This window comes from Lepidochelys kempii, chromosome 15 (assembly GCF_965140285.1).
Source record: "Lepidochelys kempii isolate rLepKem1 chromosome 15, rLepKem1.hap1, whole genome shotgun sequence".
Classification (NCBI taxonomy): Eukaryota; Metazoa; Chordata; order Testudines; family Cheloniidae; genus Lepidochelys; species Lepidochelys kempii.
In genome coordinates this window covers 421,129-491,918 of record NC_136394.1, presented here as the reverse complement: position 1 = coordinate 491,918, position 70,790 = coordinate 421,129, and the positions used below count along the sequence as shown (strand labels likewise).

General features: G+C 50.0%; 1 protein-coding gene and 1 long non-coding RNA gene across 7 annotated transcripts; both read left to right on the top strand.

Moving 5' to 3' along the window:
• Positions 1-28,152: 28,152 nt before the first annotated feature.
• On the top strand, positions 28,153-65,548 carry TCN2 (transcobalamin 2). Of its 6 annotated transcripts, none has more exons than XM_073312439.1 (10): positions 28,153-28,326; positions 31,463-31,531; positions 48,758-48,947; positions 49,482-49,639; positions 50,098-50,256; positions 50,506-50,681; positions 54,104-54,281; positions 54,565-54,760; positions 57,913-58,034; positions 64,674-65,548. In XM_073312439.1, the coding sequence occupies exons 2-10, from the start codon at positions 31,465-31,467 to the stop codon at positions 64,733-64,735; spliced, it is 1,308 nt and encodes a 435-aa protein (XP_073168540.1). In that variant the 5' UTR covers positions 28,153-28,326; positions 31,463-31,464; the 3' UTR covers positions 64,736-65,548. The 6 variants fall into 6 exon arrangements, with proteins under 6 accessions (XP_073168540.1, XP_073168536.1, XP_073168537.1 ...); XM_073312435.1 differs by having other exon boundaries at positions 28,224-28,326; positions 31,295-31,531; XM_073312436.1 differs by lacking the exon at positions 28,153-28,326 and adding an exon at positions 28,985-29,003.
• On the top strand, positions 31,539-36,718 carry LOC140898532 (uncharacterized). The gene is made up of 2 exons (XR_012155011.1): positions 31,539-35,192; positions 36,109-36,718. It is a non-coding gene; the product is annotated as an uncharacterized LOC140898532 (long non-coding RNA).
• Positions 65,549-70,790: the final 5,242 nt, after the last annotated feature.

Sequence of the window (70,790 nt, the reverse complement as noted above, 5' to 3'; positions counted from 1 at the left end):
CAACTCTCTACACAATGTGCATGATAATCAAGTTGGGCCATTTCCTGCACAAATCCAGGTTCTCTCACCCCCTCACCCCCCTCCCAAAAACCACACACACAAACTCACTATCCTGCTGGTAATAGCTCATCCAAAGTGACCACTCTCCCTACAATGTGCATGATAATCAAGTTGGGCCATTTCCAGCACAAATCCAGGTTTTCTCACCCCCCCACCCCCATACACACACAAACTTACTCTCCTGCTGGTAATAGCTCATCCAAACTGACCACTCTCAAAGTTTAAATCCAAGTTAAACCAGAACATCTGGGGGGGGGGGGGTAGGAAAAAACAAGGGGAAATAGCCACTCCCAGTCTCTATTTAAGCCTAAATTAATAGTATCCAATTTGCAAATGAATTCCAATTCAGCAGTTTCTCGCTGGAGTCTGGATTTGAAGTTTTTTTGTTTTAAGATAGCGACCTTCATGTCTGATTGCGTGACCAGAGAGATTGAAGTGTTCTCCGACTGGTTTATGAATGTTATAATTCTTGACATCTGATTTGTGTCCATTTATTCTTTTATGTAGAGACTGTCCAGTTTGACCAATGTAAATGGCAGAGGAGCATTGCTGGCACATGATGGCATATATCACATTGTTGGATGTGCAGGTGAACGAGCCTCTGATAGTGTGGCTGATGTTATTAGGCCCTGTGATGGTGTCCCCTGAATAGATATGTGGGCACAGTTGGCAACGGGCTTTGTTGCAAGGATAGGTTCCTGGGTTAGTGGTTCTGTTGTGTGGTATGTGGTTGTTGGTGAGTATTTGCTTCAGGTTGCGGGGCTGTCTGTCGGCAAGGACTGGCCTGTCTCCCAAGATTTGTGAGAGTGTTGGGTCATCCTTTAGGATAGGTTGTAGATCCTTAATAATGCGTTGGAGGGGTTTTAGTTGGGGGCTGAAGGTGACGGCTAGTGGCGTTCTGTTATTTTCTTTGTTAGGCCTGTCCTGTAGCAGGTAACTTCTGGGAACTCTTCTGGCTCTATCAATCTGTTTCTTTACTTCCGCAGGTGGGTATTGTAGTTGTAAGAAAGCTCGACAGAGATCTTGTAGGTGTTTGTCTCTGTCTGAGAGGTTGGAGCAAATGCGGTTGTATCGCAGAGCTTGGCTGTAGACGATGGATTGTGTGGTGTGGTCAGGGTGAAAGCTGGAGGCATGCAGGTAGGAATAGCAGTCAGTAGGTTTCCGGTATAGGGTGGTGTTTATGTGACCATTGTTTATGAGCACTGTAGTGTCCAGGAAGTGGATCTCTTGTATGGACTGGACCAGGCTGAGGTTGATGGTGGGATGGAAATTGTTGAAATCATGGTGGAATTCCTCAAGGGCTTCTTTTCCATGGGTCCAGATGATGAAGATGTCATCAATATAGCGCAAGTAGAGTAGGGGCTTTAGGGGACGAGAGCTGAGGAAGCGTTGTTCTAAATCAGCCATAAAAATGTTGGCATACTGTGGGGCCATGCGGGTACCCATAGCAGTGCCGCTGATCTGAAGGTATACATTGTCCCCAAATGTAAAATAGTTATGGGTAAGGACAAAGTCACAAAGTTCAGCCACCAGGTTAGCCGTGACATTATCGGGGATAGTGTTCTTGACGGCTTGTAGTCCATCTTTGTGTGGAATGTTGGTGTAGAGGGCTTCTACATCCATAGTGGCTAGGCTGCTCGGCAGCTCTCCAAAACGAGTTTCTACAAGCCATTACCCTATGATCCCACTGAGAGTTACCAAAAGCAATTACAGCATTTGCTCAAGAAACTTCCTGAAAAAGCACAAGATCAAATCCGCACAGACACACCCCTGGAACCCCAACCTGGGATATTCTATCTACTACGCAAGATCCATAAACCTGGAAATCCTGGGCGCCCCATCATCTCAGGCATTGGCACCCTGACAGCAGGATTGTCTGGCTATGTAGACTCCCTCCTCAGGCCTTACGCTACCAGCACTCCCAGCTACCTTCGAGACACCACTGACTTCCTGAGGAAACTTCAATCCATCGGTGATCTTCCTGATAACACCATCCTGGCCACTATGGATGTAGAAGCCCTCTACACCAACATTCCACACAAAGATGGACTACAAGCCGTCAAGAACACTATCCCCGATAATGTCACGGCTAACCTGGTGGCTGAACTTTGTGACTTTGTCCTTACCCATAACTATTTTACATTTGGGGACAATGTATACCTTCAGATCAGCGGCACTGCTATGGGTACCCGCATGGCCACACAGTATGCCAACATTTTTATGGCTGATTTAGAACAACGCTTCCTCAGCTCTCGTCCCCTAAAGCCCCTACTCTACTTGCGCTATATTGATGACATCTTCATCATCTGGACCCATGGAAAAGAAGCCCTTGAGGAATTCCACCATGATTTCAACAATTTCCATCCCACCATCAACCTCAGCCTGGTCCAGTCCATACAAGAGATCCACTTCCTGGACACTACAGTGCTCATAAACAATGGTCACATAAACACCACCCTATACCGGAAACCTACTGACCGCTATTCCTACCTGCATGCCTCCAGCTTTCACCCTGACCACACCACACGATCCATCGTCTACAGCCAAGCTCTGCGATACAACCGCATTTGCTCCAACCCCTCAGACAGAGACAAACACCTACAAGATCTCTGTCGAGCTTTCTTACAACTACAATACCCACCTGCGGAAGTAAAGAAACAGATTGATAGAGCCAGAAGAGTTCCCAGAAGTTACCTACTACAGGACAGGCCTAACAAAGAAAATAACAGAACGCCACTAGCCGTCACCTTCAGCCCCCAACTAAAACCCCTCCAACGCATTATTAAGGATCTACAACCTATCCTAAAGGATGACCCAACACTCTCACAAATCTTGGGAGACAGGCCAGTCCTTGCCGACAGACAGCCCCGCAACCTGAAGCAAATACTCACCAACAACCACACAACAGAACCACTAACCCAGGAACCTATCCTTGCAACAAAGCCCGTTGCCAACTGTGCCCACATATCTATTCAGGGGACACCATCACAGGGCCTAATAACATCAGCCACACTATCAGAGGCTTGTTCACCTGCACATCCAACAATGTGATATATGCCATCATGTGCCAGCAATGCCCCTCTGCCATTTACATTGGTCAAACTGGACAGTCTCTACGTAAAAGAATAAATGGACACAAATCAGATGTCAAGAATTATAACATTCATAAACCAGTCGGAGAACACTTCAATCTCTCTGGTCACGCAATCACCGACATGAAGGTCGCTATCTTAAAACAAAAAAACTTCAAATCCAGACTCCAGCGAGAAACTGCTGAATTGGAATTCATTTGCAAATTGGATACTATTAATTTAGGCTTAAATAGAGACTGGGAGTGGCTAAGTCATTATGCAAGGTAGCCTATTTCCCCTTGTTTTTTCCTACCCCCCCCCCCAGATTATCTGGTTTAACTTGGATTTAAACTTTGAGAGTGGTCACTTTGGATGAGCTATTACCAACAGGATAGTGAGTTTGTGTGTGTGGTTTTTGGGAGGGGGGAGAGGGGGTGAGAGAACCTGGATTTGTGCAGGAAATGGCCCAACTTGATTATCATGCACATTGTGTAGAGAGTTGTCACTTTGGATGGGCTATCACCAGCAGGAGAGTGAATTTGTGTGTGGGGGGGGTGGAGGGTGAGAAAACCTGGATTTGTGCTGGAAATGGCCCAACTTGATGATCACTTTAGATAAGCTATTACCAGCAGGACAGTGGGGTGGGAGGAGGTATTGTTTCATATTCTCTGTATGTATATAAAGTCTGCTGCAGTTTCCACGGTATGCATCCGATGAAGTGAGCTGTAGCTCACGAAAGCTCATGCTCAAATAAATTGGTTAGTCTCTAAGGTGCCACAAGTACTCCTTTTCTTTTTGCGAATACAGAGTAACACGGCTGTTACTCTGAAACAGACAGGAATATTCATTCTATTCAGCACAACTTATTTTCTCAGCCATTTAAAGAAATCATAATCTAACGCATATCTAGCTAGATTACTTACTAAATTCTAAGACTCCATTCCTGTTCTGTCCCTGGCAAAAGCCTCACCCAGACAGACACGGACCCTTTGATGTTCTCCCTCTTCCCAGCTTTTGAAAGTATCTTGTCTCCTCATTGGTCATTTTGGTCAGGTGCCAGTGAGGTTATCCTAGCTTCTTAACCCTTTACAGGTGAAAGGGTTTTTTCCTCTGGCCAGGAGGGATTTAAAGGTGGTTAGCCTTCCCTTTATATTTATGACAACTGGTGTGAAGATCTTTATAATATGACACTTCCTTTCCTTTCCTTCATGCTGTGATGAACAGTGAAATAGTTAACAATGTTGACATTGAAAGTATCATTGGCCTCTGAGTTAGCACCCAATGAATGAATGGGTCAGTTTGAGGCTCTCTCTTACATCAGTTTCACTTGGGTCATTTTTTTTCACAACTATAACAGCTAGAGATTTAGGCTATGGCTACACTAGAGACCTTACAGCATCATAGCTGTTCCGATGCACCTGTGCTGCTATAAGATCTCTCGTGTAGTCACTCTATGCCAGGGGTGGCCAACCTGATTCTGAGAAGGAGCCAGAATTTACCAATGTACATTTCCAAAGAGCCACAGTAATACATCAGCAGCCCCTCCCATCAGCACCCCCCCCCCGCTCCCAGAGCCTCCCCCTCCTTCCCTGCACCTCCTAATCAGCTATTTCGTGGCATGCAGAAGGCTCAGGAGGAGTGAGGGCACTGCAGGCTCAGGGGAGGGGGCGGGAAGGGGTGGAGTGGGGGCAGGGCCTGTGGCAGAGCCAGGGGTTGAGCCGTGAGCACCCTGGGCACGTTGGAAAGTTGGCGCCTGCAGCTCCAGCCCTGGAGTCTGTGCTTACACAAGGAGCCGCATATTAATTATGTGGGGCTAATGCAACCCCTGCGAGGTGGATAAGGGAGCATGGGACCTCCCAGTCCCCCAAGTTACATTGCATAGGCTCCTCGATGCTGGGACACTGTGCTGCTATGTGTCCCCACTCCCCACATGCATAACATCTATAATGGCTTTTAATCACTCCCCTATCCCAGGGGTTAGGGCGTTTAGTCCCAGGGTTCCCCCCACTCAGGCCAATCCCTTCCTTCTGGGGTCCCCACTCGTTTTCAGCCCCCACCTTCTTCCACCTGGGACTCCCCGGGGGTTTGGCTTCCCAACCTTCCAGGGTTGGGGTCGGGTGCTTGCTTTGAAAGGGGCCTTCCTTGGGTAGTCAGGTCAGTTCCCTGGCTGTCATCTGTCTTTCTACCAGTGTGATCATCTTGTCGTACGTGGACGGATCGTTCTGGCCTATCCATTTGAGGAGATCTGGCGGCAGTCCCCACATGTAATGGTCCATGACCAGGGTCTCCAAAATCTCCTCCGGGCTGCACACCTTGGGCTGTAACCATTTCCACGCGAGGTGTATGAGGTCGAATAGCTGGGACCTCAGGGGTTTGTTCTCCTGGTATTTCTACTCATGGAACCTCTGGGCCCTTAGCGCTGCTGTCACCCCTGCTCGTGCTAGGATCTCTGCCTTCAGACGGGTATAGTCAGTGGCATCCATGGCAGGCAAGTCAAAGTAGGCCTTCTGGGCCTCTCCATACAAAAAAGGGGCGAGAATGCTGGCCCACTGCTCCTGGGGCCATGCCTCATGCTGAGCAGTTCTTTTGAATGAGAGGAGATATGCCTCTATGTCATAAGGGAGCATGGGACCTCCCAGTCCCCCAAGTTACATTGCATAGGCTCCTCCTGACGTCATCTTTGGCAGACAACCAGTGGCCCTCAGGGTTCGCTTCCCGTCGGACCCCCGGGCCTGGGTGGTGAGGTTCTTCAGCTGGTCCACCACCTGTCTCAAGAGGGCACGATCTTGGGTCACCTGGCTCATCAATAATTGATTGGTTTCCTGCTGTAGACGCAGAGACTCATGTTGCGCCATTGCCTGAACCCGGGTGGCCTCCTGCTGGGCTGCCGTGGCTTGTACCAGAGCTCTTACCACCTCCTATTGTGGTACAAAGCAAACAAACAAACCAAAACAAAAAAAAATCCAAAACCCCAGTGCACCTTTTTTTTAAACCTCTTTCTTCTGCCATGCTGTGAACGAAATCCCACAACACCAGTTGTGACAAAACTCTGTCCTTGTCTCCATGGGTCCCGCATTTCCTGGCTGATTTCACTAGCCTCAGAGGCTCACTGTGACCCTCCATGTAACTCTTCTCTTTCTAGAGACAAGGGTCACAGTCTACTGAGCCATTTTCATCATAAGCCAGCGAGGGAGGTGAGGAGAAGCTATCCTCCCTTGCACAGTCTCTGTTGTCTCCCAGTTTCAGTGATTAATTGGGGGGGGGGCAAAGAGGGGAGCCCGGGCCCACCCTGTACTCAGGGCTCCAGCCCAGGGTCCCTAATAGTATCAGCTATGGTAGCTGACCTTTTAGAAACATGACACGTACAATTCCCTGGGCTACTTCCCCACAGCAGCCCCCACTTCCTCAAGCTCTACTTCACCCTTACCTCAGGGCCTCCTTCCTTGTGCCTGATATGGTGTGTACTGCTCAGTCTCTCCAACAGCACAACTTCCTCCCACAGCTCCTTATATCCACACCCACCTGCGTAACTGGGAGGCTTTTAACTAGTTTCAGCCATCCCCTGAGTGGCTTCAGGTGTCCCACTCAACCTAGCATTCTCCCTGCCTTCTGGAAAGTTCTTAATTGGCCCCAGGTGCCTTAACTGACCTGGAGCAGCTGCCATTTAACTTATCCTGGTACCAGGGATTTGTTTAGCCTGGAGCTAATATATCTATCTCCCACTACTTTTCTATAGCCATCTGGCCTTGCCCCGTCACAGGACCAAGTGGCTAGGCAGCAGTTCTGCAGAAAAGGACCTAGGGGTTACAGTGGATGAGAAGCTGGATATGAGTCAACAGTGTGCCCTTGTTGCCAAGAAGGGTAATGGCATTTTGGGCTGCATAAGTAGGAGTATTGCCAGCAGATTGAGGGACGTGATCAGCATTGGTGAGGCCTCTATTCAGCATTGGTGAGGGCTCATCTGGAGTACTGTGTCCAGTTTTGGGCCCTACACTACAAGAAGGATGTGGAAAAATTGGAAAGAGTCCAGCGGAGGGCAACAAAAATGATTAGGGGGCTGGAGCACATGATTTATGAGGAGAGGCTGAGGGAACTGCGGTTATTTAGTCTGCAGAAGAGAAGAATGAGTGGGGATTTGATAGTTGCTTTCAACTACCTGAAACTACTAGAACTAGACTGTTCTCAGTGGTAGCAGATGACAAAACAAGGAGTAATGGTCTCAAGTTGCAGTGGGGGAGGTTTAGGTTGGATATTAGGAAAAACTTTTTCACTAGGAGGGTGGTGAAGCACTGGAATGGGTTCCCTAGGGGTGTGGTGAAATCTCCATCTTTAGAGGTTTTTAAGGTCAGGCTTGACAAAGACCTGGCTGGGATGATTTAGTTGGGGATTGGTCCTGCTTTGAGCAGGGCGTTGGACTAGATGACCTCCTGGGGTCCCTTCCAACCCTGATCTTCGATGATTCTATGACGCTCCCAACCAGGCTATGCATCAGGGATCCCATTTCTCCCCCAAGAGACCCACATGGCCCGAGGAATAAATGGCTCTTATCTCCTTGAAGGAGTGGGGGCTTCCATCTAAGCCTCTTTGAGACCCAGTACTGCTCGGTTTGCTAGGACGAGGTGACATGTCCCCTTTGCTCCCTGCGGTAGTTCAGCTGCAGGCTGCGCCCATCTAGGAGGCTGTGACAGATCCCAGGGCCTGGCAGACAGCTGTGGAGGAGGCTCCTATTCAGTTCATACTCAGAGACCCCATAGAAGGGCCAAGGGGAGAATAAAGGGCAAGAGGTGAAGCTAGGCCTGAGCCTCTGTCCCATCCCAACTTCCTCAAAAGTGGAGATTTCTGAGCTTCAGTTGGGCAGACAGGCTGTAGCCCTGACACAAAGGCCCTTCTGCACCATATGGAGCAGGGAGAGCTCTGCCTAGGAGCAGGGGGAATGGGATCGGGATCAGGGCAAGGAAAGCGGGAGGAGAATTGAAGGGAGGGGAAGAGCTCATGGCCCAGATGAAGGAAGTTTGGGGGCAGAAGGAAGGACCCGGCTCCACAGAGAGGAAAGAGAGTTTCTGTCAGTGCCAGGGGGCTCCATTTCCCCTCCCACTAACCCTCCCTTTACATTGAGACAGAGCAGTACCTGCAGCAGGGAGCGGGAGTTGCTGAACATGGGAGGGGAACCTTTAAGGGCACCCTGCAGCGCCTCGGGCACCTGGCACAAGTGCCAGATGATGCAGAGCTGGCGCATCACGTTGGCCATGACGTCCTCCTGCTGCAAGGGAACGAGAACCTGTCAGAGACTCAAATGCCCCCAGGAATCAGGGGGCATTAACGGCCCCTGGAACCAGCAGCATTTCCACCCAGCACCTGCCCCCCTCTGAGGGATGGATTCACCCTCCTGACACCCAAGATGGAGTCTTGTCCTCTCTAGTTACTTCCAGTTCCAACCCCCCTGTCCTTGTAGGGTGAGCTCCTGCACCTCCCCCTCAGTGCCCCTGACAGCTGTTCCACCTCCAACCCTCCTGGGACACAGCTCAAGTTCTCAGAACCCTCTCCCAAACCACCCCCACGCAGGGGTGACTGAATCCTCCTGTTCTCTCTAGAGCGGGTACAGCCCTGCCAGCAGCAGGACAAGCTTCCCCCACCCATGTGCCTCAGCCCTGCCTGGTCAGACGCCATCACCAGTCTGTCCTTGGCCTCCCAGGCTGCCAGTGTTGGGAGCCACTCTGGATGGTGATTCAGGTGACACAGACCCTAGGCCACTGGGAACTGGGTGTGGCCCTGTGGGGCAGGCAGGAAAGGCTCACAGAGGGCACCTAGGGGACTCTCCTGCCCTTCCCAGGAGTGATAGCACCATGTCTGTCATAAATATAAAGGGAAGGGTAAATCCCTCCTGGCCAGAGGAAAAACCCTTTCACCTGTAAAGGGTTAAGAAGCTAGGATAACTTCGCTGGCACCTGACCAAAATGACCAATGAGGAGACAAGATACTTTCATGCACTGAAGATGGAGAAGGCAAAGGCTCAGCAGAATATACCAACAAACCCTAGCAATCCTTCTCCAGGTACCACTTCCCATCCCAGAAAGTTCCCACCTACAAGGCAGGCGATGATACCGAGGCCTTCTTAGAAAACTTTGAAAGGGCCTGCCTTGGGTACTGCATCTCTACAGAACAATACATGGTAGAGCTGAGGCCACAGCTCAGTGGACCCTTAGCTGAGGTGGACAGTGTCCTAAGAACATAAGTCCAGGATGAGGTAACCTTGTAATTAATTAGCCTTGCTAAAGAGCTGGGTTGGAGCTGCACAGGGGACAATTCATGGCGGTGAATTAATCTCCCTTCCCAGTAGCACCTCCTCTGATTCTCATTCCCCACCAGGCTCCTTGCTGCCAGGCCAGCAAATGGTGATAGATGGGAATGAGGCCCCGGGCCCTGCCCCAATTTCCTGAGTCTAATGCAGCTGCTTACCGTGTCCCACATCAGCTGCTGGGCTGCCTCCAGGAGGAGTAGGTGAGGAGTAGCCAAGTCTGGCTGACATGCAGCAAGGGGTCGTGGGTGGCCAGCACTGCCGTCCAGAGGAAGAATCGTCTCTACCCCTCCGAGAAGAATTTTCCGAAGACCTAAAACCAACAGGACGTGAGGCTTCAGCACGTTGCCCAGAGCCAGGCTCCACGTCCTGGGGCAAGAACGGCATCACCCTCTAGTGGCCCAGGGGCAGGGTAAGAGAGCTGCTGTAGTCCAGGCTTTCAGGGGCCCCTGGCTTAGGGAAGCCCCTTTATTAAAAGGTGACAGGCACTTAGGGACCCAAAGCCTCCAGTGGCTCTTTCTGGAGGGCAATTTATCACAGGGCCGGGATGGGCTGGAAATGGCTCTCGGTGCGTGGGAGCAGGGATACTCTGGGTGTGCAGCTCACAGAGATGACACGGGACCCTGCATTGCTCCAGCAGAGAGATCTCCTGCACCTCAGTGGCTCGAGGCATGGGAAGGGGTCGGGGGTTTGGAGCTGACAAACCAAATGTCTATTCCCCCCAACCAAGTGATTTTTCTAGTAGCTGCGTCTGGTGTCTGAAGCTCCTGACCTTCTTCCAAGGGGAATCCAAATTGCAACATGACAAGGACAACGAGACTCAGGTTCCAGCCCCCACCACACAGACACTCCTATGAACCTTTTGTTCTGGTGCAGCAATTCAGCCTGCGGGGAGTTGGGGTGGGGGCAGGAAGCTCACAGTCTCAAGATGAACTTGTAGGTCCAGGAGCCATTACAAGGCCTCCTCCATGACATTGTGCAGATCCCCCATTTCACCTTGGACTCCAATTCTGGGGCACTGTGTTATGGGGTGTTCAAGGGTTTGGATGTTCTTACTGCAGTCGTGAGAAGGGGAGTCTTTGATTTTCTACTTGTGAATCAAGTAGCTGCAACTTGGGTCAGTGAAATGGCCAGGTCCGGAGATGTGAGGTGGGTGCATGTGGTCCATAGTGGTTTTGGAGCTCACTGTGTCCTCTACCCAGTTCCCAGGTTGGGGCGTTTTATGTCCTGACTGGCGATGGCATTGGGCAAACCCCACCTCCTTTCTCTGCTTCTACAGGGAGCAGGGAATCTAGCAAGGCAATAGTGACTCACTGACGCAGTGCTCTCCTCTCAGACCCTAAGGTATCAGCCAGGGGGACAGGGAACAGAGAGAGACTCAGAGCCATAATCCTACATTAACTCACCCACCCAGGGATTCTCCTTATGTCACGTAGCAATGGATCCACAAATCATGGCAACTAGTGAGGTTCCAACGTGGGACCTTTAGTACCAGCCTTCCCTACTGGGTGCTGGATAGAGAACTCTGAGCTGGAAATAAGGAGTGGGCTCTTGTCCTGTCTCCAGGAGGTAGCCACGGCAAGGAACCCAGCCAGCCCCAGCAAAGTGTCCTTACCTCCCCCACCCTGTCTGTGTTCCTGTAGCCCAGGAGCCTGCTGTGCTGGTGCCAGTCCCAGCACCACAGATCTTCCGCCGCATGGATGGTCAGCCCAGGGAGAGACACACAATTGTCATTCTCATTTCAGTGTCTGTGTCCTTCGCACTAACGTACTCAGTGCTTTTTTTGCCTCTGTCTTCACGAGCAAGGCCAGCTCCCAGACTACTGCGCTGGGCAGCACAGCATGGGGAGGAGGTGGCCAGCCCCCTGTGGAGAAAGAAGTGGTTTGGGATTATTTAGAAAAGCTGGACGAGCACAAGTCCATGGGGCCGGACGAGTTGCATCCAAGAGTGCTAAAGGAACTGGCGGCTGTGATTGCAGAGCCATTGGCCATTATCTTTGAAAACTCATGGCGATCGGGGGAAGTCCCGGATGACTGGAAAAAGGCTAATGTAGTGCCCATCTTTAAAAAAGGGAAGAAGGAGGATCCTGGGAACTACAGGCCAGTCAGCCTCACCTCAGTCACTGGAAAAATCATGGAGCTGGTCCTCAAGGAATCAATTCTGAAGCACTTAGAGGAGAGGAAAGTGATCAGGAACAGTCAGCCTGGATTCACCAAGGGAAAGTCATGCCTGATTAATCTAATTGCCTTCTGTGATGAGATAACTGGTTCTGTGAACGAAGGGAAAGCAGTGGACGTGTTATTCCTTGACTTTAGAAAAGCTTTTGACATGGTCTCCCACAGTATTCTTGTCAGCAAATTAAAGAAGTATGGGCTGGATGGATGCACTACAAGGTGGGTAGAAAGCTGGCTAGATTGTCGGGCTCAATGGGTAGTGATCAATGGCTCCATGTCTAGTTGGCAGCCGGTATCTAGTGGAGTGCCCCAAGGGTCGGTCCTGGGACCGATTTTGTTCAATATCTTCATTAATGATCTGGAGGATGGTGTGGATTGCACCCTCAGCAAGTTTGCGGATGACACTAAACTGGGAGGAGTGGTAGATATGCTGGAGGGTAGGGATAGGATACAGAGGGACCTAGACAAATTGGAGGATTGGGCCAAAAGAAATCTGATGAGGTTCAACAAGGACAAGTGCAGAGTTCTGCACTTAGGACGGAAGAATCCAATGCACCGCTACAGACTAGAGACCGAATGGCTAGGCAGCAGTTCTGCAGAGAAGGACCTAGGGGAGACAGTGGACGAGAAGCTGGATATGAATCAACAGTGTGCCCTTGTTGCGAAGAAGGCCAATGGCATTTTGGGCTGTATAAGTAGGGGCATTGCCAGCAGATCGAGGGACGTGATCGTTCCCCTCTATTCGACACTGGTGAGGCCTCGTCTGGAGTACTGTGTGCAGTTTTGGGCCCCACACTACAAGAAGGATGTGGAAAAATTGGAGAGAGTCCAGCGAAGGGCAACAAAAATGATTAGGGGTTGGAACACATGACTTATTAGGAGAGGCTGAGGGAACTGGGATTGTTTAGTCTACGGAAGAGAAGAATTAAGGGGATTTGATAGCTGCTTTTAACTACCTGAAAGGTGGATCCAAAGAGGATGGATCTAGACTATTCTCAGGTTTCAGAGTAACAGCCGTGTTAGTCTGTATTCGCAAAAAGAAAAGGAGTACTTGTGGCACCTTAGAGACTAACCAATTGATTTGAGCATGAGCTTTCGTGAGCTACAGCTCACTTCATCGGATGTAACGGTATGCATCCGATGAAGTGAGCTGTAGCTCACGAAAGCTCATGGTCAAATAAATTGGTTAGTCTCTAAGGTGCCACAAGTACTCCTTTTCTTTTTGAGACTATTCTCAGTGATAACAAATGCCAGGATAAGGAGTAATGGTCTCAAGTTGCAGTGGGGGAGATTTAGGTTGGATATTAGGAAAAACTTTTTTACTAGGAGGGTGGTGAAACACTGGAATGCGTTACCTAGGGAAGTGGTGGAATTCCCTTCCATAGAAGTTTTTAAGGTCAGGCTTGACAAAGCCCTGGCTGGGATGATTTAGTTGGGGATTGGTCCTGCTCTAGGCAGGGGGTCAGACTAGATGACCTCCTGAGGTCCCTTCCAACTCTGATATTCTATGATTCTATGAACCCCATTGCTGGCTGCACAGTGGGCAGAGTCCTCGCTGCATCCCTGGCCCAGTAGAATTGCAGGGGTGGAGAAGAACAGAGAACAAGATAGAGAGAGACTTATCCTCCAGCTGGGGTCAGTCAGAAAAATTGGCTGGGGTCCCATTACCCAGCTGCAGTCTGTCTCAGTCTCCTATTGGGTCCCATTTCCCAGCTGAGTTCCTTACCCCTCTGGTGCAGCAGCAACTGGTAGAGACAGTAAATCTGCTCCCTGGCCTGCCAGCTGATGTCCTTGGCTGGGTCATTGACAAACAGACCCAGCTGTTGCACATGGTGACCCATACTAGGGAACTCTGCTGAGTTCTAATGGAGGGAAGAGGAGAGGGGACTCCATCAGCATTTTCCTGTCAGCTCCCAGTCCCCCTGGGCCAGGATTCTCTTTCCCCTCAGCCCTTCTGCAGGAGATGCTGGGGGAGAGAAGCTAGAACTAGACCCTTCATCTTCTCTGCCGACAAGGGAGCCTAGAGCTGCTCCAGGATTCTAAGAAGGGACCCAAGACCAGACACGAACCTGGTTGGAGCTGGTGCTGGAGCGTGGTTAGAGGTCACTTACATCAAACTCAGATTTCAGAGTAACAGCCGTGTTAGTCTGTATTCGTAAAAAGAAAAGGAGGACTTGTGGCACCTTAGAGACTAACCAATTTATTTGAGCATCTGCTGCAGTTTCCACGGTATGCATCCGATGAAGTGAGCTGTAGCTCACGAAAGCTCATGCTCAAATAAATTGGTTAGTCTCTAAGGTGCCACAAGTCCTCCTTTTCTTTTATCAAACTCAGAGAGGGTGATAGTGAATCTGAGCAGGACTGTGATGCTCCTAATGGCCCTGGCTCTCTTCTGGGACACCCTGGATACAATCCAGAAGTTGATGTGCTGCGCAGGTCAGGATCAATGGGCAGGTGCATGTGCTGTGCAAATGAGCCCCTCCCCATTTCCAGGGGGCTGAGACATTGTGCGCAGAAGGGAATATCTGAGTCATTGATCACAGAGCTTTAGAAGGGGATTGTTGCACCCAGGATGATGCTTGTATCCTGCAGGTCACAAATTGTCAGAGTCTCTCTAGATTGGGACAATGTTTGGTGTCGGGGCTGGTCCCATCCCAGAACTCCTGATTCCTGAACAGCTCACCAGGAAGGAGACAGACCCCTCACCCCTCCTTGGCTCTCAAGTCTTTGGTTGGATGAAGGGAGTGACTGTGAGTGCAATTCCCCCAGGAATCTCAGGGCACATAGGAGAGAAGGGCTGATTGCCTGGGGTCCTCCTGTTTCTCTAGGAAGGAGCCTGTGCCTCTTCTCAGAGGACCATCTCCTGGATCTCACAGGAGGGGTTCAGACTCTCACTCCCCAAGCCAGCCAGAGGCCCTGTGGTTAGTGCTCAACAGAGCCAGAGCTCTGGCTTGAAGTCCCAGCTCCTTCCTCTGTCCTTCAAGGAGGAAGGCCCTGACACTGCATTGCACCAATTGCCCTGACCAAGGATGGCCCACTGGGGGCCCAGCTAGGAGGACTGACCAGAAAATGGATCTTCCAGTCTCTCCTTTCCAGTCCTCCTAAGAGTTAAGGTAAAATTGACCCCCGTCCCTTCTCCTCGGGCTCACCTCTAAGATGTAGTGGAGCATGTCTGTGGCTGGAGACTCTACCAGCAGGTTCCCCAGCATGGCATCCAGAAGTTCTGGCAAGACCTTCTGCAGAGCCTGCAAGGCAAGGGAGAGCCATGGGTCACAGTTAGGGAAACTGCGGCTACACCTGCCACAGGATGGGAAGAAGGGTCTCTGGGAAGCACTGGTGAGACCTCCAAACACATAACCTGGCCTCTCTCATTCACATCCTACTGCAGGCAATTAGCAAGGATTCATGGCAGTATGACAGCAGGCTCTTCGATCCATGTCAGGATGGGAAGAGGGGTCTCTGCGGAGGGCCTTGTAGGCAGCAGAGTATGAAACAGCTAAGCTGCTATGGATGGAAGCCGGGCTGCTGGGCAAAACATGGCATGTGGAAAGAAGGAAGGAAAGTTTTCCCCATGAAGGGGTTACATCACCCCCCTGCAGGAAAAGATCCAACCCTGAAGCTTGTTCCATCTCTGCCCACCCTTATCTCTGCCCTATATCTGGAGCTCCAGCAAATCACAGGAGCAGGGACCAGAGGCCACTCCTGCTCCTGGCAGGGAGGAGTAGGAGGATGATCTACCTGGCCTTGGGTGGTGTCCTTCTCCGCGCCCAGGGTGAAGACAGAGTTCAGGACAGCTCACAGGAGGTGGGTCTCCAGCTCCAGCTCCAGGGCAAGTTTCATGGTGCTGACAAGAGAGAGAAGCTGGGATTGGACTGTGCAGTGTGGGGGTGGGACTGGCATCAACATGGACGTGAAACTGCAGGAAATAGGCACAGGCTGGTGAGGATGGAAACTGAGGCACCAAGCCAGGGAATGACAAGGCTAAGGCCTCTCAAACAGACAGTGGCAGGGCAGGAATAGCGCCTGTTCCCTGGACCCTGCTGCCCCTCCTGTATCTGACCCTGGGAGTGAATCTCTCCCCAAGGCCCCCATAATGTTACTGGAGTGAAAAAAACAGCCCAGCCAGGAGAGAGTGAACCTTCCCCGCCACCTCTGCCAGAGGAACCACCCTTGGGAGGTGACTGGGGAGTGGGAGGAGCAGTGACTCCCAACCCTGGGCCTGAGCAGCACCAGGGTTAGGGGAGCCAGGCGGGAGGGTCTCGGTACCTGAGGTTTCCTACAGCAATCAGGGAGTTGGCGAGGACACCGCCGGGTGGAGAGTTGTCAGGCAGCTTCTCAATGAGCTCCTGTGAGACCCGAAGGAGACAAAGGAGTGTGTGCGATTCAGGCCCAACCGACACTTCCCAGTACAGAGATTACACACCCAGTGCCCCACATGGTCAGCAGGATACCCCCATCTGTCTCCTTCTCCTCCGATTCCTTCCTGTGCATCAAACTTGGCTCCCTCCCAGGATTCCTGCCCAGCTCAGTCCCACTCCCCTTCTTCCCTCCTCCCTGTCAAAACTGCCCCCATCCAATCCCATCCCGACTACCAAGCTGGGACCATGTGATTCCTTGTCCCCCAGCCTCAGCTGCCCCTCCAGCCCCACGATTCCCTCACTGCCCACTAGTAACCAATCTCAGAATTTCTCCCAATCGCCCCAATCCTCAGTCCCAGCAATCCCTACCCTCTGCTGCCACCTCCAGCCCCACTCAGCCTCACCCTTTGGCCTGGGGAGACCCCTGCCTGTCCCATGTTTCTCTCCTTCCTCCAGCCACCAGGTGCCGTGTCTCACTCACCACAGTCCTCTCCACCACAGCCACCTTGGAGCAGGGCGGCTCCAGTGTGTCTTGCCCTCTCTGCTGTGCAGCGAGACACACAGGGTGAATGGTGGGCAGGAACCTGAGCTGCTGGGCCTCATCCTGCACCCACCAGGAGTGGGGTTAGGGGAGAGAGAGCCTGTTAGCCAGGGACCTCCCTTCCCCACCTACACCAGCTCCAGGGTTCAAGCCTCAATGGGGGATAGTGGGGACCCTCCCATTATCCAAATCACCCACAACTCCTACATAAGCAGGGTCAGGAACTGGGACAGTACCTGTGGGGAGAGAAGACCCAGGCTGGTGTATGACAAACACCCCCATCTTGGGGGTCCCAGATCATGGAGGAGAAAGGTCCCTATTAGGGGTGGTGGATCACAAGAGACAAGACCCTGTGCAGGGGGTGGGGATGCTGGGAAGGGGCAGGACAATTTAGGTTCCAGTACAGCTGGGGAATGTTTGTACCTTTTCTCTGCCCTACAGCTGCTCTTGGATGTCCTTGAGAGCAGCTTCCTCTGTGACAGTGTCCACCCATTCCTCCTCCTCATCCTCTGAATCCCTGGGGTTCCTCCTGCTGGCACTCAGGGAAATGTCCCCCCTACCTCCCTCAGGGACCCAAAGCAGAGCAGGCCCCACACTCCCCCCTCTCAGTGATGTGCCATCAGCCCCCAACAGCTTCAGGAGCCCCTAGCAGAGAGCCCCCCACACTGTGCTGGACTCACTGGGAGGTGCCTCCCCCCAGAGTCTCAGGGACCCAAGTGGCAGCAGCTCCTGCTGCCCCCACCCCCAGGTTCCCTTGCTGCAGGGGCAGCTGTGTGACTCCTGATGATGACAGTTGGGTTCGTGTGACTCAGGCCAGACATCTGGGTTGGGGACCCACCCCCCCCATAGAATTGGTAGAGTGCCTGGGCCCAGGGTGTTCACAGCCCCGTCCTCACCCCTTCCTGAACCCAGCCCGGCTCCTCACCTGGAACAAAGTAGCGGCACCCATCAGCCTCGCTGCTGCCCGAGTCCCAGGAGCTGCTGCTGTCCCATGGGGAGCGGACCGAGCTGTTGGTGCTGGGACAGGTATCCTCCACCTCCTGCTTGGGGATGCTGAAAGGTCTTCAGTAACTGGGCAGGGTGATGCCTCCTGCTGGGAATCAGGGCTGGGCTCCTGGGGCTGGGTCCCGCCTGCCCTGCTGCATCCTGGACCAGCTCTATTTGGGCCTAGCTGGTGCCTCTCCCGCCTCGGTGCCTGCGCCAGGAGTGGGTTTCCTTTGCCAGAAGGCTGGGCACTTCCACCTCCTGGCTTGGCTGGGAGCTGCTTCCCCGCCAGCAGGGATGGAGGGGCTGCTCTGCTCCTGGGGAAGATGGTGGCTGCTTCCCTCAGGCTCTGGGGTCACCTGGAGAGTTTTCTTCCTGAACACCCTCAGGAGTCTGGCCATCCTGGAACTGAGCGGGGAGCAGACGTGAGTCTGGGGTCGAGGCAACTGCTCATTAATGGGCCCTTTTGGTCCCTCCCCATCTCTGCCCCAGCCACAGCAGCTCCTCCTCCCCACACAGCGGTGCAGGGAGTTCATTGCATGATCTGCTCCCAAGGTTCCCCCTCATCATCCCTGGTGCTGCAATGCCCAGGAAATCTCCTCCTTTTAGAGCAGTACGTCAGTCACAAAGACCATCCATCACTTTGGACAAGCAGCCCCCTCATGCCGTCCCAGGACACACTCCTGCCCAGGCAAGAGAAGGAACAGAACCCAGGAGTCCGGACTTCTCCTGGGAACCATTCCCCACCTCAAACTCAAAAAATTCCAAGGCATAGGAAGCCCAGGGCATCCTTGTTTCCCACTGATTTCCATGCTCAGCAGCTCACAGGGTCTGGCCCAGCTTAGAGACTGTCAGCCTGGAGAACAGTCTCTCACAAGGAAATGGCTGGGAGCCCCATGACTGGGACATTTCCAAACACACTAGAGATGGCTCTGGAGAAGCCCCTGCCCAATCTGAGAGTGAGGGGGCTGTTTGCAAATCCAAACTCCTTTGGGAGAGATTCTCTCCCCCTGTTTCTGCCTCTCCACAGACAGACAGGGGAAGCCACAGAGGAAACCTAATGCCACTCACTTGCTCTAGGTGATGGAGCAATGGATGGTGGATGTTCACTGTCACCAGCTGCCCCTCACCTTCCTCCTCAATCTGCAAGGCCAAGGCAGGCTGGAGAGGGTGGTGAACTGCAGTTACCCTGCCCGGGTGGCAGGCAGGGTGATGACACTGGGCAATCGACTGGCTGTGAAAACAAGAGTCTGTCTTATTGCTATGGGACAGAGAAACTCAGCCAGCAGCAGGGGGTGCAGAACACTGCCCTCGAGTGTGGGTGACAGCGCCTCCCAGCTCTTGCCATCATGCCACTTTACACACCTGCATGAAGCCTCCCACCCCCCTGGGCTGTGGGGACTGGGACCCCAACCCTACTGATGGGAAACAGGCCTTGGGAGGGGAAGCTACTGGCTCAGGATCACCCCACATGTCAGAGCCAGGAATGGGACCCAGCAGTCCTTATTTCCAAGCCCCTTCACTAACCACTGCTGCAACTCCCTCCCACAGCTAGCAATTACAACCAAGCCCTCATGTCCAGTCCCCCTGCCTTTGAGAGGGAGGGTGCTCTGAGTCTGCTGTAGTGTCTGGACCAGGGGATTGGGAGTCAGGACTCCTGGGTTCCATTGCTGGTTTTCCTATTGACCTGTGGGACTTTGGGCAAGTTGCTCCCCTCTCTGTGGCTCAGTGGGACTCACATCCTTGAATGGGCTTTTGTCAAGGGTTCCTTCCCCACTCTGAATTTTGGGGTACAGATGTGGGGACCCGCATGAAAGACCCAAGCGATTTAACAAAGAATCCAGGAAGAGTCCACTTGGAGACGTCTTCCCCCAAAATATCTCCCCAAGCCCTTACACCCCCTTTTCTGGGGAGGCTTGAGAATAAACAAGATGAGCACAAACCAGCCTTGGATTTTTAAGACCCTAAGAACCCAATCAGATTCTTAAAAAACAGAACTTTATTAGAAGAACGAAAAAAAAGATAAGAGAACAACTCTGTAAGATCAGAATGGAAGATAATCTCACAGGCAGTCAGATTCAAAACATAGAAAATTAGACAAAATCTTAAATTACAAAAAGACACAAAAACAGGAATACACATTCCCTCCAGCACAGCAAATTTACAAGCCAAAACAAAGAAAACCTAATGCATTTTCTAGTTAGATTACTTACTAACTTTACAGGAGTTGGAGGGCTTGCATCCTTGATCTGTTCCCGACAAAGGTATCACACAGACAGACAAAAGCCTTTTCCCCTCACTTCCAGATTGGAAAGTATCTTGTCACCTCATTGGTCATTTTGGGTCAGGTGCCAGCGAGGTTACTTTAGCTTCTTAACCCTTTACAGGTGAAAGGATTTTTCCTCTGGCCAGGAGGGATTTTATAGCACTGTATACATAAAGGTGGTTACCCTTCCCTTTATATTTATGACACGCCCCCCAAATCACAGATAGGGTGAAACACTGGCTGTGATTTCTTCCTGGAGCACTAGGAGAAAACAGAGTTAATAAGACACATGCATCTCTAAATATACTACTAACTGTATAAAGACTAACAATATTTTCCACATCTCAAGGACGATTTTAACCAGTTGATTCTGGGAAACTTTCACGGGAGAGTGCATCAGCCACCTTGTTAGAAGCTCCTAAAATGTGTTGTATGTCAAAATCAAAATCTTGGAGAGCTAAACTCCACCGAATAAGATTTTTTGTTATTTCCCTTGGCGGTATGAAGCCACTGTAGCGCAGCATGGTCGGTTTGCAGGTGGAAATGCCGTCCCCAAACGTATGGGCGTAGCTTTTCCAGAGTGTAGACAATGGAATAACATTCTTTTTCACTGATTGACCAGTGGCTTTCGCTCTCAGACAGCTTCTTGCTGAGAAACATGACAGGATGGAATTCTTAATTTGGTCATTCCTGCATTAAGACTGCTCCCACACCACGCTCGGATGCATCTGCGGTTACTAGGAACAGTTTGTCAAAGTCTGGGGCCCTTAGCACAGGGTCAGACATGAGTGTCGCTTTAAACTGGTTTAAGGCCCTCTGACACTCTTCGGTCCACTGAACGGCATTTGGCTGTTTCTTTTTGGTTAGGTCTGTCAGTGGGGTGGCGATTTGGCTGTATTGCGGTACAAATCACCTGTAATATCCAGCCAAGCCTAAGAAGGATTAGACCTGTTTCTTTGACTTTGGGACAGGCCACTTTTGGATAGCATCCACTTTGGCCTGTAGGGGGTTGATAGTTCCTCGACCCACCTGGTGTCCAAGGTAAGTCACTCTGTTTAGGCCTATTGGACCCTTCTTAGCCTTAACAGTTAGTCCTGCCTCCCTTATTCACTCAAAGACTTTTTGTAGATGTTCCAGGTGTTCTGCCCAGGAATCTGAAAATATGGCCACATCGTCAAGGTAGATGACTGCATATTCTCCCAGTCCTGCTAGAAGACCATCTACAAGTTTTTGGAAGATGGCGGATGCATTTCGCACCCCAAAAGGGAGCACATTAAATTTATACAGCCCTACATGGGTGATGAAGGCTGACCTTTCCTTGGCGGATTCATCTAGCGGTACCTGCCAGTACCCCTTGGTTAAGTCCAAGGTAGAGATGAACTAGGGCCTTCCCAGTTTCTCCAATAGTTCATCTGTGCGTGGCATTGGATAGTTGTCTGGGTGAGTTACAGCATTTAGCTTATGGTAGGCCATGCAAAAACGTATCTCCCCATCTGGTTTGGGAACTAGAACCACTGGAGATGCCCATCCACTGCCAGAGGGGTGGATTACACCCATCTGTAGCATATCCTGGATCTCCCATTCTATAGCAGTTTTAGCTTGAGGAGATACCAGGTAAGGTTGGGCTCTAATTGGATGAGCATTACCTATGTCAATGGAGTGGTATGCCTGTTCAGTCAGTCCTGGGGTGGCTGAGAACATCGGCGCATAGCTAGTGCACAGCTCCTTGATCTGCTGTCGCTGCATACGCCCAAGGGTCATGGAGGTTCATCTCTTCTACGCCACCAGCACTTTTCCCTTCATAGTAGACACCTTCAGGCCACTCAGTGTCCTCTCGTCCCTGGGCTGTAAACTGACAAACCTTTAATTCTCTGGAATAAAAGGGCTTTAGAGTATTAATATGGTACACCTTAGGCTTTCGGTTGGAGGTGGGGAATGCTATGAGATAATTAACAGCTCCCAGGCGCTCTTGGACCATGAATGGCCCTTCCCACGATGCTTCCATTTTATGGGCCTGGAGCACCTTTAAGACCATGACCTGGTCCCCTACTTTGAAGGAAAGCTCTCCGGCATGTTTATCATACCAGGCTTTTTGCTCTTTTTGAGCATCCTGTAGGTTTTCTTTAGCAAGGGCTAAAGAGGTTCAGAGGGTGTTTTGTAGGTTGGTTACAAAGTCCAGAATGTTAGTTCCTGGAGAAAGTGTAAACCCCTCCCATTGCTGCTTCACCAACTGTGATGGCCCCTTAACCTCACGGCCATATACAAGTTCAAATGGGGAAAACCCTAAACTGGGATGTGGTACAGCTCTGTAGGCAAAGAGCAGCTGCTGCAACATTAGGTCCCAATCACTGGAGTGCTCATTTACGAATTTACATATCATGTCCCCCAGAGTTCCATTAAACTTCTCCACCAGGCCATGTGTTTGACGGTGGTAAGGGGTGGCAACCAAGTGATTCACCCATGAGCTTCCCAACGGCTTTCCATGGTTCCTGCCAGGAAATTAGTTCCTGCATCTGTAAGGATGTCGGAGGGCCAACCTAACCTGGCAAAAATCTCTGTTAGTGCCTGGCACACACTTTTAGCCCTGGTGTTGCTTAGAGCTACTGCTTCCGGCCATTGGGTGGCAAAATTCATGAAAGTCAGTTTGTACTGCTTTCCTCTGGGTGTCTTTTTCAAAAAAGGACCTAGAATATCCACAGCTACTTGCTGAAATGGAACCTCAATGATGGGGAGTGGCTGGAGAGGGGCTTTGACCTGGTCTTGGGGTTTTCCCATTCTTTGGCACACCTCAGAAGACTGGACATAGGTAGAAACATCCTTGCCCATTCCCTCCCAGTGGAACAACTTTCCCAAGTGGTCTTTGGTTCTGTTCACCCCAGCATGGCCATTAGGATGATTGTGGGCGAAGCTTAAGAGCTTTACCTGTTACTTAGTTGGAACTACCAACTGTCTCTGAGGATGTCAGCTTTCCTGGTGTCCACCAGAAAGAGTTTCCTTGTATAGAAGTCCTCTTTCTACAACAAACCTGGATCGATTAGAAGAGCTGAGAGGCGGTGGGTTGCTCCGTGCTGCCGTCCAAGCTCTCTGGAGGATTTTATCTGCTTCCTGTTTGGTCTGGAACTGTTCCCTTGATGCTGGAGACATCAGTTCCTCATTGGATTGTGGACCTGGGCTTGGTCCATCTGGAAGCGATGCAGGTGATGGGGCTGTTTCCTGTGACTGTGACTGTTGACTGTGAACCTTTCTCTGCTGGTGCACTATGTTGGGGTTCAGGCTCTGGCTGAGCCTCTTGTGTAGGGTTATCTGCTGAGGCCATTGCAGGTTTGGTGGGGCCCCCTGGGATTGGGGATGCAAGCACTAGATTCAGTGCTGGCAATGGTTCTGGTGCTGGTTGTTTCACCGGTTCCAGTTCTGGGACTGGTTCTGTCTGGGTCTCTGTGACTGGATCCACTACTGCTGTTGCAGACTTTGGCATGGGGTCTGGTTCCATCACCTCTGACTGGGCCCTGGTAGAAGTCTCTGGAACAGAGCTAGGTGTGACAGCTTGCTTGGCCTGGCTGCAAGTGACCATTCCCACCTCTTGGCTAGCTTCACATGACTGGCCAAGTCTTCACCCAGCAGCATACGGATGGGATAATCATCATAGACTGCAAAAGTCCACGTTCCTGATCAGCCCTTGTACTGGACAGGCAACTTGGCTGTAGGGAAGTCAAAAGAGTTGGACTTGAAGGGTTGAATTGTCTCTTGGACCCCTGGGTCGATGAATTTGGGATTCACTAAGGATTGGTGGATAGCCGATACTTGTGCTCCGGTTTCCCTCCACGCTGTAACCTTCTTCCCACACACACTCACAGTTTCCCTCCGCTCTGAGGGTATGTGGGAGGCATCTGGGCCTGAGGACCTTTGGTGTGACCCCAGTGCAATGAACTGTAATCTGTTGAGGTTCTTGGGGCAGTTTGCCTTTACATGCCCCGGCTGGTTACATTTAAAACATCGCCCAGTTGACTGGTCACTGGGGCGAGGTGAATTGCTGGAGAATGGTGTGGTGGGACGATAAGGTGTCTGGGGTTTTCCTTGGGGTGAAGTTGGGGCCTTGGGCTGCCCCCAGTAGTAGGGTGTGGTCTGAGGGTGTCCCTTCTGGTATCCGCTCAAACTGTGACCAGGGTTATTCCTCTCTCCTCTCTCCTCCCTCCACCCGTTTTGTTCTGGTTTGCCCCGCCTCTGTGGCGGTCTGGGACTGCTTCTATTGGTCAGCATAAGAAGCAAGATTTTCTGCTGAATCCCATTTTTTATCCCATAAACACTGTTTTATATCATCATCAGACATATTCAGGAATTGTTCCTGAGTCATCAAATCACACACTCCTTCAAAGCCAGTGACACCCCTTCCTTTGACTCATTTAGCTAACAGATCCTTTATCTGGTTTATATAAGCCACATTACCTAGTCCCTCTCTTAAGGGTTCAAAATTTTACTCTGTAAGTATCAGGTGTAACTTGAAATTGTTTTAAAACCAAATCCTTGAATTTATCATAGTCAGAAGCCTCATCAGTAGGCATTTTGTTGAATATGTCCAGAGCTCTTCCACTCAATTTTGTGACCAATGTGGTCATCTTGTGAGCATCAGGAATTTTATGGAGTGTGCACAGTCTCTCAAAGGTGAGAAAATATTCAGCAATATCACTGGACTCATCATACTGTGGACATAGTCGCTCCCATTTGTGGATTGTTGGGGAAGGATTGTTAGGGTTATTCGGTATATTCTGCTGAGCCCTTGCCTTCTCTATCTCCAGTGCATTCTTCCTCTCTTTTTCCCTCTCCTCCATTTCTTTTTCTTTTGCCTCCATAGCTCTCCTGTGGGAAGCCTCTTGGGCAGCCTTCTCTGTCTTTGCCCTGGCTTTTTCTGCCTCTTTTGCTGCCTCTATATTGAGTCATTTTAATTCGACCAGTCTCTGGTGTTCCTTTTCTTTCTGTTCTGCTTCCAGTCTGGCTAAATCCAGTTTCTGTTGGACATTGCTTTCTGTCATCCTAGCCCCTCTGTTTTTAACCTAGCTATACCCGAGAGTTAGAAAGAAAAAAAACCCTGCTTGTGAATTCTAAATTCACTGTGCTGTAACTTGATACCTTTGCCTCTGATAGCTGTTCCCAGCCTACAGAAAAATCCTTTTGTTAAAAAAAACTAACACCTCTGCCTCCAGGCAAAGAGACAGAAAAATCTCTAGCTGCTTTCAGTTAAAAAACCCAACCTCTTCATGTCTGTGCTTTTGTTTCAAAATGATCTCTGGTTCAAAAAGATCTCTGGTTCAAAATGATCCCACCCCTCTGCCACTATGTCAGGGTTTCTTCCCCACTCTGAACTCTAGGGTACAGATGTGGGGACCCACATGAAAGACCCCCTAAGCTTATTTTTACCAGCTAACGTTAAAAAATTCCCCAAGGCACAAAGTTTTTGCCCTTGGATTAGGTAAAGGCTGCCACCACCAAGTGATTTAACAAACAATCAGGGAAAGGACCACTTGGAGTTCCTATTTCCCCAAAATATCCCCCCAAGCCCTTACACGCCCTTTTCTGGGGAGGCTTGAGAATAAACAAGATGAGCACAAACAAGCATTGGATTTTTAAGACTCTAAAAACCCAATCAGATTCTTAAAAAACAGAACTTTATTAGAAGAACAAAAAAAAAAAAGATAAGAGAACAACTCTGTAAAATCAGAATGGAAGATAATCTTACAGGCCGTCGGATTCAAAACATAGAGAATCCCTCCAGGCAAAACCTTAAGTTACAAAAAGACACAAAAACAGGAATCCACATTCCCTCCGGCACAGTGAATTTTACAAGCCAAAACAAAGAAAGCTGCATCCGATGAAGTGAGCTGTAGCTCACGAAAGCTTATGCTCAAATAAATTGGTTAGTCTCTAAGGTGCCACTAGTACTCCTTTTCTTTTTAAAGAAAACCTAATGCATTTTCTAGCTAGATTACTTACTAACTTTACAGGAGTTGGAGGGCTTGCATCCTTGATCTGTTTCCGGCAAAGGTGTCACACAGACAGACAAAAGCCTTTCCCCCCCTCCAGATTTGAAAGTATCTTGTCCCCGCATTTATCATTTTGGGTCAGCTGCCAGCCAGGTTACCTGAGCTTCTTAACCCTTTACAGGTAAAAGGACTTTGCCTCTGGCCAGGAGGGATTTTATAACACTGTATACAGAAAGGTGGTTACCCTTCCCTTTATATTTATGACAGAAGGAGATTCCACCACCTCCCTAGGTAATGCATTCCAGTGCTTCACCACCCTCCTAGTGAACATGTTTTTCCTAATATCCAACCTAGACCTCCCCTACTGCAACTTGAGGCTTGTTTTGTCATCTGCTACCACTGAGAACAGTCTAGATCCATCCTCTTTGGAACCCCCTTTCAGGTAGTTGAAAGCAGTTATCAAATCTCCCCTCATTCTTCTCTTCCGTAGAGTAAACATCCCCAGTTGCCTCAGCCTCTCCTCATAAGTCATGTGCTCCAGCCCCCTAATCATTTTTGTTGCCCTTCGCTGGTCATGTGCTGGCTAAATACCTTGTGGGCATTACCACAGGAGCAAACATGTAGTAAATATAGCTAATATTCATAACTTCAGATACCAAGATGAATATACATGCATAGAAATAGCATTATCATAAGTACCAGCTATTTCACTTACATGACTATTCCCAAAAGAGATTCTGAAAAATCACACCACGTACCAGAGACCCTGTGTGCCAGCACCATGCCCCACTGGAGTTTTGTTATCTGTTATGTAACAACAGAGATGGAGCCAGTGACATGACTCCATTTAGCTTAAAAGGGCAAGGTTAATTTTTAGCTGTTCAGGTGTGACTGCACCTTTAGTCAGTGAGGGCATACTAGCTGGCACACATTCAGGTTAATGCGCTTCAGTGTTCCTTTGCAGTTAACTTTTTAATATTCATAAACCTGGTATGTGCTGAGGTGCTTTAAAGCATAACACAGGTTTTTAGGCCTGCAAATCTGTGAACCTCTGCCTCTTTGAGATTTTATTATTAATTATTATTATTTTGCTGGTCATAATGTGGGAAGGTATCCTCTCTGCCCTCTGCTCATGAGGTTATGTATGTGTCTTGTAGCACTCTCCTGAACACCAGCTGGAAGGAATATTTTTTTCAGTAAGTGTGGACTGATTCTTTTCTCTTAGAAGGCATGTAATTTTTTCAGGTTCACAGTGATTAACACAGAAAATAATTGGGGCTGTTAAACTTTCTTCAAATTCCATAGAAAATTATGTTCAGATATATTTTCCAGTACAGTGATGAAATGAGTGTTTGTATATACAAACATCAACATGCTTAACTACTCACTTCCCCCAAAATATGTAGTATTTCAGTCAGTTTATATAGAATATGGGAGTTGGGTGAGGAGCCATTTCAGCATACATATGACTTATTAAAAGACAAATTTTAAGTAGATCTGTATCCTAAACTTCATTATGATATTGTATCCAAACATTGCATTTCAATGGGAGATTCAACTTCCTTTATAGGAACAAAACAGACTCCTGAAATTCTTACCACAAAGGTGGTCCATAGACATGCAAATAGTCCCATTGTCTTCAATGGGATTGATCAAATGATTAAGGGTTTACAGGATTAGATTCCAAGTTTGTAAATTGTTCTTGATAAAACTGACAATGCCTGAGCTGTCAGATCAGAAGGAGCTTCACTGGAATAAAGGTGGGCAGATGTGTGATAAGTCTTAGCTTTGTTGCTAAGATGGGGAACATATTTTCAGCAAAGTTCTTGGCAGATTCCTGAGGCAGCTCGTTTAAGGTCGTCAGTATAATCTTCACTTATAGTTCTCTCACCCACAAAGCTGGAAAATGAGGCATTTGTTTTCTTTTTTTTTGCTGCTCCAGTTAGCAAAATGCATGTTAGACTAGTTTGGCTGCAAAGAAGAATTCTATGTACACTGGGGACAACACCTGATACCTGTCAGGCTGCAGAACTGGGCTGACATCAGAATCCAAACATCCGCTGGTCAGTGCAAGCAGGGGCATTCCTCTAATGATTTGGACTTGATGTGAGGCAATATGACTGTTATGTATAATTCAGACCAATGGGGAGAAACCGAATCAAAAACACTGTTTAAACACCTTCCATCCCGCCCCCTCCCCTCTTGAGGACTCCTGACCAATTTAACAGCACAATACATGTGCTAACAAACTTAAACAAAGCCTTTGTTTAAGTTTGTTAGTATACGCATTGTGCTGTTAAAGCCAAATAAAGAATGAAAGCCCTCCCTAGCCGCGTTCTGCTCCTTTAAGGGTGCGGGGGCTAGCCCCAAGTCTTTCCGGTACCCGGTGCCCCCTAAAAGTCTCTTGCCGGTACTGCTGGCTGGGGAGTTTCTGTTTCTGAAGCAAAGGACAGCAAACAGCTGACTTCAGCAGTTGAACTAGGGGAGGAGAGGTCACATGACCACCAGAGAAAAACGAGTGAAAAACAATGCCTTGGCCAGCCTCTGTTCTGCCTCCGGGACCCCTCTGTGCTGCAGCCAGTCAACAGAGCAAGTCAACAGGGTAAGGCCGTAAACCAGCCTGCTTTTATAACAGCTAGTTTGGGGTCCCCCTGTCCAAAATACTAAGATTGAAGCATTCCAGAGCAGAAAGACCCCCAAACACAATGGGGACTGCTGTATTATTGCAATTAGTTTTAGAGCCACTCAGGCTAGCAGACTAGTTCCAGGCCAGAGACCCTAGGTTTCAGTCGAAGCTCCAGGCAGCCAGGACTTTCAGGGATGATCCTATTATCGGGTGTAGCTTTTGTCCCCTGCTCGTTTTGTTTAGTAGCAAGACAGGCAGATTTCTATCCCTCTCTGGGTCCTAAAGGCCACCGGTCTGCTCTGGGCTGGCGTTTGCAGTGCACATGCGGTTGTTAAACATTTAGCACGTCTCTGGTTTTGTTCCAGCGGGATGAAACCCAGCAGAGGTGATGAAACGTTGTATGGCTGGTTCTAGGAACCTCTCTTATTGGGACTAGTGGTTGCGGCCCTCTTTTCCCATCTTGTAGGGAAACCTGCAGCAGGAGAATAGTAGGGAGCTCTAGACGTTGAAGATCTCCAAGTCTCCGTGGCACCATAGCATCTGGAGCAGGAATTTTCTGGCCCACAGAACTGGAAGGAGACCTGGCTTCCCTACAAGGAGAGTGTTCCCAGATCCTGTGAGTTTGGGGGAGCCCTGGAGAATCCATGCAGCAGGTCAGCCCTTTGAGAATACATCCAAGCCCTCCCTTTATGGGCAATTGTGCTGTTACAGGCTGCAAAAGCAGGCAAGAAACCCATGCAGCAGCTCCTAGTGGGCAGACAGAACCGAGCAGGACACAATAGTGATAACTGCTATAGTGGAATTTGTGCTGACACCTGTCAATCCACTGTTTCTTCCTGGCCATCCCCCTCCCTTGATCACCTCCACCACACAATGTTTGCATGGCCTGGAGAAGGGCAGACATTGCCTCAAAGAAGAGTGAATCCCTTAAAAACAATTAAAATGCAACAATAGTCATCACTTGCTGAATACTGTCCGGGCCTGACTGTTACAAGTGTTTGCAGTTCCATAGCTCTAGTGCTGGAACATGAGTCATCAGCTGTGTCTGCACAATCTGTCTGCTGCTTTATTTAGGGGTCTAGATCTGAGGATGGTAAAAGGAGCCTTCTGTGTCCATGACAACTGCCGGAGCTGGTGAGCTCTGAGGCCAGTGAGAGGAATGGCTACTGTTCAGGAAGGCCGGGGAGGGTGTGCATCTGGGTAGAGATTGCATTTAATGCTACCCGAGAGATTCACAGTCAGTGGGGCTGAACTTTGGGTTTATTGGGTTAATAACCACAAATAGTGAGCCAAATGCTGCAGTTAGTTACACCTGACCCGGAGATGTTCCCTGGACTTCGGTAACTGGAGTTCTATCCCATAACTAAGGCCAGGATTCAGCCTGCTGTCCCTACGTATTCCCTTAGCACGGAGGTGGGCAAAGTACGGCCCGTGGGCCACATCCTGCCCGCAGGACCCTCCTGTGTGTCCCTGAGCTCCTGGCCTGGGAGGCTAGTCCCCGGCCCCTCCCTCGCCGTTCCCCCTCCTCATGCTGCCCGTGTAGAGTATTAAACGGCTTCGCGTGGGAATGTGCTACGGTAGCAGTTATGGAGAGCAATTTACCACACGACACCGGCACAATGCTTTGGGCGGCGCGGCTGCAGCGACTCCAGCCGACGGTGCTCTGTGCTGCGCGGTAAGGGGGCAGGGAGCGGGGGGCTGGATAGGGAGCAGAGGAGTTGGGGTGGTGGTCAGGGGGCGGGGGTGTGGACGGGGTCGGGGCGGTCCGAGGGCAGGGAACGGGGGGGTTGAATGGGGGCAGGGGTCCTGGGGGGGCAGTCAGGAAGGAGGGGGGTTGGATGGGGCGGTGGGAGGCAGTCAGGGGCAGGGGTTCCAGGGCGGTCAGGGGACAGGGAGTGGGGGGTGGGGCGGACGGGGCAGAGGTCCTGGGGGAGCTGTCAGGGAATAGGGAGGGTTGGATGGGGCAGGAGTCTGGGGGGGGAGGCAGGGGGCGAGAAGCAAGGGGGGGGCGGATAGGGGGGCTGGGGCACAGCTTGGCACAGCCTCCCCATACCAGCTCTCCATACAATTTCCGAAACCCGATGTGGCCCTCAGGCCAAAAAGTTTGTCCGCCCTTGCCTTAGCATATGCATAACCCCAGTGCTATTGGTGACCATGCTGATCCAGCCATTTTTGCTTGTTGCTGATGCTATTTCCAGGTCACTATCCTAGCCCATTCAGAGCGGGGAGGGCCTCATTGGCATGCAGCAGTTTTCTAGCTCTGGGACATGAAAATGGTTTGAGTAGCTCTTTCCCTTTCCCCAGCTCCATGTCCCTCATACCCAGCACCAAGAGCTTCTCTAGCAGGTCACAGGCATTCAGTAGGCCAGACTCTCCCCTCACACTTGTGTAAATCAGGGGTAACTCCCCTGAAGTTGGTGGATTACACCAGCATGAAACTGACTCGTTTATCAGGGCTGTCAGACCCTGCATTGTTTCAGAGTAACAGCCCTGTTAGTCTGTATTCGCAAAAAGAAAAGGAGGACTTGTGGCACCTTAGAGACTAACCAATTTATTAGAGCATAAGCTTTCGTGAGCTACAGCTCACTTCCTCAGATGCATATCGTGGAAACTGCAGCAGACTTTATATATACACAGAGAATATGAAACAATACCTCCTCCCACCCCACTGTCCTGCTGGTAATAGACCCTGCATTGTTCTGCTGTTTACTCAGGAGAAGGGGCTGAAAGCCCCAGCCTGCCTGGTTAAGACGTCCAAGATACTATCTGTATGAGAACAGGAGACTGCCCCTGAGGGCGGATGACCAGGAGGGCGCAAAAAGAAGCAGGAAAGAAAATCAGTTGAGCCTCCTTATCTCTTCTCCTAGCTCCTTGCAGCTTTGGCTCTCTCGGTTTCTCTTCATTTCACACTCAGACAAAGTCCTTTCTCTTTCTGCTGACTTAGCCCCTGAACGGGAGCAGAAGATCCTGTTGCGACACTTCCCTGGTTTAATCAGTGACCTCATAGGAATCGGTTCAGCACGGCAGCCACCAGGCTCTGCAGATCAGTGTGTGGTCTCCCTGTCAGGGCTCTGATCACCATCTCTCCCCACTCCCTTCTCTGCTACTGCAGATATGGAGCCCAGGGTGTTGCAGCTCCTTCTCATCCTCCATGTCTTGGCCCTCCCGGTCCAGCTCTGTGGTGAGTACAGAAGCTTTCTACACACATTCTTCCTGTACCATGAGGGACTTTTAAAGGTACCTCGCTGTTTCTCCCCACTTCCACTCCCATGCATGCATCGATTAACACATGCAGACCCCACCAGGGTAGATGGAGGCACTTCTCTTCTTCCCATTAAAAATAAACCACTGCTGAGTATTGGTGCTGCAGTAGGGGGTGCTCTACCCTGTAAGTCAGTACTGAAGCAATGCCCCAGCATGGTGCTAGGAAGTCCTGTGACATAACAGAGCTCCCGACTGTTCGTGAGCGTTAAAGAGTCCAGGCGGTTTTGTTGAGATTGAGGGTATTAGCCCTGATATCCTCCTGACCAAATCCCCTTGTGGTTTTAAGCCAGGATTCATCACGTCCTGCTTTAAACTGTTGTGTAGCTTTGCTGTATGCTGGGAAATAGATGTTGCCTTGTGCCTTCCTCTCCAGAGGTGGCTGCTTTTCACTAGTGGGTGGCATGATTTGCATCTTCTGGGATTCTTCAGGTTGGAAAGCATTGTATAAATGCTAGGTGTTTTTCTCTTGGCTAAGAACGAGCTTGAACTCCCTGAGAGAGCCCAGGTCTGCCTGTGAGCAGCCCAAGGTTCCTGCATGTCTTGCAGGCCTGGGGGAGTATTGCATATGAAAGGAAAGTTATACTTGTTATACTTGTTTCAGCTTGTGTCTGGCTCGCTTGGTTTTTATTTCCTCTCCATTTCTTGGAGTGTTGATGGTTTTCCTCTGAGCTGTAAGAGGTGAAAGGCCTTCAGACACCATGGCAATGGGCACTGTTTACTGCCCTGGATAGAAAAGGTGCAGACGATAAGCTCAGTGTTGCATTTCTTTTTCATTGGAGTGCAGGGCATTTTATAGCTAATGTTAAGGCCACCTGTGGGAGCAAGCTCTGCTCTTGGTGTGAACAAACAGCTTCTGTTGAATTGGGAGAGAGCCGGCATCCCAGTGAACTGCTCTCCCGCTTCCCACACCCTACGTTTTTTAAAGTTAATTTAATGCTCTGAGGTTCCTGGAGACCATCCATCTCTATCTGTGCCCAGAGCAGATGCAGCATGGGCACTGGCGATGGATGTCTCCCCCTTCCGAGTGCCTAAATCCTGATCTGGAGGGACCTCCTTCCTCTAGTGGAATGTAGGGTGAAAGCCTGGCCCCACAGAAGTCATTGTGGGTTTTGTTACTGAACAGGGGCCAGGGTTTCACCTTTGGTTTCGATGTCTTCTTGATCCTTGGCCCCTCTGCTGAGAGTGCCAGCCAAGGTGCCTAGTAGTGCTGGTTACGATACCCCCCTGGGGGTGAGGACACCTGTCCCCTACAGAGTTGTCCAAGACTCCCAATGTATTTCATGCAGACCACCAGCCAGATGGAACCAACTTTGTTATTGCTCACTTGGGACCAGATTCCAAGGGGTGGCTTAGAGTCGAAAGACTCTCCTTCCCAGTCCCCTCAGCCATACGGTCCTCTAGATTAGTAACATGCTAGTTTCATACCCATGAGGTCACATAGCAGGCACATTCCTTAGGTACATTCAGCCCTTCAGTTATTCTTTTAATTGTGCATGGGCCTGCTGGCTTCTCTCCCTGCTGCCCCAAGGTCAGAGTCTCTCTGGGAGGAACCCCAATTCCTGCTTTCCAAGGCTCAAATCAGGCTGTCTAAAATAAGACTGCTCTCTCACCAGCTACTGGAGAGAGGCGCTAGAGAAATAAGGCTCCCCTAGATGGGTATTGCGGGGATCTGTGTCAAATAGACCCAAGGCTTTAGTTCCAAGACTTTGCTGGAGATCCCTGAAGAATGTGACATAGCACAGAAAGCGCTGATCAGATTCAGCCATGGCTAAGTCGTCCATCTCAGCTCTGTGTGTCCCAGGAAAACCCCATGTGCAGCCAGAGCTGCTGCTGCATCTCTTTATGAGGGAACCTATCTTCTTGTTCTCCCCCAAAGCACCTTCCAGCCCCGCTGAAACCAAAGCAACTGACCTTCCCAACCCAGACCACCAGTTTGGATACAGTTGCCCGGTCAGTAAGCTATTGTTTCCTTCCCTCTCATGTTAACAGCCTCCAGCACCTGCAGGAGATGGGCTGTTAGCGAGGCTGGCTTACTAAATGAGATTTAACATAGACTGTATAAAGCACCATGCATCTGTACTCCATCCCTTCTAGGCCATCCATGAGTTTGGCCTCAAATTTAAGGTAAGGGCACAATTCTGAATTTGAAAAATTTGAACCCAGAATGTTGGATTCCAGCCTAAGGACTAAGCTCTTAATATTTGTAAGTAAAAAACCACAACTCTTAGGGGGTTAGTGTTAGCAGGGACTGAACCAGCACCCTCCAGAGCTAGAGGCATGAATGCATCTTGCCTGTGCTAAACCCAGATCTGTGAGTGTGAATGCTGTCACAGGCTCTTAAATCTCTCTGTGGCTCAGCCACTAGAGAGAGCCCTATTGTATGAGCCTGGGTTACATTTACATGAAAGCTTAGCCCTGGTCTATGCTGAAAACTAGTGTTGGTATAATTAAGAAAATCCACACCTTGAGCGACACAGGTGCACTGACCTAACTCCTGGTGTAGGCAGCGCTATGCTGACAAGAGGGCTTCTCCCGATGACACAGCTACCACCCAGGGCCGTCCTTAAGCATACACGGCATACGAAGCTGCATAGGGCACGAAAATTTGGGGTACTCCTGGGTCTTAGCCCTGGTCTACACTACGAGTTTAGGTCAAATTTAGCAGCATTAGAGCGATTTAACCCTGCACCCGTCCACACAATGAATCCATTTCCTTCAACTTAAAGGGTTCTTAAAAACAATTTCTGTACTCCTCCCCCAACAAGGGGATTAGCACTGAAATCGACCTTGCCGGATCGAATTTGGGGCAGTGTGATCACAATTTGACAGTATTGACCTCTGGGAGCTATCCCAGAGTGCTTCATTGTGACCGCTCTGGACAGCACTCTCAGCTCAGATGCACTGGCCAGGTAGACAGGAAAAGGCCTGCGAACTTTTGAATCTCATTTCCTGTTTGGCCAGCGTGGCAAGCTGCAGATGAGTGCAGATCTCATCGGCAGAGGTGACTATGATGGAGTCCCAGAATCGCAAAAGAGCTCCAGGATGGACCGAATGGGAGGTACAGGATCTGACCGCTGTATGGGGAGATGAATCCATGCTATCAAAACTCCATTCCAAAAGATGAAATGCACAAGCATTTGAAAAAAACTCCAAGGACATGAAGGACAGAGACTATAACAGAGACCCACAACAGTGCCGCATGAAACTTAAGGAACTCAGGCAAGCCTACCAAAAAAACAGAGAGACAAATGGCCGCTCGGGGTCAGAGCCCCAGACATGCCGCTTCTCTGATGAGCTGCATTGCATTCTAGGGGGTGCAGCCACCACTATCCCACCCCTGTGCCTTGACTCCGTCAATGGATTATCACGCAACAGGGATGCACATTTCGGGGACGAGGAAGATGAGGAGGAGGAGGAGGAGAAGGAGGAGGAGGTTGAAGATAGTGCATAGCAAGCAAGCGGAGAAACCATTTTCCCTGAGAGCCAGGAACTGTTTCTCACCCTGGACCTGAAACCAGTACCCCCCAAACCCACCTAAGGTGGGCTCCTGGACCCACCAGGCATAGAAGGGACCTCTGGTGAGTGTACCTTTGTAAATATAATACATGGTTTAAAAGCAAGTGTGTTCAATGATTAATTTGCAGTCAGCACAGCTACTGGAAAAGTCTGTTAACGTGTCTGGGGATGTAGTGGAAATCCTCCAGGGACATCTTCATAAAGCTCTCCTGGATGTACTCCCAAAGCCTTTGCAAAAGGTTTCTGGGGAGGGCAGACTTATTCCGTCCTCCATGGTAGGACACTTTACCACACCAGGCCAGTAGCATGTAGTCTGGAGTCATTGCATAACAAAGCATGGTAGTGTTTTCTGGCATTCAGGCAACATCCGTTCTTTATCTCTCTGTGTTATCCTCAGGAGAGTGATATCATTCATGGTCACCTGGTTGAAATAGAGTAATTTTATTAAGGGGATATTCAGAGGTGGTCATTCCTGCTGGGTTGTTTGTCTGTGGCTAAACAGAAATCTTCTCCGCTGTTAGCCATGCGATGGGGGGAGGGGTGAAGCGATCATCCCAGAGAATTGGTTGTGTGTGGGGGGTTTAATTGGGTTTGTGCTGCATGTTAACTCGAAAATCGCAGCCCCGCCTTTTAAATTGCCAGCCCATTTTAAATGGCTAATCCAATGGCTGTTTGGTATGGGAAATGGGGGTGCTGCTGCTTGAAACCATTCCCACATGTTATGAAGGTTAAAGAAGCCAAAAGACTGTGACTTACCATGGCTGTATGCAAGCCGAATTCTGTTGCCCGCTGGCCCTGCGTGTGTGATATCTCACACCAAACTGGCAGACCCTCAATGTAAGAGGCAAAATGTGACCTTTACCGAATGCACATGTGCTATGTAATGTTAACAGCAAGGTTCACCCTGAAAGAGTCTATCCATTGTTCTCTAAAATGTGTCTTTTTAACTACTACCTCTCCCTTTTTTTCCTCCTGCAGCGGCAAATGTTTCAACGCTCCCCCTATCATTTCCTTCCCAGAGGCTAGCGAAGATTAGAAGGCGAAAAAAATGCACTTGCGATGAAATGTTCTCTGAGCTCATGCAGTCCTCCCACACTGAAAGAGCCCAGCAGAATGCATGGAGGCAGACAATGTTAGAGTCCAGGAAAGCGCAATATGAACACGAGGACAGGTGGTGGGTTGAAGATAATAAGTGGCGGGTTGAAGATGATAGGTGGCGCCTGCTTGCTGACAGAAGGCAGGAGTCAATGCTGAGGCTACTGGAGGATCAAACTGATATGCTCTGGCGCATGGTTGAGGTGCAGGAAAGGCAGCATGAGCACAGACTGCCGCTATAGCCCCTGTGTAACCAACCGCCCTCCTCCCCAAGTTCCATAGCCTCCTCACCCAGATGCCCAAGAACACGGTGGGAGGGCCTCCGGGCACCCAACCACTCCATGCCAGAGGACTGCCCAAGCAACAGAAAGCTGGCATTCAATAAGTTTTAAAGTGCAGTGTGGCCTTCTCCTTCCCTCCTCCCCCACCCCTCCCGGGCTACCTTGGCAGTTATCCCCCTATTTGTGTGATGAATTAAAAAAGAATGCATGAATTTGAAGCAACAATGACTTTATTGTCTCTGCAAGCGGTGATCGAAGGGGGGAGGGGAGGGTGGTTAGCTTACACAGAAGTAGAGTGAACCAAGGAGGGGCGGGGGGTGGGTTTTCATCAAGGAGAAACAAACAGAACTTTCACACCGTAGCCTGGCCAGTCATGAAACTGGTTTTCAAAGCTTCTCTGATGCGCACCGTGCCCTCCTGTGCTCTTCTAATCACCCTGGTGTCTGCCTGCACGTAATCAGCAGCCAGGCGATTTGCCTCAACCTCCTACCCCGCCATAAACGTCTCCCCCTTACTCTCTCAGATATTGTGGAGCACACAGCAAGCAGTAATAACAATGGGAATATTAGTTTCGCTGAGGTCTAACCGAGTCAGTAAACTGCACCAGCACACTTTTAAACGTCCAAAGGCACATTCTGCTACCATTCTGCACCATTCAGCCTATAGTTGAACAGCTCCTGACTACTGCCCAGGCTGCCTGTGTATGGCTTCATGAGCCATGACATTAAGGGGTAGGCTGGGCCCCCAAGGATAACTGTAGGCATTTCAACATCCCCAACGGTTATTTTCTGGTCTAGGAAGAAAGTCCCTTGCTGCAGCTGTTGAAACAGACCAGAGTTCCTGAAGATGTGAGCATCATGTACCTTTCCCGGACATCCCCCGTTGATGTTGGTGAAACGTCCCTTGTGATCCACCAGTGCTTGCAGCACCATTGAAAAGTACCCCTTGCGGTTTATATACTCACCGGCTTCGTGCTCCGGTGCCAAAATAGGGATATGGGTTCCGTCTATTGCCCCACCACAGTTAGGGAATCCTATTGCAGCAAAGCCATCCACTATGACCTGCACATTTCCCAGAGTCACTACCCTTGGTAGCAGCAACTCAGTGATTGCGTTGGCTACTTGGATCACAGCAGCCCCCACAGTAGATTTGCCCACTCCAAATTGATTCCCGACTGACTGGTAGTTGTCTGGCATTGCAAGCTTCCACAGTGGCCATCGCCACTCGTGAACTGTGAGGGCTGCTCTCATCTTGGTATTCTGGTGCTTCAGGGCAGGGGAAAGCAAGTTACAAAGTTCCAAGAAAGTGCCCTTATGCATGCGAAAGTTTCGCAGCCATTGGGAATCATCCCAGACCTGCAATACTATGCGGTTCCACCAGTCTGTGCTTGTTTCTCAGGCCCAGAATCGGTGTTCCTCAACATGAACCTGCCCCATTACCACCATGATGTCCACATTGCCGGGGCCTGTACTTTAAGAGAAGTCTGTGTCCGTGTCCTCATCACTCTCCTCACCGTGCTGCCGTCGCATACTCGCCTGCTTTTGCAGGTTCTTGTTCTGGTTCTGGTTCTGGTTCTGCATATAGTGCTGGATAATGTGCATGATGTTTAGAATGATCATAACTGCTGCGGTGATCTGAGTGGGCTCCATGCTTGCCGTGGTATGGCGTCTGCAGGAGAGCAGAGTGGCAGCAGAAGCGGCGGGTGGATGATGATGCTGACAGCAGTATGGCACCCGCTTGAAAAAAGACACAAAACAATTGTCAGCTTTTGCTTTCATGGAGGGAGGGGGGAAGCAAGGGGTAGGCTGGCAACAGACAGTGCAATATGACTGGTAGGCATTGTCATCTCCTGGGTGCTCATAGTGCTGCTGTCTGGGAGAGCAGCCTGAGGCAGAATGGCTCACTTAAGGATTGAACTCACAACCCTGGGTTTAGCAGGCCAATGCTCAAACCACTGAGCTATCCCTCTACCAATGTTCCAGGCAGGACTGAATCTCCATTAGACAAAACTTAAAGAAGAGAATGACCTGAGTCACTCCCATTTATGTCCAGGCACCCCTGACAGACCTCACCAAAGCCGGCCAAGAGTACCCAGGAGACAATGAGGATGGCTACCAGTCGTAATGCACCATCTGCTGCCACAAGGCAATGAGCTGCTGCTCTGTAGAAATGCAGTCCCGCGTCTGCCAGCACTTAGGAGACGTACGGTGACGGTGAGCTGAGCGGGCTCCATGCTTGCCATGGTATGGCGTCTGCACAGGTAACCCAGGAAAAAAGGCGTGAAATGATTGTCTGCCGTTGCTTTCACGGAGGGGGGGGTGGGGCCTGATGACGTGTACCCAGAACCACCCATGACAATGTTTTTTGCCCCATCAGGCATTGGGATCTCAACTCAGAATTCCAATGGGCAGCAGAGACTGCTGGAACTCTGAGATAGCTACCCACAGTGCCATGCTCTCGAAGTTGACACTAGCCTCAGTACTGTGGACACACTCCACTGACTTGGAGCATGGAGCAGGTCCTCAAGGAATCAATCCTGAAGCACTTACATGAGAGGAAAGTGATCAGGAACAGTCAGCATGGATTCAGCAAGGGAAGGTCATGCCTGACTAATCTAATCATAGAATCATAGAATCATAGAATATCAGGGTTGGAAGGGACCCCAGAAGGTCATCTAGTCCAACCCCCTGCTCAAAGCAGGACCAATTCCCAGTTAAATCATCCCAGCCAGGGCTTTGTCAAGCCTGACCTTAAAAACCTCTAAGGAAGGAGATTCTACCACCTCCCTAGGTAACGCATTCCAGTGTTTCACCACCCTCTTAGTGAAAAAGTTTTTCCTAATATCCAATCTAAACCTCCCCCACTGCAACTTGAGACCATTACTCCTCGTTCTGTCATCTGCTACCATTGAGAACAGTCTAGAGCCATCCTCTTTGGAACCCCCTTTCAGGTAGTTGAAAGCAGCTATCAAATCCCCCCTCATTCTTCTCTTCTGCAGGCTAAACAATCCCAGCTCCCTCAGCCTCTCCTCATAACTCATGTGTTCCAGTCCCCTAATCATTTTTGTTGCCCTCCGCTGGACTCTCTCCAATTTATCCACATCCTTCTTGAAGTGTGGGGCCCAAAACTGAACACAGTACTCCAGATGAGGCCTCACCAATGTCGAATAGAGGGGAACGATCACGTCCCTCGGTCTGCTCGCTATGCCCCTACTTATACATCCCAAAATGCCATTGGCCTTCTTGGCAACAAGGGCACACTGCTGACTCATATCCAGCTTCTCGTCCACTGTCACCCCTAGGTCCTTTTCCGCAGAACTGCTGCCTAGCCATTCGGTCCCTAGTCTGTAGCTGTGCATTGGGTTCTTCCGTCCTAAGTGCAGGACCCTGCACTTATCCTTATTGAACCTCATCAGATTTCTTTTGGCCCAATCCTCCAATTTGTCTAGGTCCTTCTGTATCCTATCCCTCCCCTCCAGCGTATCTACCACTCCTCCCAGTTTAGTATCATCCGCAAATTTGCTGAGAGTGCAATCCACACCATCCTCAAGATAATTTATGAAGATATTGAACAAAACCGGCCCCAGGACCGACCCTTGGGGCACTCCACTTGATACCGGCTGCCAACTAGACATGGAGCCATTGATCACTACCCGTTGAGCCCGACAATCTAGCCAGCTTTCTACCCACCTTATAGTGCATTCATCCAGCCCATACCTCCTTAACTTGCTGACAAGAATACTGTGGGAGACCGTGTCAAAAGCTTTGCTAAAGTCAAGAAACAATACATCCACTGCTTTCCCTTCATCCACAGAACCAGTAATCTCATCATAGAAGGCGATTTCTTCCGGCAGCTCACGGAAGCTACTAGATCGCATGCCCTGATTCTCATGGGTGACTTTAATTTTCCTGATATCTGCTGGGAGAGCAATACTGCGGTGCATAGACAATCCAGGAAGTTTTTGGAAAGCGTAGGGGACAATTTCCTGGTGCAAGTGCTGGAGGAGCCAACTAGGGGGGACCCGCACTACAAGAAGGATGTGGATAAATTGGAGAGAGTCCAGCGAAGGGCAACAAAAATGATTAGGGGTCTGGAACACATGACTTATGAGGAGAGGCTGAGGGAACTGGGATTGTTTAGTCTGCAGAAGAGAAGAATGAGGCGGGATTTGATAGCTGCTTTCAAGTACCTGAGAGGTGGTTCCAAAGAGGATGGATCTAGACTATTCTCAGTGGTAGAAGATGACAGGACAAGGAGTAATGGTCTCAAGTTGCAGTGGGGGAGGTTTAGGTTGGATAGTAGGAAAAACTTTTTCACTAGGAGGGTGGTGAAACACTGGAATGCGTTACCTAGGGAGGTGGTAGAATCTCCTTCCTTAGAAGTTTTTAAGGTCAGGCTTGACAAAGCCCTGGCTGGGATGATTTAATTGGGGATTGGTCCTGCTTTGAGCAGGGGGTTGGACTAGATGACCTCTTGAGATCCCTTCCAACCCTGATATTCTATTTTTCTATGACTTAATGGTCTTAAGTGGGGAGGACACACACAATTGACTGTATAAAATCAATTTTGACTTCTATAAATTTGACCTCATTTTGTAGTGTAGTGTCCACCCTTCTGCCTCTTACTACCTGTATTACTATTACTATTACTATTATGATCCTTCCTGCAGGCTCCCACAGGCAGGCTCCCACTGCTGGCTGCTGCAGCCTGGTGAGTCTTCCTCCGGAGGGGATCTATTAACTTAAAAGTGAAAAAGCCTCCAGCCTGCCAGACCTATTAACACAACACTGAAACTGTTAAAGAGCCATTCAAGTGGTAATGAAGCCATTTTACAGGCATTTGCCAACCCCCAGGTATATACTCAAAAAGAAAAGGAGTACTTGTGGCACCTTAGAGACTAACCAATTTATTTGAGCATGAGCTTTCGTGAGCTACAGCTCACTTCATCAGATGCTCACGAAAGCTCATGCTCAAATAAATTGGTTAGTCTCTAAGATGCCACAAGTACTCCTTTTCTTTTTGTGAATACAGACTAACACGGCTGTTACTCTGAAACCAGGTATATACTGTCCGTTTCTGAATTTACTGACAAAAACAGTTGTGCATTACTGTAATATTTACTCAGAACATGTTAGTCTTCAGGACCTTAGTTTAAAATTTGCTTTAAAAATATTTCATTAGTGTCGCTGAAGATTATAAAACCACATCTCTAAAAAGTCCTTACATAGATTTTTAGCTGCACAATCTGAGTATTCATCTTTAGCCTTAAATGCTTAGACATTCAGATATATAGTTTTTTAAATAAATCCTTCAAAAGACCACCCTTATCAAAAATACACATTTTAATTTTAATTACTGTGGTACAAAAAACTTGCTTCCAAATTCTTCCTGTCCTTTCCATCCATCCCTTTCTCCCTTCACCTCCCTGTTGAAGAGAGCCCTTATAGCAGGGGCGGGCAAACTTTTTGGCCTGAGGGCCACATCGGGTTTTGGAAATTGTATGGAGGGCCCGTTAGGGGGAGGGAGCGTGGCCCAGCCCCCATCCCCTATCCACCTCCCCCCGCTTCTGGCCCTCTGACGGCCTCCCTGGGACCCCTGTCCCATCCACCTCCCCTGCTCCCTGTCCCCTCACCGCCCCCGGAACTCCAGCCCCTGACTGCCCCCCGCTGCCCCGTCCAACCCCTCCTCTCATTCCTGATTGCCCCCCTGGGACCTCTGCCCCATCCAACAACCCCTTCTCCCTGACTTCCCCCAGAGCTCCTGCCCCTGACTGCCCCCCGCTGCCCCATCCAAACCCCACTCCTTCCTGACTGCCCCCCCAGGACCGCTGCCCCCATTCAACCCCCATGTTCCCCGCCCTCTGACCGCACCGACCTCTATCCACACCCCCACCCCATGACCACCACCCCAAACTCCCCTGCCCTCTATGCAACCCCCCACTCCCTGTCCCCTTACCGCACTGCCTGGAGCACCAGTGGCTGGAGCCAGCCACGCACAGTGCAGCCCAGAGACCGGGTCAGGCTGAGCTCTGCAGCTGCGCTGCCCCAAGAGCTCACCCCCCCTGCCACCCAGAGCATTGCGCCAGCAGCATGGTGAGCTGAAGCTGCGGGGGAACAGCGGGGGAGGGGCCGGGGGGGGCGAGCCTCCTGAGCCAGGAGCTCAGGGGCCGGGCGGGAGGGTCCCGTTGGCCGGATGTGGCCCACAGGCCATAGTTTACCCACCTCTGCCCTAGAGGGACAACACCCCTTTCCTTCCAGATAGCTGGACAAATGAGTTTCCCTTTCTTTACTTCTGACTATTTGATGAATTAGTTTCAAGAGAACTCTCCAGCAAAATCAGTACCATAGTAAGAGGTAAAATCCTTTGTTATGCCTAAAATCTTTGGAAACATATTTTTTAAAGTTGGTGAAATTTCATAAACACATCTATTGTTATGGAGATCACACAAAGTAAATTAGTGTTCCCTTTTTCTAAAAGCAATGAACATTGTTATGAACACACTAAACCTCTGTGACTGATTAATTTAAAATAATGTCTTTGTTACAAGTGAGTTAAATAGGTAGCAATCTGGAATGATTACTTTCTGAATCAATTCTGAAGCACTTAGAGGAGAGGAAAGTGATCAGGAACAGTCAGCATGTATTCACCAAGGGCAAGTCATGCCTGAGTAATCTAATTCCTTCTATGACGAGATAACTGGCTCTGTGGATGAGTGGAAAGCAATGGACGTGTTGTTCCTTGACTTTAGCAAAGCTTTTCACACGATTTCCCACAGTATTCTTGCCAGCAAGTTAAAGAAGTGTGGGCTGGATGAATGGACTATAAGGTGGATAGAAAGCTGGCTAGATTGTCAGGCTCAGTGGGTAGTGATCAATGGCTCCATGTCTAGTTAGCAGCAGGTATCAAGTGGAGTGCCCCAAGGGTCGGTCCTTGGGCCGGTTTTGTTCAATATCTTCATTAATGATCTGGAGGATGGCGTGGATTGCACCCTCAGCAAGTTTGCAGATGACGTTAAACTGGGAGGAGAGGGATAGCGGTTTGAGCATTGGCCTGCTAAACCCAGGGTTGTGAGTTCAATCCTTGACGGGGGCCATTTAGGGATCTGGAGCAAAAATTGGGGATTGGTCCTGCTTTAAGCAGGGGGTTGGACTAGGTGACCTCCTGAGGTCTCTTCCAACCCTGATATTCAATGATTCTATATGCTGGAGGGTAGGGATAGGATACAGAGGGCCCTAGACAAATTAGAGGATTGAGCCAAAAGAAATCTGATGAGGTTCAACAAGGACAAGTGCAGAGTCCTGTACTTAGGATGGAGGAATCCCATGCACTGCTACAGGCTAGGGACCGAATGGCTCAGCAGCAGTTCTGCAGAAAAGGACCTAGGGGTTACAGTGGACGAGAAGCTGGATATAAGTCAACAGTGTGCCCTTGTTGCCAAGAAGGCCAATGGCATTTTGGGCTGTATAAGTAGGGGCATTGCCAGCAGATTGAGGGACATGATCATTCCCCTCTATTCGACATTGGTGAGTACTGTGTCCAGTTTTGGGCCCCACACTACAAGAAGGATGTGAAAAAATTGGAAAATGTCCAGCGGAGGGTAACAAAAATGATTAGGGGGCTGGAGCACATGACTTATGAGGAGATGCTGAGGGAACTGGGATTGTTTAGTCTGCAGAAGAGAAGAATGAGGGGGGAGGGATTTGATAGCTGCTTTCAACTACCTGAGGGGGTTCCAAAGAGGATGGATCTAGACTGTTCTCAGTGGTAGAAGATGACAGAACGAGGAGTAATGGTCTCAAGTTGCAGTGGGGGAGGTTTAGGTTAGATATTAGGAAAAACTTTTTCACTAGGAGGGTGGTGAAACACTGGAATGGGTTACCTAGGGAAGTGGTGGAATCTCCTTCCTTTGAAGTTTTTAAGGTCAGGCTTGACAAAGCCCTGGCTGGGATGATTTAGTTGGGGATTGGTCCTGCTTTGAGCAGGGGGTTGGACTAGATGACCTCCTGAGGTCCCTTCCAACCCTGATATTCTATGATTCTATGATTCTATGAAGGTTTAAGAGTACATTTAAAACATAAAATCAGCTTAGAAATACTGATTAAGAAAATGTAAAAGAGAGAAGAGCTGCATCATGTATTCCATAATATTTAATGTTATATTCAGCAGGACAGCTGACTTGCCCTTACTACAAAGTTTTTGCAAATAAATCTCGGACAAACTTCAGGGCATATCAAAAAACCTGTGACTGATATTTTTTATTCCCAAGTTTAGTGCTTTTAATTGGGTATCTTCTGCATGTCCAGTCTTCACCATCTGGCATGCTATAGAAAACATGCTCCATTTTCTTTAGAAAGAAATTGCAGAAGAGTGTTTTTTTCAAATGTCATTTGCTTCATTTGGGTTCAGGGACTTGGCTAGAAGGGGGAGTGAATCATAGAATATCAGGTCTGGAAGGAACCTCAGGAGGTCATCTAGTCCAACCCCCTGCTCAAAGCAGGACCAATCCCCAATTTTTGCTCTGGATCCCCTAAATGGCCCCCTTAAGGGCTGAACTCACAACGCTGAGTTTAGCAGGTCAATGCTCAAACCACTGAGCTATCCCTCCCCCCTGTGATAAAGTGTGATAAATAAAGGCATGGGTAGCTTCCTTTTATGGACACCCAGACAGTCAGTTAGCTATAAAGTCCCTCTTGGTAGCTGTTCTTTACTTGCTTTACCTAACAAGGGTTAAAAAGTCCCCCAGGTAAAGAAAAAAAAAGTGGGCACCTGACCAAAAGAGGCAATGGGAAGGCTAGAACTTTTTAAAATGGGGAAAGAAACTTTCCCTTCGTCTGTCCTCTCTGGGCTGGAGGGTCAGAGCTGCAATGCTGTAAACAGCTTAAGCCAGGTATGATCATAAATCATCAGATCATGCCTAGAACTACTTATCTGAACTCCAATGTGTAAGTAGATCAGAATGTTTAGCTAGACGCGATCAGGTTTATTTCTGTTATTTTTTAAGGCTTTTGGATCTCCTCCTGACTAACCCCTAATGCTTTTGTTTGCTTTAAGCTGAACCCCCAAGAAAGCTGTTTTGGGTGCCTAATTTTTGTAATTGTTTCTTTTAAGATCTAGCAAAAAGCCTAAGTTCCAGATGTATTTTTTCCCTTTTTGTTTTTAATAAAATTTACCTTTCTTAAGAACAGGATTGGATTTTTGGTGTCCTAAGAGGTTTGTGCATGTTGTTTGATTAGCTGATAGCCACAGCAAATTTCCTTTGTTTTCTTTTTCAGCTCTTCCCCGGAGGGGGGAGTGAAAGGGCTTGAGGGTACCCCACAGGGAGGAATTCCCAAGTGTGCCTTCCTGGGTTCAAAGGGGTTTTTTTGCATTTGGGTGGTGGCAGTGTTTACCAAGCCAAGGTCAGAAAGAAGCTGTAACCTTGGGAGTTTAATACAAACCTGGAGTGGCAAATATTAATTTTTAAAATCCTTGTGGGCCCCTACTTCTGCACTTGGAGTGACAGAATGGGGATTCAGCCTTGACAGGGAGGGAAGAGAAGCAGGAGACAGTGGGGAGAGGGCAGGACCTGGGCAGAGTGGGGCAGGGCCTGGGGCAGAGCAGGAGTGGAGTATAGGTGGGGCTACAGGCCGAAGAGGTGGGCTGGGGAGCTTCAGCCACTGCCCATGACAGCAGGTAAGAGCGGGTCGGCTCCCCCACAGCCAGTGCGCGCTGCAGACCCCTTAGGCAGGGGCCGTATTCACAGAGCCAAATGCGCCAGAGCTGCGCATTCTGCCTGAGGGAGAGGGTACGGGGGTCTCTGCAGGGAACTGTGACTCTCCGCCGCCATGAGGCTCGGTACCCTTTGCTGCCTCATCCCTCCCCGCTTCCCCCCCGCAAGGCTGCAAGCCCGGGCTGCCTTTGGGCATACGGGCACCAGTTTAATAATACTATGTAGGGCCCCATAAATCCTAAGGATGGTCCTGCTACCACCACTCGTTTAGGTGGTTTTGTAATGTCAGTGGCAGCGTTCTCTCCCATCGGCATAGAGCAGCTACACGAGCGATCTTAGGGCATGGCTACACTTGCAGATGTAGAGCGCTTTGAGTTAAACCAGCCTTCGGAGAGCGCTGCAGTCTGTCCACACTGACAGCAACAAGCGCACGGGCGTGGCCACATTTGCAGCACTTGCAGCGGCATTGGGAGCAGTGCGTTATGGGCAGCTATCCCACAGAGCACCTCTTCCCATTCTGGCGCTGTGGCTTGGGGGAAGGGGAGGGGGTGCAGGGCATTCTGGGTCCTGTCCCAACGCCCTGTGATGCATCGGTTTGTATCCCAGCAATCCCTGTGCTTCCGTCCACACTTGGCGCCATCTTTCAACATTTTCTGTACTGCGCGCTCTGTCTTCCCTTTTGGTCTGCGGGAATGGAGCCCGAACTGCTGAAGAATATGCTGACGAGTCTCGCCAGCACGTCATGTTTGTCAGTTGAGTTACTCCTTAAGATCCAAACTGACAGTGAGGACTCCGCCGATGATATCAACTCGAGTAACACATATGACACGAGTTTGCTTGATGAGTTTGCCGATGAAGTGAGCTGTAGCTCACAAAAGCTCATGCTCAAATAAATTGGTTAGTCTCTAAGGTGCCACAAGTCCTCCTTTTCTTTTTGAGTTTGCTTGTGGCATTCACGGACATGCTCACCACCGTGGAACTCCGGTTTTGGGCTCGGGAAACAAGCACTGGGTGGTGGGATCACATCGTCAGGCACGTCTGGGATGATGAGCAGTGGCTGCAAAACTTTCCGATGAGGAAAGCCACTTTCATGGGACTGTGTGATGAGCTCGCCCCCACCCTGCGGCGCAAGGACACGAGATTTAGATTTCCAAAACACAGTTCTCTTAAAGCAACCCAGCCTTGAGCTCTCACCCAGTGAATCTCTGGAGTGAGATACTCAAATATACGCTTACAGCCAGTTCTTCTTAACTAAACTAAAATTTATTAAAAAAGAAGAGAGAGAGAGAGAGAGAGAGAATATAGGTTAAAAGATCATTACACATACAGATATGAATAAAGTTCATAGGTCTGTTTTATAGTAGAGAGGGTGAGTTTTCGAGTTGCAGAGAGTTTGTTCCAGAATCAGTTCATCAGGTTATAGTCCAATGTCCAATATCCAACATTAGGGCAATCCAGAATGGAACTGAAGACCACAGACTTATGACTCAAACTTCCCCTGATGAAACTTAAGTAGATCTGAGGTAACAGGATCAGGGCCCAAGCATTCTTTTATAGACCACTGGCAGACTATGATAGTCTCTTGACTGCAGATATTCCTTGGGTGAAGAATAGTTGCTTAGAAATAGAATTACCTATTTCCTATGTATACACAGGTAACTAGTTGCATTCATCAGCATAAGGTAATTATCCATTAAGCCGTGCATAGACAGTTTACTACAAACTTCAAAGAGAAATATAGACAATGAAATTATTACATTCAGGTTTCATCTAAATGCTAATATTCCCTTTTGATCTCTGAATCAATAGATATAGTAACAGACCTGAACCATCTGTTTACATGGTTAACATCTAACAAGATATAAGTAAACACATACAATTAGTATTACCTCTAATTCTCTAACCATACAGGTTTGCATTTCAAAGCGCTAGTCTATTTAACATGAAATGGCCCTACATACCATTTACATACTTTTTAAACATGTCTCTAAAGGTTAAATTAGGATCATTTAGCCTATGAGCTGCTTAACCCTTTCTGGCCTTGTGTCACATTATCCAAATTGCATCTAATGGAAAATATAGCAACATCTCATCTCCTATAAGGCTGTTTTTATTAATCATGGTATATGGGAAGCAATGGACAGGCACTGGTCTCCTTGCTGGGAGACCTCAGTTCTCTTTAAGGTCAGGCTTGACAAAGCCCTGGCTGGGATGATTTAGTTGGGGATTGGTCCTGCTTTGAGCAGGGGGTTGGACTAGATGACCTCCTGAGGTCCCTTCCAACCCTGATATTCTATGATTCTATGATTCTTCCTGGCTCTGCATGATTTGTTGTGGGACTTCAGACAAGTCATTTCCCCTTCTCTGTGCCTCAGTTTCCTAAAGGGGGACTTTGCTTTGTGAAGCAATTTGAGATCTACGGATGATACTCTCTGAGTGTTACAGACTTGCTGTTTTTCTCACACAGCTGCCTACCTTTTACTCTCTGTGCCATGGCATTCATTCTCTCCTTCCATTCTTCCTTCCTTTGTTTTTATCCAAGAAATCCCCAGGGGAAATTCTGCTCTGATCAAATGCCTGAACATGGAGCTCTTGAGACTCAGCCAGGATCTATCAGAGGAGCTGAACCCCAGTGTGTATGTGGCCCTTCGTCTTTCTGCTGACCACAGCCTGAAGAAAGAAGCCCAGTACCTCCAGAGGCTGAAGGATGTCTTCCAGCCCAGCACCAGCAGGTACGGCCAATGGAGCCCAAATCCCACCATCAGGAGTGGCGCAAGGAGCAGGGCCCCTCTGTATCTTGCCACTTGCAGGAGCACCCTGGGGCAAAGGCATCCCAGATGAACAAGCTTTTCCCCTGCCCTCCACAAAGCCCATCTTCTTCCTGTCATGGACTCCTCTCAAAGGGGCTGGCTTTCTGCTCACTTGTGTGTGTTGACCTCGTAGGCTTGCCCCAGGATCCAGTGCCCCGGCTGCATTGATGTGCCAGGGGAGGTACCCGGACAGTATGAGGGTAGGCATAGCTCTCTGCTGATTTACAGCTGGCGTGGGGCTGGATGCATTTACAGGCTCCTGTCAGGTACACAAAAGCACAAGGTTATGGTCAATCAGGCCCCAAACTCTGCTAAGGATCTTCAGAGCTGTCCTAGAGCTGGTGTTTGCTGCCCCTGGGAACGCAGTTCCCCTCAGCCGGTGGGGGAGGATCGGGGGGGGGACATGTGGGAAGGAGGAGCCATGTGGTGAGTATTTGGCTTGTGTTGTCACCTCAGCTCTGTAGCAGGTGGCCAGCAGAAGCAGCCCAACACGGGCCGCCTGGCTCTGTACCTCCTAGCACTGCGGGCTGCCTGCCAGGACATGGACACGCTCCTGGGGAGGCAGCTGGTGACCCAGCTGAAGTACCATCTGCACAAGGAGAAGGAGCAGATAGGTAAGAGGGTGCTGCTCGGGGCTAGCACCGAGGGTTACTGCAGAGCGTGGCAGGAAGCTGCCTGGGGTGGCGTGCAGCATCTCTGGGCCACTTCCTAGCTCAGTGTCCCTGCCAGAGAATGGCTGTCAGTGGAACCCTCATTCTCTGCTCACAGCTCAGACCCAGCAGCAATACCCCTCCTGGGCCATTCACAACAGAGAGTCACGCTGAGAACACCAGGAAGCATCTGTCCATCCAATTCTCACCCCCACCCTCAACTCTGTATGCACTGAGTGGGGAGTTGAAGGGGGGCAGTGGCTTGGATTACAAGCTTGCTGTGTTGGTTCCATCCAATGGGGTGCGATGAGGAGAGTCCCTGGTGCAGAGTCCTGGGGCATGGAGGGGGAAGGATGGCTCGTGCTGGGGGGAGGGGAGCACAAGCTGCTTTCTTCCTCCTGATTCCTTTCTCCTGCTCACAGCTTTCAAAGGGAATGGCCGTCCCATCACCAGTTACTACCAGTACAGCCTGGGGGTCTTGGCCCTGTGTGTCCATGGCAAGAAGATTGACACCCATGTGATCCAGAAGCTCCTCAGTGCTGAGAAGCACAAGTTCATGCACGGCGTCAAGCTCTCCATGGGTACGTACTTGTCAGAATGGTCCTCTGTGCCAGCTCCCCAGGCTTGCTGGCCTTCCTGCCATGGCTGGAGACAGCACAGCCTTTGCATCTCCCTTGGGAGGCACATGAAAGTCAGCTCCCCCTGAGAGGGGTTTGAGTTCTCCCATTCTCAGCTCTGCACTCCAGCCACACAGGGCCATGGCTCCACTGAAGTAACTTGGGCAGGGGTGTTTCTCCTTGTAACCCCTTCTCCTGCTCTTCCTCACACAGACACGAAGGCCATGGCAGGCTTGGCCTTCACCTGCCTGGAGCAGGCCAACCTCTACGAGCCCAAGCTAGTGGCAGCAATCAACCTGGCTATCCAGAGAGTGACGGGCAGTATTCTCCAGGCTCAGACCACCAAGGGCACCTTTGGCAACATCTTCAGTAGCCCACTGGCCATGCAGGTGGGCAGAGCGGGTCTCTGGAGCACGTCCTCCTCCTGCATGGTTTGCAGGATCCCAGCATTGCCAGCTTCCCAGGGTGGCATGGAGGGGAGATGCCACCGTAGCGTAGCCCCTTCTTCTGGGGGAGCCCTCTGAGGATACGTCTGCACTGCACACGAAGCCTGTGGGTCATCCACACTGCAAAGAAGGACTGTGGCACCGAGTCTCAGAGCCTGGGTCAGCTGACTTGGCTCACCCTGCAGGCAGCATGGACATTTGGTTGCACTGGAACCCGAACTCTGAAACCTGGTAAGGGGGTTGGGTCTGAGAGCCCGGGCTCCAGCCTGAGCTGCACGTCTACACAGCTATTGTCAGCCCTGTAGCGCAAATCCTGCAAGCCCAAGTCAGCTGACCCAGGCTCTGAGGCAGGCTGTGTAGCTGTACCCTCAGTGTTTCCAAGTCCATGCTTGAACGTCCACACGGCTTTGTGAACTTGGGTTTACTGTTGCTGGACTTGGATCTCAGCTGTGCTAATACGTCCATGCTGCACTACACGGACCTTCTGACTGGTGTCTATGGCTTGAGCTCCATCCACACTGCAAAGTGACAGGGGTTGGACCCAAGTTGCAGCAGGACTTGGGTGCTGACCCAGTGCTGACCTCGGGTGCTGACCTGGGCCCTGAGCACTTGCTGACCAAAGTCAGACTGATTTGTGTGTGGATGAAGGGGGGGCTTGGGCTCAAACCTGAGTCAGAGCTGGGCTTAGTGTGCAGTGTAGACATACTCCAGGTCACATGCTTGTCCATCAGCATGACCTCTGCCCTGCCCCTATCTTCTTACCGTACAGAGTACAATCTGGCTTAAAGGGACATTGTCCATTTAAAAACATAGGGTCTGGGTCAGATTTCACACTGATGTTCTGCTTCAGTGGAGTTATGCCTGATCTACATTAGCATCTGGCTGAGGTAGGTTTTTTTCCCAATGTCCTTGCCTGATTTAGTACCATAAAACTGACAGAGGTCAGCAAATCAAATCCAGTCTTTATCACCAGGCTAGCTAGGTTTCTGAGATCTCTTAGCCTCACTCCTTGCTGGAAGGCAGCCACCTCTGGGGTGGAAGGGAGCTGCGCTTTAGCAATGTCCATCATCACTGCACAGTCACTTAGGATAGGAAATTAAGAACAATTTCAGCTGATCCTGGAGGGGGAAGAATGATCCCATGTTGGAATTTGAAGACACTGGAGTTAACAGCTTCCACTCTGAGAAAAAGTGCCAGTCAATGCATGAGGGCCACAAGCAGAAAGGGCCTTGGTTTTATGTCTCATCCATTCATTTGCTTTTTGTACTTGGCTCAGCTCAGATAGAAAAACTAGTTCATAGAATCATAGAATATCAGGGTTGGAAGGGTCCTCAGGAGGTCATCTAGTCCAACCCCCTGCTCAAAGCAGGACCAATCCCCAATTAAATTATCCCAGCCAGAGCTTTGTCAAGCCTGACCTTAAAAACTTCTAAGGAAGGAGATTCTACCACCTCCCTAGGTAATGCATTCCAGTGTTTCACCACCCTCCTAGTGAAGAAGTTTTTCCTACTATCCAACCTAAACCTCCCCCACTGCAACTTGAGACCATTACTCCTTGTCCTGTCCTCTTCTACCACTGAGAATAGTCTAGAACCATCCTCTCTGGAACTACCTCTCAGGTAGTTGAAAGCAGCTATCAAATCCCCCCTCATTCTTCTCTTCTGCAGACTAAACAATCCCAGTTCCCTCAGCCTCTCCTCATAAGTCATGTGTTCCAGTCCCCTAATCATTTTTGTTGCCCTTCGCTGGACTCTCTCCAATTTATCCACATCCTTCTTGTAGTGGGGGGCCCAAAACTGGACACAGTACTCCAGATGAGGCCTCACCAGTGTCGAATAGAGGGGGACGATCACGTCCCTCGATCTGCTGGCTATGCCCCTACTTATACATCCCAAAATGCCATTGGCCTTCTTGGCAACAAGGGCACACTGTTGACTCATATCCAGCTTCTCGTCCACTGTCACCCCTAGGTCCTTTTCCGCAGAACTGCTGCCTAGCCATTCGGTCCCTAGTCTGTAGCTGTGCATTGGGTTCTTCCGTCCTAAGTGCAGGACCCTGCACTTATCCTTATTGAACCTCATCAGATTTCTTTTGGCCCAATCCTCCAATTTGTCTAGGGCCCTCTGTATCCTATCCCTGCCCTCCAGCGTATCTACCTCTCCTCCCAGTTTAGTATCATCCGCAAATTTGCTGAGAGTGCAATCCACACCATCCTCCAGATCATTTATGAAGATATTGAACAAAAATATCTTCCAAATGTAGTTGATCGGTTGTGGTTCCTGGTTCTCCTGCACTAGCGCATGGCCAGCCTCTCTGAGTTTCTAACATAGGGTGAGAAGGGGTGAAATTGAAAACCTGATTTATCTGAATCTTTTCTGAGTGCCAGGCCAAAATTATTTGGCATTGCTTCTTTAATGGAAAGCACTCCTCAGCATGATGATGATTAGGGCTCTGTGTCTTTCACAGAGGTTGCAGAAATCATGGATTCCATGACTTTCTGCAACCTCTGTGACTTCTGCAGTGGCTGGTGTGGCAGAATCCAGGGCTGCCCAAGCAGCTGGCCCCAGGGACCACCTGAGCAGCAGCCAGTGCAGCTGGCCCTGGGGACCGCCTGAACAGTGATCCCAGGGGCTGTGGGAGCAGCTGCAGCTGGTGCTGGTGCCTCTGACCCCTGAGTCCCCCACCCAGCAGTGGTCCCCCAGCTTCCCCATCCAGAGCAGTGCCTGCCCCCCTCCCCCCCAGCTGGCCGCCAGCTAAGATTTAGTCAGGGGTATTTATAGCACAAGTCATGGAGAGGTCATGGGCTGTGAATTTTTGTTTATTGCCCGTGACCTGTCCATGACTTTTACTAAAAATACCCTTGACTAAATCATAAACTTAATGATCAGCAGTGTTATTTAGCTGTAAGCGTGTTTGGCGCACGTGGGCCAGTCACTGACCCCAGGGACAACACCACCCCAGGCCCCCGACTATCTGCCCCCACATGTTAAGCTGTGTCAGGCTGCTGACACTTCACCCCTGCAGGTGTTACTACCCTTCCCTTCTTCTTACAGCAGTATGCTCCATTTTATCCTGGCCCCACATTCTGCCCTGGGTGGGAGCAAACTGAGCAGGTGTCGGCCCACCCAACTTGCATGAAGGAAAGTAGCTGCCTTGCAGGGGGTGCCGTGTGTGGGACTGTTTCTCCTTCAGCACCGAGTCCTGTGCCAGGGTTGAATAAAGAGTGCAGAGGGAGGGGCTCTGTGGCAGCTGGACCTCATCCTGCACACCAGATGGTTCACTTTCCCCTGCAATTGGCTTTGAAGCAGGGGGGTCAGATGTTTGAAATAAGGCTTCTCTCCCTTCCTTTGAACCCTTCATGTTAGCTCTTGATTGCCACCGGGATGAGCAAGAAGCCAGAGTGTCCCAAAGGCATGGATGCCCTGCTGGGGAGCCTGGAACAGGGTCACTTCCAGAACCCCATGATCATGTCCCAGCTGCTGCCCGTGCTGGATGGCAAGAGCTACCTGGACATCGCCACCATGGAGTGCCGGGCAGAGCAAGGTAACAGGAAAGACAGGGATGCTAGAGTGAGGGGCAGGGTTTGGGGGCCCTGGGTCCCATGCCTAGTGGCAGATCCCACAAAGAGGAAGGGAAGGGGGGAGCCTGGAGTTACAGTCACTGCAATGGGGGCCTTTGAGGAAAGGCTAGGGTGGAAAAATCCCAGGAGCCCAGCAAACATGCCCCGAGAAGGAGGGAGGACTAGGACAGCAAGTTTCATGCTAGGGCTCCCCACAGGGGTCTGCATGACTATTGGTGGTTCTGACAGCCTCTCCCTCTTTCTCAGACACTTTGGAGCGAGACACCAGGTGCCCGGGATCCAGGACAGTAATTCTGGGGACCAAGATGATCACCGTTCACCTGGCTGTGGAGCACCCTCCGAGCCCTGAGACACTGTACAACCACTCCATCCAGATGCCCTTTGAGTCCTCCCTCCTGGACTTGCTGAGAACTGCTGCAGAGCAGGGCCCTGGGCAGTTCACGTGAGAGCTTCCTGCTTGTGCTGGGAACAGACTGATGGGGAGGCCTGGCTGCAGGGCAGGCCTGGAAAGAGGAGCGTGCTGCCTCCTAAACTGCGGGGGAGGCAGTCCAGGGCATGCCCACCCACAATGCTAGCAGGGAATCTGCCTGCACAACCCCAGGACTAATGCTAGGAAGAGTGGCCCAGGGCCCAGGCCTGTAAGGCAGAGCTCCTAGGTTCTGTTCCTGGCTCTGACACTCATTCACTGCATGTCCTTGGATAAGTTGCTGCCCCTCTCTGTGCCTCAGTTCTCCCCGCCCCACCCCGTAACATGGGGATGATCACACCCACCAACCTGCCGTGAAGTGCTCTGAGACCTTTCGGTGCAACATGCCGTTAGTTCAGTAACAACACGAGTGTCCCATCCTCCTCCTGGACCTGGTCTGGGTTTTCCAGGCTCCCTCAGGGATTCCAGACAGTTACCAGGTGTCAGATTCTTATGACAGTTCTGGGACATCCGTCACTATGAAACAACCCCTCTGTGTTCGAATAGGCTGTAGTTTCTGCAGGGATCTACTGGGTATGTGGGGAAGGTCTGTACAAGTGGGATGATCCTAAAGGGAGATTAACAGGGTCTCCCCAAACCTGGCATCTGCCTCAGTTTCCCCACTCTTGTGCTAGCCAGCAGCCCAGCTCACAAGCCAGCACATTGGGGAAGCTTCCTCCAGTGTCAGCGTTTCAATCCCTTCTCCAAGGGGGGGATTTATTGTTCACATAAACTCAGTGCAACATCAGTCCAGATGGGTGAATCAGGCCCTGCCATCTTGTAAGAAGCTTACAAGAAGTGGAAGATTGGACAAATGACCAGGGAAGAGTATAAAAATATTGCTCAGGCATGCAGGAGTGAAATCAGGAAGGCCAAATCACACTTGGAGTTGCAGCTAGCAAGAGATGTTAAGAGTAACAAGAAGGGTTTCTTCAGGTATGTTAGGAACAAGAAGAAAGTCAAGGAAAATGTGGGCCCTTTACTGAATGAGGGAGGCAACCTAGTGACAGAGGATGTGGAAAAAGCTAATGTACTCAATGATTTTTTTGCCTCTGTCTTCACAAACAAGGTCAGCTCCCAGATTACTGCACTGGGCAGCACAGCATGGGGAGGAGCTGACCAGCCCTCTGTGGAGAAAGAACTGGTTCAGGATTATTTAGAAAAGCTGGACGTGCACAAGTCCATGGGGCTGGATGCACTGCATCCAAGGGTACTAAAGGAGTTGGCGGATGTGATTGCAGAGCCATTGGCCATTATCTTTGAAAACTCATGGTGAGCGGGGGAAGTCCCGGACGACTGGAAAAAGGCTAATGTAGTGCCTATCTTTAAAAAAGGGAAGAAGGAGGATCTGGGGAACTACAGGCCAGTCAGCCTCACCTCAGTCCCTGGAAAAGTCATGGAGCAGGTCCTCAAGGAATCAATTCTGAAGCACTTAGAGGAGAGGAAAGTGATCAGGAACAGTCAGCATGGATTCACCAAGGGCAAGTTATGCCTGACTAATCCAATTGCTGGCTCTGTGGATGAGGGGAAAGCAGTGGACGTGTTATTCCTTGACTTTAGCAAAGCTTTTGACACGGTCTCCCACAGTATTCTTGCCAGCAAGTTAAAGAAGTATGGGATGGATAAATAGACTATAAGGTGGAGAGAAAGCTGGCTAGATTGTCAGGCTCAACGGGTAGTGATCAATGGCTCCATGTCTAGCTGGCAGCCAGGATCAAGTGGAGTGCCCCAAGGGTCCGTCCTTGGGCCGGTTTTATTCAATATCTTAATTAATGATCTGGAGGATGGCGTGGATTGCACCCTCAGCAAGTTTGCAGATGACACTAAACTGGGAGGAGAGGTAGATACACTGGAGGATAGGGATAGGATACAGAGGGCCCTAGACAAATTGGAGGATTGGGCCAAAAGAAATCTGATGAGGTTCAACAAGGCCAAGTGCAGAGTCCTGCACTTAGGATGGAAGAATCCCATGCACCTCTACAGACTAGGGACCGAATGGCTAGGCAGCAGTTGTGCAGAAAAGGACCTAGGGGTTACAGTGGACGAGAAGCTGGATATGAGTCAACAGTGTGCCCTTGTTGCGAAGAAGGCCAATGGCATTTTGGGCTGTATAAGTAGGGGCATTGCCAGCAGATCGAGGGACGTGATCGTTCCCCTCTATTCGGCATTGGTGAGGCCTCATCTGGAGTACTGTGTCCAGTTTTGGGCCCCACACTACAAGAAGGATGTGAAAAAATTGGAAAACGTCCAGCGGAGGTCAACAAAAATGATTAGGGAACTGGAACACATGACTTATGAGGAGAGGCTGAGGGAACTGGGATTGTTTAGTCTGTGGAAGAGAAGAATGAGGGGGGATTTGATAGCTGCTTTCAACTACCTGAGAGGGGGTTCCAAAGAGGATGGATCTAGACTGTTCTCAGTGGTAGCAGATGACAGAACAAGCAGTAATGGTCTCAAGTTGCAGTGGGGGAGGTTTAGGTTGGATATTAGGAAAAACTTTTTCACTAGGAGGGTGGTGAAGCACTGGAATGGGTTACCTAGGGAGGTGGTGGAATCTCCTCCCTTAGAAGTTTTTAAGGTCAGGCTTGACAAAGCCCTGGCAGGGATGATTTAGTTGAGGATTGGTCCTGCTTTGAGCAGGGGGTTGGAGTAGATGACCTCCTGAGGTCCCTTCCAACCCTGATATTTTATGATTCTATGATTCTATCTGATGCCTCCTAAGGCCTCTGCCTCCAAGGCTTCTGCTGCTGCCAGCACCCCAGGGATCCCCAACAGGTCTCTCCCCTGGCTGGTGTGTCAAGTTCCCTTCCAGCTCCATTCTCTGGCCCAGGATCTCCTGCAGGAGCCTGTCTGCAGCGCTGCTTGTTGGTCTTTTATCCCACCAGTGGGAAGGCAGCTAGTTAGTATAGGTGGGGGCTACACCCAGCACTTCCCTGTGACAGGAGGTTTGGCTCCAGGTGCAGCTATGTGTGGTCAGGACTGTGCTCCTAGCCCATCAGTCCTTGAGCAAGGGCCCTGATGTGGGGACACGCTTCTGCTGCTGCCTGAGTGGAACCAAAGTGGAAACAACCTGTTCTCTGCTCTGCCTGGAGGTCACGTCCCCTCTTCTCCTTCCCCTCCAACTCTAGGTTTGAAACCCAGAACACCCTGCATGGGCCATTGTTAACTGCAGTGATGGGGGTGAAAGCCAGCAATGGAGAGCGGAGATACTGGCAGCTTCTCCAGGCCCCAGACACCAGTCTTCAGAAAGGTGAGGGAAATAGCATGTGGGAAACAGTGCAGCCTGGCACCTCATGTGGTCAGTGTGTGCTTGGGGCCCCCTCAGTACCCTTTGCAGCCCCCCCCCCCGGCACGCCTGGAATATTCTGTCTAGCTGCTGCTTCCGCGATGCACCAAAAGCTGCTCTAAAGAACACAGGCAGGGGCTGTTTGCTCACATGGCTATGAAGGGCAATGAATTCCTGGCAGAGGGGTAAAGCTTTGGGCATGGAAAGGGAGAGTGTTGTAAGAAATGGACCTGCTGGCCTGGTTCCACCCCTCTTCCCAGGCCTCAGCATTCTTCCAGGGATAGACCTGCTTCAAGAAAGGCTTTTCCATGCATCACCCAAACCCTAGGGGCCAAATTCAGGCTGGTGTAAGTGGGTGCAATTCCCATTACTTCAGTGAGAGCTGCATCCCCCAGGGCTGGATTTAGTCCCATATCTCCAGATGGTGAATAAATCCTGTGGAGGGATTATGTGCAGCTGCCAAAGGGATCGCAGTGATAAAGTGCCTAAAATGTGGCTTTAAAGTGGTACACTCTTGCCTGGCAGAGCTGCTACCTGTGGGTCTGATATCTCACTGTCCAGCACCTTGTGCTGTCACCTACCCCTCTGCACAGTTGCTGCTGGAGGCAAGTTGAGCCATCTGGTTCGTTGGCTTTGTGCACAGCTGTTATAGGGCTACATGAGGTGCCAGGCAATGGGGAATCTAGCTGGTGTGCAGGTAGATCTGTGCTGTCTGCAGCTCAGGTAGACATAGCCGTGGCAGCGTTGCTACACAGAGCCGTGTAGACGCAGTGCCATGGGCAGCAGCACTGTGAGCAGGTACCCAGGGGTCCAGGCTGGCTTAGAGAGTCTGTGCTGAAGCCCATGCCACCGCATCTACACTGCACTGTTTGTAGCAATGCTAGTGCAGGTAAAACTAGGAAGGATAGGTCTGCCTGAGCTGCTGTCGCACCTTGGATTGCAAGCTAGACCTGCCCGGTGTCCCAGCCAGATCAGCCCACTTTAGAGATGCATGTGGTTGCTTTGTTACTGCTGTTAGCATTGCAGCACACCTGGCACTGGGGAGGGAGGTGGATTCCATTCTAGCTCATGCATCATCAACAGATCCCACCCTCAGTGACCCCTGGGCTGCACTACTGAAGACAGTTACAGAGCACACCATTGGCTCTTTTCAGAGGGCTCCTTAAGCCCACCCATCCCGTATATAGTGCCTGACATCACCAGTGACTTATATCCCAGGGGCAGACATGAAGCAGACTGGGTGTGTAGGGGCAGGTAGCTATGCAGGTGGCTTGAGACGCAATAATACTTCTTAAGGGAACCTAAATAGGCTGACTGCATCTCAGCAAGGTGGGCCAGATCCCTCTAGGCCGGTGGCACAGGAAGGGCCTAGGAGAAGATAAAGGAGCACATGGTGGCCTTGAGGGCCCTGGTGTCATGACTAGGGCTCGGGCAGTCAGGCCTAGCGGTTGGAGCAGGGTGGTCAGCATCCAGGAACAGCACCAAAGGTCAGAGCTGGTGTCAGAAACCAGAGCAGGAGTCAGAGCCAAGGGGCAGGTCTGTCACTACCGCTGGCAGGGGAGCCCACCTTGTTGCATGACACTTCCTGGAACTCCTCCTGGGCTTATCTGGGGGACCCGGACCAATCAAAGGCCAGAAAAGAAGCTGTCAGTCTAGCCTGCTTTGAGGGCTCTATCATAGCCGCTGGGTAGTGGCATGGAGATATCAGCCATCCCGCAGACATAGGGTCAAGCCCTGCAGAGCCTCCCACCCAGCAAGCATCGTATAAGGCCTCTGCCCTACAGTGGGAAGAGGGAGGCAGCTGCTGCCCACAGTCCCTGTAACTGGGGGACTAAGGTCCTAATTGGCATGGGTCCCACTTGCCAATCCTAGACCTCAGCTAGCCTCATTGCCTAGTAGGGTAACCGGATCGCAAGAGAGAAATATCAGGACACACTGGGTGAGTGAGGGTGTGGGTGGGAAGAGGCAGACACAGGTGCACAGCCCCGACCAGAGCCAGAGGCACACTGGTCCGCCTGGCCCTGTGCTACCAGCGTGCCCCTTCCTGTTGGGGATGGGCCCTCGCTCCGCCACACAGCTCCCCTGCCTAGTCCCCCTGGATCCACTATGCCCAGAGCCCAGCTACAACCCTTCCACCACAAACGCAGAGTGCTGTGCGCACACACGCCCCACCCAGTGCTCCCCTGCCCACGGCCCCACCACTGCTGCCCAGCACCCCACACAGAACCCCCCACTCGCTAGTTTCCCAATGCACACAGATTTCCCCTCCATCCCTTCCTCCCTCCCATTGCCCTTCCCCACAGCCCCACCACCACAAATACACAATGCCCCACACAGACCCCCTCTGCCCAGTGCCCTGACACACACAGATCTCCCCCACTTCCCAGCACCCACCAGTAGGCCCCCACTGTCTAGCACCCCAAAATACACAAACCTCCCCCACTGCCCAGCGCCCTTCACACCCTCACAGCCCAGCATCCCCCCCACACACACCTCCCAGACACTCACCATCACACCCTGCCCCCTTCCCTGGCTGCACTCACCAGCCCTGCTTGGTGGTCTCTGGCTCCTAGGGTGAGAGCGGAGAGGGGGGGTCTCCAGACTCACCACGTGCTGCGCCCGCCACAAGCGCGAGCTCCGTGGCTCCCATTGCCCGGGAAAAGCGCCAATGGGAGCTGCCAGAGCCGCGGAGCGGGGCTTGCAGGCGGGAGCAGCCCGCAGAGCCCCCCCATCCTAAGAGCCAGAGGGACCTGCCAGGGGGTGAGGTGGGGAGTCCCGGCGGAGCTTAACTGGGGTGGCTCCCATCCCGCGAAGCATCCGGCAGGCAGGTCCCTCTGGCTCCTAAGGTCGCGGGTCGGGTCAGGTCAGGTCGGGTGTGGGGGCGGAGGGCTTTCTGCCCACTCCCAGCGCCTGCAAGCCCCGCCCATGCAGCACGTGGTGCTCCTGCCGGCGGGCGAGCGCCGGGAGCTATCCCAATATCGATGTAAGGTCGGGACGCTGGACAAGTCCCCTAAAATCAGGACTGTCCCGATAAAATCAGGACGTCTAGTCACCCTATTGCCAAGACTGGCCAGCCTTTAGCTTCAGCATGGCTGTGGGCTCAGCAGTAGCTCACTGCCTCCTGCCCAGATGAAGCCAAGTGCTCCAGAGAAGCCTGCCTGCTGACTGAGACCTCAGTCTGAAGAGAGGCCTTCCCTAAGGCACTCTGGGAAATGCACTCGCAGTGTCTTTGCTGGAGCAGTAGTGCTGCACATTTGGCTAAGCCTGGTGCATGGTCCTTTGTGGAAATCCCAAGGGAAACGTCCAGTGTCCACATTTCCCATTCAGGAAACAAGCAGAATGAATTTAGCCAGGACGCCACCCCCCATGCTCAGCACATCCGTAGTGTGATGGGAGAGATCGGGGGGCAAGTTGCGATTGGAAGGGGAATAGAACCGGGTAGGAGCAATATGAGCAGGCTGGAGGGTACTGTACAGGGAATGTGAGTGTGTGAAGTGTAAGGCTAAGTGTGGTCACACCCCTCCGAATACACAGAGCCAGGGGCCTGGCGAGTCGGGACCCACAGAAGTGTGTTGTTCAGGTTGTGTCGCAGCCCAGAGAATTTGTGTGGCTTCACTCGCACTTCCTGGTGTTGTACATGATATAAGAGGTTGCACAACAGTTTTTCTATGAAAATAAACCCAGCATCCCGAAGGGTTCTGTCAGCTTCGGCGGGTTTGGGATTTGTCATTAGCACAGTGAAATGTTTAAATGTTTCACACCAGCGGTTCTCAAAATTATTGCATCGCGACCCCTTTCTGACAACAAAAATTACTACAGGTTTCAGAGTAGCAGCCGTGTTAGTCTGTATTCGCAAAAAGAAAAGGAGGACTTGTGGCACCTTAGAGACTAACCAATTTATTTGAGCATGAGCTTTCGTGAGCTACAGCTCACTTCCTCGGAAAATTACTACATGACTCCAAGAGAGGGGACTGAAGCCTGAGCCTGCCTTGGGCAGGGAGGGTGGGAGGTGGGCACAGTCAAACCCCAAGCCCCACCACCCCTGGCTGGAGGGCCAAAGCCATAGCCCAAGGGCTTCAGCCTCAGGCAGGGGGTGGGGCCTATAACCCTGAGCCCCACCACCAAGGGTTGAAGCCCTCATGCTTAGGCTTTGGTCCCGGGCACTTGAGCTTGGGCTTGGGCTTTGGCCTGTGGCCCCAGCAAGTCTAACACCCGCCATGGCAACCCCATTAAAATGGGATCGCAACCCACTTTGGGGTTGTGACTCACACGTTGAGAACCGCTGTTTTACACCTTTAAGGTTCCCAGACTGCCATGATAAGGTCAGGGGGTAATGACTAGCTGTAAGGTTGCGATGATCTGATGCTGCCAGCTGCTGGAGTTGGGGCTGTTTTGCATTCACAGTGTGATGGCCTTGGTGCAACTAGCACTCAGAAGGTCACACACAGTGACAAGCATGTGCTGGCACCTGCAGAGTCTCTGTTTGATTGCAGAAGTCAGGGTGGGGTCAATGGTGTGTATAAGCAATTACTCACCTTTAACGTTAAAAAAAAATCCATGGACATTTTCCAGTTTTTCCAATAAAAAAGCAACCCCCCCCCAAGTTTCTGGGTTTCAGGGTGGGCATTTTGCCAAAAAACAAAATAAACAAAAAAGTTTGTTTTGAAAAAAGGCCATTTTTCCTTTGAAATATTTTTTTAAACAAAAAATGGTGACCTCTGCTGCATTGGGGAGATGCTCATTGACTGATCCTATGTGCTGTCCCAAAAGACCCTGGGGAATTGGGCCTGTACTTGCTACAGGCTTCTCTATTCCCAATTAGCAGACACATTTGTTTGTGGTTCCTGGTGCTGGGGCCCTTCTCTCGCTTTGGCATGGATAGCAGCCCCTCTGGGGAGCCAAGAGGGCCAAGACCAGCCCAAAGCTTCCACTGATCAAAGACTAAATGACTGATTAATATGTCTGAGCCCATGACCTAAATGAGACCAACAACAGAGTGCAGAGAAAGAAGTAAAGAAACTGGGCCTGGTGCCCTCTCACCCCAGGGATAAGCAGGAGTGACAGCAGGATAAGATCACTGTATGCAAGAGGTGATGAAATTCAGTGCTGATAAATGCAAAGTAATGCACATTGGAAAACATAATCCCAACTATACATATAAACTTATGGGGTCTAAATTAGCTGTTACCACTCAAGAAAGAGATCTTGGAGTCATTGTGGATAGTTCTCTGAAAACAGGTTTCAGAGTAACAGCCGTGTTAGTCTGTATTCGCAAAAAGAAAAGGAGGACTTGTGGCACCTTAGAGACTAACCAATTTATTTGAGCATGAGCTTTCGTGAGCTACAGCTCACTTCATCGGATGCATACCCTTCCACGGTATGCATCCGATGAAGTGAGCTGTAGCTCACGAAAGCTCATGCTCAAATAAATTGGTTAGTCTCTAAGGTGCCACAAGTACTCCTTTTCTTCTTTTCTCTGAAAACATTCACTCAATGTGCAGCGGTAGTCAAAAAAGCCAACAGAATGTTGGGAATCATTAAGAAAGGGATAGATAATAAGATAGAAAATATCATATTGCCTCTATATAAATCCATGGTACGCCCACATCTTGAATACTGAGTGCAGATGTGGTTGCCCCATCTCAAAAAAGATATATTTTAAAATGTTCAGAAAAGGGAACAAAAATGATTAAGGGTATGGAATGGCTGCTATATGAGAAGAGATTAATAAAACAGGGATTTTTCAGCTTGGAAAAGAGATGACTAAGGGGGCGATATGATAGAGGTCTATAAATTCATGATTGGTGTGGAGAAAGTAAATAAGGAAGTGTTATTTACTCCTTCTCATAACTCAAGAATTGGGGTCACCAAATGAAATTAATAGGCAGGTTTAAAACAAACAAAAGGAAGCATTTTTTCACACAATGCACAGTCAACCTGTGGAACTCCTTGAGCTTCCTCTCCTGGGTGGCAGAAGTTGTGCGGACTGACACGCCTGGGCTACTGTCTGCCAAGCTATTCGGGTTTCCCCTGCACAGTCTCTTTCCATCTTACCCCTGCTGGCCAGCCAAACTCTTGCTTCCCATGGTAGAGGCAATGCCCCCAGAGTTGGCCCTCCTCTTTTCCATGGTGACTCCATGATGTCGCCCCTTTGGGGCTCAGCTACTACCCTGTGCTCCATCTCATCAAGAAGGATGGTTCAATGGTTAGAGCACTAGGCTAGGACTCAGGAGACCAGGGTTCAGTTCTCTTGGGCTGGTCACTCATTTGCTCTGTGCCTCAGTTCCTCACCTGTACAATGGGGATAATAGCACAGCTCTGCCTTGCAGGGTGATGTGAGCATAAATACTTTAGAGATTGTGACATTTCAGACACTACAGTGATGGGGTGGATAAGCACCTTAGGCAGGTCCTCCGAGTACATGAGCCAACACCCAGGAAATCATTCTCAGTGCCTCCTGCCTGAGGAGTGGTACCAAACCCCGAGGAAGCGACTGTCTCTGGGGTAGTGCCTCTTGCTCCTAATTCAGCTGTGCTGCATGAGTTCCTTAATCTGTGCCCAGGCTGCTCCTTCTGACTTGTGCTCTGCTATCTTTTTTTGTAGGTATCTCTGATTACCAGCCTCAGGATGGAGAGTCCATCATCCTGAAGTTTAGCCCGTGGTAGATCGCCTGCTGTCTGCTTCCAGCTCCCTGCCCCACCTCGATCCATGGTGAACTCTCTGTGTGCATCTCTCTCTGCCCCAGAAGCAGGATGTCTCAGTTGGCAAGGACAGCATGCATCTGTCAACCAGTGAGTCCTGTGCCCACAGAGCGGTATCTTCCTCCCCACAGACTGAAGTCCATAATGCAAGTCCCTGGCCCTTCTGGCAGGATGTGTGTGCGTGTGTCTATCTGTCAAAAGGGGCAAATTCCCACCTGCCCTGGTAACCTGTTCTGCTGTGGATCACCCACAACCATCCAGTCGATGGAAACTCACCATGCCAGGGGGTGGGGAGCAGCAGATTTGGTTTGAATGAAAAACCTCCAATATGACAACTCAGCGCATCATAATTCTGATTTTCTAATGCAGCTTTAACCCTTGCTATGCTGTGGCTGTCTAAACTGCCACCCAATGAGTACGTGGGAGGAGGTGCCTGCATCCTCCTGCTGGACACACTTTGCCCCCCCATCCCCCATCCCCCACACACTGTACCAGTGCCCTGGTATGACTGGGGTCCTGGAGATTCTCTAGACTGCATCCCTCTGTATAGCAGTCACTGCCCAGCTCGCAGGCCAGGGCTCCCCTCCCTGCTCCCACCCCAATTCCTGAAGCGACAGAACTGCTACTATGAGGAGAGGATGTGGCTGATATCTTTGCTTTCTGGAGAGCAGTGGGTGGGAACCCAGGCCCTGTTTCAAGGGGAGATGGTGCCCCCAAGCAGCCACTCTACCTCAGTCTGACATTTGGATCTGAAATGATTAAAGCTTTGATTGCAAACCTGGCCTTCCAGTCTGTCATTTGGCCCTTACCCAGAGCACCCGGGTCTCTGAGCCAGGCCTGGGCCCTCAGCACGGAGCTGCCTTCAGTGTCTGGGCATTGTCCTAGGGGTTTGCATCATTTCCAACAAACAATGGACAATTCTGTTCTCCTGTGTGACTAATCACGAGTTTGATTTTTACCTATTATTTGTATGGTTGTAGTACCTAGGTCCCCCAGTCATGGACCAGGACCCTATTCTGTTTGCCAGAAGCTGGGAATGGGTGACAGTGGATGGATCACTTGATTACCTGTTCTGTTCATTCCTTCTGGAGCACTTGGCATTGGCCACTGTCAGAAGACAGGATACTGGGCTAGCTGGACCATTGGTCTGACACAGTATGGCTGTTCTTATGTTCATTGTGCTAGGTGCAATATGGACGCAGAACAAAAATACACCATCTCTGTCCCGCCCCAGAGAGCTTACAATCTAGAAATAAGACAAGAGACACCAGATGGAGAGAGACAGGGGAGTACAAAGAAACAAAGACAATACTGGTGGTGATGGGCATGGTCTCTGCACACCAGCAGCCTAACTAGTGTCCAGATTTGTATACACATTACAGCAAAGGAGAGTTTTGAGGCAGGACTGGAGGGAGGACAGTGTGACACTAAGCACACGTCTTCACAGCTTGCACTACTATGCTAGTAATCTTGTACAAAATATGCCTTGTGAGTTATCATTTGAAAACTAATAATTCACTGATCATTAATATTCTTGCATGGTGTACGTACACGATGGGTATTAAGACACGAATATATGCTGGAGTTATAACTAAAGTGTGTGTGAACTAGATGGGTCAGGGCGAGTTGTTAAGCAGGTTTAGCCTAAAGAAAGAAATATGTTTACCTCAATTTACATATAAGTAGTAAACAGACTCATCAAGCTAATAAGGGGTGAAACAAAGTCACACTAACAAGCTGAGGGGGGAGGAGGAAGACAGCATGCCCACTACATCTGGCAAGAGAGAAGCTTGGTCTGGGATTTACTTTTCAGAAGAATCCACTGCAAAGGTTCACTGGGCTATACAGAGGGGCTGAGCCTCAAGTGATAAGCAACTGAACCAGCTGATTGGACACTATGACTGTACAGTATTATACGAGTGTACAGAGTGGGGTCTTTGCTGAAAGCCTCTGAGATAATGGTGATTAATATAACTGTGAACGGTCTGTATTAACACTAGGAGGAATTATGGATATTCATTTATTTGTTTTAAAGTATGAGGGCAAACAAAGGAAGGTACAGTTCCATACCGGACAGGAGGTGGGCGAGCTATTTATCTGTCACCTATATAAATTAAGCCTGATAGAATCAAAACAATGGAAGCCCCATTTACCTAGAAATCACACTGGGAGATGGGAAGCCCACAGGAATGGAAGAACAGCATGAGGTCATCCTGCCTCTTGAACCAAGGTCATTGAGCTTTGGAAGATCTAGGCAAGGAAAGAAGCCACCTTTGGTATCACCAGAGCCAAGGGAGCAGAGCGCTTGCAAGCTGGGGAAGATGGGTCCTTCAACCAAGAGGTGGGGGCTGAAGTCTCTGGAACTGACTATAGGTGAGAAACCTGCTCAGGAAAAGATCTTTCACCAAGGAAGACAAGGGAAGCCAGCACCATGTGCGTTTGTGGAAGGGCCTGACTGAGAGAATGTCAGCCATGGCTGGGAAGAAGAATGATGGGTGAGAAAAACAGTCTTGAGCAATGTCTGTATCTTGCTAGAGTAAGTTTTAGTATTTTAGATGCATGTTTTCACTTGTATTTGCTTATAACCTGCCTAACTTTATTCCTGTTACTTGGCATTGCTTACCCTATGTCCTGTTGTCAACAGACTTATTTTACTATAAACCAACTCAGTGCAGTGTTTAGAGGGAAGGGTGTATTTACCCCATTAAGTTAATCAGGTGCAATGAGTTTTGTGTCTTAAAGGAAGACATAAACCATATTATTTCTCTGAACTGTCCAGGGGAGGGCTGGACATTTCAGAGCACATGATTTGGGGAAAATTGGGACTGGGAGGGTGTTGGGGTCACCCTGCAAGTACTAGCCAAGGCTGGTGGAAGCCAGAGTGGGGCTGTAGAAAGACTACAGGGCTCAGAGCTGATGAATCAGGATTGTCTAGCGCACAGACACGGAGGGTGTGGCCTGCTTGCTGGTAGGCTGGTTGGGAACGGCCCAGGTTGGGATCTACAGCAGCAAAGCACTGTGAGGCACCCAAGGTTGCAAGGCAGGTGATGACACAGCCCCTTGCTGGTCTGGATTGCACCTCAGAAAGGGATAGACAATGAGTAGTTTTGTGGATGTTTATGGGGACCTCTTCCCACACATGAACAGTGGCCTGAGAGAAAGCCTGTAGATGCTTGTTCAGAAACTTAATGTGGGCAAAGGAGGCTGGTATCACAGACCGACTGGAGAGGAGTGTTGACAGTTCCATAGCAAATGAGAGTTGATAGGTGGGATGGACACTGAAAGAGAAGACAAGCTGCTTGTGTTTGATGCATTTGAGAAGGGGGAGCCAATGGAGGGATGCAAAGAAAGGAACGACATGATCAAAGCAATAAGGTAGAAGAATGATCTTTGCAGCTGCATTCTGAACGGGTATAAGCAGGGCAAGATTGCATTTGGCAGTGCCAGAGAGGAGGACGTTACAGTTGTTGAGGCTCGGGATGAGGAGGCCCTCGATCAGACTTTTAGCTGTGGCACTACAGAAGAAAGGCCATGTCATAAATATAAAGGGGAAGATTTTTGCTTTGACCTCTAAAGGGTTAAGAAGCTCAGATAACCTGGTTGGCACCTGACCGAAAGGACCAATAAGGGGAGAAGATACTTTCAAATCTGTAGAGGGGAAAGGTTTCTGCTTTGTCTCTGTGTGTGTGCGCTTTCTGAGACAAAGAGAGAGACCAAGCAAGTAATCTAGCTCTTACTGAATAATACATCTAACTTACAGAAATAGTAAGTAATAGCAAGGAAATGCATTAGAGTATCTTTTGTTTTAGCTTGTGAATTTTCCCTGTGCTAAGAGGGAGGTTTATCTCTGTTTTTTGTAACTTTAAAGTTTTGCCTAGAGGGGAATCCTCTGTGTTTTGAATCTTATTACCCTGTAAAATTACTTTCCATCCTGATTTTACAGAGGTGTTTCTTCGACATTTTTTGTCTTTATAATAAAGTTCTGTTTTTTAAGAATCTGATTGTTTTTTAGTGTCCTAAAAACCAAGGGACTGGTCTGTGCTCACCTGGTTTACCTATTTGGTTGGTAGATTATTCTCAAGCCTCCCCAGGAAAGAGGGTGAAGGTGCTTGGGGGGATATTTTAGGGAAACAGGAATTCCAAGTGGTCCTTTTCCTGAATCTTTGTCTAACTCACTTGGTGGTGACAGCAGTACCCATCCAAGGACAAGGAAGGATTTGTACCTTGGGGAAGTTTTTAACCTAAGCTGGTAGAAATAAGCTTAGGGGGTCTTTCATGTGGGTTCCCACATGTGTACCCTAGAGTTCAGAGTGGGGAGGTGTCAGGGTTCCCTCCCCCACTCTGAACTCTAGGGTACAGATGTGGGGACCCGCATGAAAGACCCCCTAAGCTTATTTCTACCAGCTTAGGTTAAAACTTCCCCAAGGCACAAATTCTTTGCCCTTGGAGGGTACGCTGCCACCACCAAGTGATTTAACAAAGAATCAGGGAAAGGACCACTTGGAGTTCCTATTCCCCCAAAATATCCCCCCAAGCCCTTACACCCCCTTTCCTGGAAAGGCTTGAGAATGATATCCTAACCAATTGGTTACAAGTGATCACAGACCCAAACCCCTGGGTCTTAGGACAATAGAGAAACCAGTCAGAAGGATTTTATTTTAAAAAGGTAAAAATCACCTCTGTAAAATCAGGATGGAAAATAACTTTACAGGGTAACAAAAGATTCAAAAATACAGCAGAACTTCCTCTAGGCTTAGTTTCAAAGTTACAAAAAACAAGAATAAACCTCCCTCCAGCAAAGGAAAAATTCACAAGCAAAACAAAAGATAATCTAACATGCCTTACCTGGCTTTTCCTTACAATTTTTGTAATAGGAGAGACTTTTAGGATGGGTTATAGGAGAAAGAGTTTTCTGACCTGATGCTTCTCTGCTTCCTAAGAGAACACACAAACAAAGCCTTCCCCTCCACCCAAGATTTGAAAATATCTTCTTTCCCCATTGGTCCTTTTGGTCAGGTGTCAACCAGGTTATTTGAGTTTCTTAACCCCTTACAGGTAAGGAGGAATTCTAGGCTACCCTTAGCTATATGGTTATGACAGGAGGGAACCTTGACAGGCCGTAACTCAGATGCTCTGCAGAAAAAAATCAGGAAGATTTAGACTTACCCGGGATCTGAGGCCCTTGAGAGAGGTTGGAGTTGATGAGGCCCAGGGCCTGAGTGACAGGTAGGATGATGGTGTTGTTCCCAGTGGTGGAGAAAGAAGGTGGCAAGGAGGGTTTGGGGGAGATTCAGAGCCCTGTTTTAGCCATGTTGAGCTTGAGCTGACAGCTAAATATTCATAAGATGTCACAGAGAGGCTGAGAGATTAGTTTGGCCAGAAGAAGACAAGCCTGGAGCAGAGGTAGATCTGCAAGTGGTCAGCATAGGGACGGTTGTTGAATTTGTGTTTGTGATGAGATTACCCAGAGGTACAGTGCAGAGGGGGAGGAGAAGGGGGCCAAGGACAGAGTGTGACGAAGCAGTACTGTTCTTAATGTTTCCTCTGAATATTGTGGGGGTGCCTCAGTTTCCCCTATGCAGTTCTTAAGTATCTAGGTGGTGGGATGAGGGTGTATGATCGTTGCAGAGCCCTAGAGGGCAGGTGTGTGCAGGGGTCTGGACACAGAGAATGGCCAACACCCTGTTTCCTGGCAACTGATGGCCTGGCCCTTCCCCACTGCAAGGTGAGAGCTAAAGGGGTTGGAGAACAAAGGAATCAGATGACCTCCTGGCCCGGGAAACGGACAAAGCCCAGAGGAGGAGGGGCTGGAGAGAGTTTCAGTTTGGGGCTGGCTGGGGACATGGAGTGAAGTGCAGACGTGGTTGTCTGGCTCACTGCACCCCCAAAATGGACCCAGCTGAGGGGTCCTGGTTCTCTGCACCTACAAGCTCTGTTTTAGACCATGTGTTCCTGTTGTCTAATAAAACTTATGTTTTACTGGCTGGCTGAGAATCACGTCTGACTGTGAAATTGGGGT

What these genes read in the sequence shown, in the direction of transcription:
- TCN2 (XM_073312439.1), top strand. Translation starts at nt 31,465, where the DNA reads ATGGAGCCCAGGGTGTTGCAGCTCCTTCTCATCCTCCATGTCTTGGCC. An exon ending in TTCCAGCCCAGCACCAGCAG is followed by an intron (nt 48,948 to 49,481) that starts GTACGGCCAATG and finishes TTGTCACCTCAG; the next exon opens with CTCTGTAGCAGGTGGCCAGC. An exon ending in CAAGGAGAAGGAGCAGATAG is followed by an intron (nt 49,640 to 50,097) that starts GTAAGAGGGTGC and finishes TCCTGCTCACAG; the next exon opens with CTTTCAAAGGGAATGGCCGT.